The sequence below is a fragment of the Ostrinia furnacalis genome, unplaced genomic scaffold (genome assembly GCF_004193835.3).
Source record: "Ostrinia furnacalis isolate ACB-3 unplaced genomic scaffold, ASM419383v2 OfSCF6566, whole genome shotgun sequence".
NCBI classification, from domain to species: domain Eukaryota; kingdom Metazoa; phylum Arthropoda; class Insecta; order Lepidoptera; family Crambidae; genus Ostrinia; species Ostrinia furnacalis.
Window position 1 is genome coordinate 71390 of NW_021136805.1, and position 72089 is coordinate 143478.

The 72089-nt window shown below is 38.7% G+C and overlaps 1 protein-coding gene across 1 annotated transcript; it reads right to left on the reverse strand.

Annotated features, from left to right (window-relative positions):
• Nucleotides 1–9033: 9033 nt before the first annotated feature.
• LOC114362527 (RNA-binding protein 6) lies at nt 9034–48522 on the reverse strand. The gene is made up of 9 exons (XM_028317962.1): nt 48507–48522; nt 47865–47974; nt 31502–31586; nt 29644–29676; nt 28741–28821; nt 17966–18031; nt 17183–17403; nt 14042–14108; nt 9034–13403 (listed from the first exon to the last, which is right to left on the reverse strand). The coding sequence occupies exons 1-8, from the start codon at nt 48520–48522 to the stop codon at nt 14067–14069; spliced, it is 654 nt and encodes a 217-aa protein (XP_028173763.1). The 3' UTR covers nt 9034–13403; nt 14042–14066.
• Nucleotides 48523–72089: the final 23567 nt, after the last annotated feature.

Below are 72089 nucleotides of genomic sequence, written 5' to 3' on the forward strand. Positions count from 1 at the left end.
TATTGTTTGTTTGACTCCGTAGAAAAGTACTTCAGATAACGCACTCTGGCGTAATGAATAGTCAAACTAATATAACTTACAGCGCAGAACTCCGATGGCAGTTATAGGGCCAGTCGGCGTTGACCTCCCCTGTTTCCCTCAACTTAGTTATTAGCAAACCAAAGGGGTCAAGCGAAAGACGGCGTAGGGGTCTTGTCAGGATGGTCGTACGCACAGCTCTTTCATATAGAGCTCATAAATCAGAGATACCTACTGAAATTAAAATACCTCTCCAGATTTGAGATGCCCTCGTGTAAGTTCAATGGAAGTATGTTACAAGTTCGCATTTAGTGTCGTTTAGGTTATTAATTGTAATTAATTGCGAGTAATTACTTGGTTGGGTCTGGTTATTGTCGCTATAAATTAGTCTCAGAATCATTTATGGTTTGTATTGAACATGCTTGTACTGCTAAGTGCTATTTACTTATCTAAGATAGTTTACGGAATTTTTGACGCTCTGTACTGTTAATAATTAACATATTTAATGGTGTAAAGTTTTTGTGATGAGCGTCCATTGAAAAAATAATAAACAAATAGCTTATTAAAAAACTCTCTTTATATTAAAGGTTCTGATCCTGTGTAAAGGCGTAAATACTCGTTTATATTCGACCTCATTGGGATTTTTTTTTTTGTAAGTAAGTGCTATTGGAATGCACTTGCAATTGGAGCTAGTGGAGTACTCCAATTGCAAGGCAGTGATTGATATTAGAACTGTATGATTGTTTAAGTTTTGTTAAAATCTTTTAGACTGCTAACAATGTATGATACGTAGACTTTAAAGCTTTTTATTATTAGACTTTAAAGCGAGATTATAGGGGTTTATTCTTAACAAGCGGGAAGTGGTTTCGTGTGCGAATCTTTGTGTGGTGAATCTAGGGCACTGAGTAAGTAGGTGTTCCCAGGTTTGCGGGGTTTGGTCGTCGCAGGGACAGCGGTCATCTGCGACGATATGGAAACGGTTTAGGTATGCCTTGTGGTAACCATGGTTGGTTAGCAATTGGGTTATGGCAAAGTCCGGCCGAATGATCTTTAAGAACTGCTGCAAGGTGTCAAAAGTTGGCAGGAGAGATCGGGTATGGATACAGGTGTTCGGGTCCATATATAAAGTTTCAGCCGACTCTTTGCATTTTTGCCTGTTTTGGTGTTTTACGAGGCTGATGGGTACTGCTTGAAAGTCAGGTGTTTTTTGCAGTCTTCCAGCGGCCTTAGCAGCCGAATCTGCTTCCTCATTACCAATGAATGTGCTGCATTATGTTATGACAATGTAGCCTGGTACCTGAAACACCAGCCAAAACATAAATACCTACAACCCAAATTGTCACTCCGTTATTCTTCAGTGATCTGAGCCAAAACATAAATACAACTCAATTTGTCACTCGGTTATTCTTCATTGAACTGTTTCTGAACCCAGATTCATGTTTGCAACTTAATATTACCAAATTTTGAACCTATTTATTTTATCTCACAACATCGCCTAAAATTGAAAAGCGGTCTGATTATTCTTGTACCATTTACACATTGCAATTCCCATCGGGTCAAAAAAGCGACTTCACCCCAACTTACAGGTGAGAAAGGCAACGCGCCATGTTGATTTAGGTCCGAGTTATTTAACTTTGATTCTTACATACACACGACTTTACATTTTATTAACTCGAATATGTTTTCAGGGCATTCCTCTTAAACATTAATTTTCTAACGAGAAACTCCTGTTGTTAAATTAAATTGTCTTCTCTTAATTAATTGTAGGTATGATTGATGGAGGAATTTAACGCGGTTTTTAAGGTGGTACAAAGCAATCTGAAGCTTTGTGTAAGACAATTAATTGTGTTTTGTTAACTTGTAAGTAGGTTACCAAGCAAAAGGAAGGTAACATTGATAATATAATATGTGACACAATTTAAATGTTTATGACTCTATCTACCCACACATGAAAATCTTTTAACAAGATGGAAAATTCTTCACATTTTGAGATTGAAAGCTAATATTGTGATCGAATTGACTTCGTGGACACGTCACACATCTAAAATTTGTGTGTAAATGGAAAACTTTATAGAATCAATTTTGGAAACAAATATACCTACATAATTTGGTTTACAGACATTATTATAGTGTAAAAATAGTAAGAGACTAAGTTAAGCTTAAACATAATGTAAGTGTAGGTAAATATCTAAAACCCATTTCAAATAAGTTTTGTAAACACAGCCCTTACATCAATCCTTAACACATCTATCCCTAAAACCTTTCCAAATACAACCTTTCAATATACAATTCAAAGAAAATTAATCTCCTTTTTAATAAGACTAACTTATAATCCCCGCACTAGTTCAGTTATTACTGCAATAACTAGTTCCAACTGGATAATACTGGAACTCAACAATACACGGTAGAAAGGAGATTATCTTGGATTTAGGTGGCGGGACAATTCCGCTGTCCGCTAGATAAAAGCTGTATCGATTAAAAACCAATACCTGGGGCGGCACTACAAAGTTTTCAGCGTTTTATTTGCGAATAGATTGTTTGAATATAACTAACCAACCGGCAGACAAGTATTGGAATGGTAAATGAATTTGTATTTGTTTTATGATTTATAATAAAAAAAGTATAGTCAAGTTCTTTAACAATGTGATCAGTCTTTTTTAATGTAATTATCACTCAGTGGGTTATACTGCTCGATATTCCATCATTCTTAAGATGATATTAATAACTGACAGTGACTGAAGAAAAAAAAGAGTTCGGCTTCAAAAATATTAAATTTATCAAAATCACTACAACTATATCTTTCTAAACAACATATAATTTAGTTTTAATCAAATCTCTCTTACTACTGTACATTTTCAGTGGAAAGTTACATCTCGTAGTTTTTGTACGAAAGTATAACAAACATTCGTCCATTTATCCTCACTATACATTATTATAAGTAATATATGGAACAGCTTATATTATGCTTTGATCTAGATTCTGGAATATTCCTAAAAAAATATCTTGAAAATCTTACGCTATTAAAAACATTTACGATAAATATTGTTTCTACAATAAAATCAGCATTTCAGCAAAACGATCGCTCAGGGTTAATAGTCGGACCCTGGACCCGTTAGGTATTTACGAGTACCATTGCACACAATGTCGGACAGACGAAAATCCTAATAGGTTCCCAAGGATTATCAGAACACATTAGGCAAGCCTGATTAAATTTATCGTTGTATCTTATTGTAAATTTAAATTGCTGTACAGCTCTACCACAAAGCCTTTAAAGTATTTCCCAGTTTGGGATCGTATTATAATCGTTTGATAGGTATTTGTGTAAGCATTTACATTTACAATAATTTAAAATAAAAAAGATTATAGCGATGTAAAGAAATCGCAACTTGAAAGAAACAGTGGCTTTGATACTACATTAAACTATGCATGTTTTGAATATCATTACTTAAACAAACTGTGGCACCTTATTACAGTTTTCATAGGTCCCATTTTGCAAAAGGATATACCTACATAGTTTAATAAGCTATTGCTATATAAGCTTTGATTAGATTACATTGGATTGTTTTTACGTACGCTTGAACCTCTTTTTGCAAAGTAATTCACACTGGAAATTACATTAATTTAATATCAAGCCAAATCAGAACATGCGTTTTAAATTATGCCACCGCAATGATCACGAAATTACTTTTGCCAAAATAATGAGACAAATTCGAAAATTTCATCGCAATTAAGTTAATGATTCTTGTACCTATTTGTTTTACAGTGGCCATTATCCGTGCCTAGAATTAATTGTCTATGGCATATAGCAGGCCTCCACCGGGAGACGTAAGGGCCCTCAAACAAATTGTCTACATTAAGTACCGTCTCAACTCGATTACTTTGGACCTTCGCGAGGAATCCTCGGTTCGAAGGCAGTTATAATGAGCGGTTGACGATGATTTGCCAAGTTTTATAAGAGTCGGGTTACGTAAAAAAGCGACAGCCGGTGAGGAAGCGGGAGCGTCGGCGGATTTTGGGAACACTAGGCGGTGATTTGCGGATTATATTTTTGCACTTGAATCTGAATAAAATATAGATAAAAACAAAAGTTGCAATACTTACTTAGTTACTGGATGATGAATGGTCCTGTGCTTGGCTTCCTCGGGCGCCGAAATCAAGGCTGCACGCTGCTCCAACGCATTCTTCGGCATGCAATCACCTAGTGCTGTGTATTTATGCAGATCCACACATTCAATACACTGCACTGTGTAGTCTAACAATACACTCGCGGGAGATTTCCAAAAGCGGTATAAAACAATAGATAAATAAATTCAGTCCAGCAACGAGGCGCGGGCGATGTCTTCAGTGGCCATTTTCAAACCAAACTGATTTTCAAATCGATTCAGATGGCGCTGTAAATCTTGCGATATTTTATTTCACTCACTTCAGTACATTTCACATACTTATTGTGCATGGAAGAGGGACGACAGGTTAATTAATTATTTCATTACACGTAGGTCGAAAATTAAAAATGTGCTTGCTTGAGTAATGTTTTGTATTATTCTTGAGCACGCGTCGGCTATGAATATGTAGGTACCACTGTTAAGGAAAACATGTGAAAATCGCCTTTATTAGACGATCCCTTTGGAAGGTTTCGTAAGTAAGTTTTATTCTTGTGAAAGCAAAAGAAGTACAAAGTCACTTCCTAATATACTTTAAGTGGTGAATTCACTAAGTGATATTTCGTTTTGGAGAATCAGACAGTAATGTAAGGAAGTATTTGTTTGGATTTGATATGAATAAATGGAGTATAATTTCGAGGTAGTTTTGTTTTATTTTTTTTAAATCTAATCTAAAACTGCTTTTGTTTCTGGTATTTTGATGGCAAGATTATCCTGTCAATCGACCATAGCGCATCACTCGGGATAATACCATACAATGGCGTACTAGTTCGGCAACTTATGTCGACGGGCCAATCGCTTTAATTATCCGCCTCGTCCACTCGCGTGTAAAGATTATTTCGCCTGCCAAATGCACAGTGCGCGCTTAATATACGCTCTAGAGATAGGACTTGTCGATGCTTTTTGCGGTACTGTCGATAGACGATAGCAGTTGATTGACCGACGTTGTTAATTTGAAAAATATTATTTACTCCAGTTAGGGGTTGATGCAAAGCTCATCTCATCTTCTGATTAGAAAGCAATACATTATTTCCAACTAGGTAGTTTTCTTTTATGCGTCTTTTGATCACAAACAATATTCAAGTATTTTTTACTAAGTGTAAAAGCTATTGAGCTTAACAATAGGTAAAGCCTATTGCTAGTACTTAGTCACGATCTAATAGACATTGTCTTGGAAATGTGCAAGAGAACTATACATGTATGATTGATTAGGCACTTATGATTTGTAATGTAATTATAGCGTAATTATGCTCTAAATACAGCATCGAAGACATTACGTTTAACCATATCCTAAATGCCATAATACTTACCTGCTCAAAATAGTAAGCTCAACTGATCCTCGACTAGGCTCAGCCGTGATTGAGGCAGGTAATCATCGAGCACTGGCGGGGCGTCCCTGCAGGACTAACACGACCGACAATGGATCCGCAGAATCAGATTATTACCTTATTTGAACAGATCATGTATTGAAATTGATAAAATCGTCTGCGGTGCGAATGGTTCAATTTATCCGCTCAATGGGATCGTAGAGGTAATATGTTAAAATCTATTTTAGCTACACAACATTCTATTTTCTTTGGCTTCGAGCGGTCGTCAGTGGAATTTACTGTCCATAAATGTCGCTTATATTTTCCAACGAAGCGCTGATCCGTTGGAAATTTGAAATCTTTTGAGAGTCGCCAAGTTTTTAATATTATTTATCTAAGAGAAAGTCGATAACAATATGCGAGTGGGTTGAATAGAAGTTCTTGCGAATAATTTTGTAGACCACGTTGTCGGGATGGTGATCTAAAATGGTTCAAGGAATGACGTCGATACTTATTGTTTTGTTCAACTTTGGGGTGTGCTTTTTTAAAATATTTTTGAACGTGGTGATTCACAGTTCGTGGAAGTAAGTTCCTACCTGAGAAAGGTGATACTATGCTCAAGTTTTAGTAGCAATGGTAATTTACTTATACCAAAGTCGACTTCTTTTACCAATAACAACTAGAACGCAATGTGACTACAAATAGCTGTATTTCCTAAGTGCCAGTCAGCACTAGTGTCCTTTATTAGCCGTTGCTAAGCAATGAAAAGGATTAAGAATAGATTGCAATCAATAAGCCGACAATACTCTATCATGGGAAACGTCCAATTACTCGCAAGTGTTGTCGATTTGAATGTAAGGCTGGGTTGCACCATCTTACTTTAACTTTATCTTACAAACTTAAAAATCTGTCAAACTCCATAAAAAGCACCGGTCATTGTCAAAGTTACGGTCAAAATTAGGCGGTGCAACTAAGCCTAAGTTTTTAAATTGATGGACCTACCTATTTGTACTTTTAGTGGCTGTTCATAGATGTTTAAACTCTGTTAAATCTACATAATTGATACTCTAATGATTTTAAGTAGAATTTCATGTTCTGCTTGTATTTCAGATTCAATTAGCAATAATGTATGAACCTTAATTAGCCACATATCTGTATTAACAGATTCTATTAGAGTATTGTTTGTACTTATCTACTTTTAGTATAGAATCGGAGCACATTATTGTTTTTAAAGTTTTAATACTTTTACATTCTTAAAATTATTGCATATTGGAAGATGGACATAGGTAATAGAACAGTAAAACGAAAATCCTTTCTTAAACCGATAAATAGAGTTGGTAACACGTTTTTATATTTAAGGCATACCTACTTATTTTTATTGTGGATTTGTAACAAAAATATAAAGACTGATGTACTACTGTCATTGTAAAGCTCGTCGTTATTCGTTAGTCAAAAAATATAATTGTTGCCATTAGTCATAAAATATACAAAATGTGCAATTTTACCAAAAAAACTGTGCATTGTGCAAAATCACTACGACTTTAAGACTATCTGATCTACTAGCCCACTTTCCCGATCGAATCTAAGCCAGTTTATTAGCGTTACAGTACTTTTACAGATTGGATCGTTCTGAAACGAGGCAAATTGCTAGAAAGAGGTCCCTTTCCTACAGAATAGAGTCACGTATCGTATAAGGAGGGCTGTAGAGTAGGGATGTTATGGATATGTAGTTTCGGTTACGGATACGGTTACGGATATAGGTAAATATTATACCTGTTTCGGATACGGTTACACAGATATCCGTGCTTTAGAATCCAATTTGCAATAGTTGTCCAACACGGTTCATTCATGGCCGCACAATTTACATCGAATAAAAAGGAAAATAAATAAATAAAGAAATACACTAGATGGCATTATAAAGGTAAATCAGGCTGTTATGCCTTTACATATGTACAAAAAACAATTTAAACTGCCTACATCCGAAACTATCCGAAACTTTTAAATCGGTTACAGTTACGGTTTTGGATATTTTTTTATTTCGTATATCCGAAAGTTTTGGTTACGGTTACGGATATCCTTAACATCCCTGCTGTAGAGGCGACTTTCACTGGAGGCATGCGAATAAAGGCCAGCTGAAAAGAATTGCCTATAGGAACACATGTCCTGAAATTGAATTTCAATTTCTGATACTTTTTTAAGACACTCTTATCGTTTACTTTACGGAACTCTTTACTATCGACTGATTTGGAAAATATTTTGCTGAAAATCTCACAAATTCTTATTTCTGAAACAAATTACGTTAGCAATAGCTTTAAAGGTATAGTTGTCTTTATAGTAGGTTTAAATAATTATCTTCAAATGGACTGACTGATCCATACTGATATCCATACTTGATATGGTTTCTCATCGTTAATTCTCATTATTAACCTTCCTTAATTTACAGCTAGACATAGGCCTCCCTTTAAGCATATCACTGAATTTTCTTCTCTTTCATCCTATTTATTACAATATTATGTCACTTTCTCTTGGTCTAATGTGTCATAATTATCTTTTATATTTACTAGATTTCATGAAGTCATAGTTTTAATAAATGGTATACTTACATACTTACTTAGAATCCTTGATGGCGTCGGTCGCGTGCCTCGTACTACTTAGTCAGAGAGCCTTGTCTTTGAATGACATGAAACCACTCATTAATTATGCTTTTAGTATATTACTTGTTATTGTCACCAACAGACATCAGATTCATTGTGTTTGACATATTTATAGCAGGATTTGCTTTAGCAAGACTCAGATTTGAGGTATAGTTTAAACCATTTGTTATTCTGTTGATTGCCACTTCATTTTGTTTTGTTTGTGTGTGTTAGTGCATCAATCTCCTATGGGAGATGTGTGTCAATATTGTATCAATGCTATTGACAATGATCGATTGAAAGCTTCCAATGCAGGTGATTCGTGTGAATGCTTAAAGCATTTTAATTAATTCGATTCAAAACTTTCAGTGTATGGTAAATATGAATATTATCGACAACAAAATTTTTTGAACACTCCTCAATTAAAATATCGTGGAAATCACCAATAAAAGTGAATATTCATGAATATCATTAAAATGTGCCTTTACAGTAAAATTCGCAAATTAAGCACGCCTTTATCCTTTCGTATTTATTTTGCTGTTGATATATTGGGTGTAAGTAACCTTTACATAGTGGTGTAAATAATGGTTTCGGTAATTTTGTATTGTTTTACTGAATATTCTACAGCGAGACGATAATTGGAAAATTGCGTATTATATTACACCATTATGTTTAAGGTAGATTATATTCGAGTGGGGGTTGATCTTTGGATGAAAAAATAAAACAACTGATTATTGTTTGAACAATGTCCATATTATATTTATTACCACATACACACGGCACGATGTGAACCTTGTCTTAAATCATTGTATTATAATAGGTATATGTACATTGCACAATGTGTATACATACATCGCCATACACGCGCGCCCCGAAAGGCTGTATGATTATATATCTCATATTATGTACGTTATATAATGTAATATTCCAATAAGAGTGTGCACGAGTGCACAGTATCGGGGCGGCGGACAACCCACCGCTTTTTACAAAACGTTTTGATATTATCATTATTTTAATAAAGAGATGCCGTAAAAACTAATTTATTCATCATTACGATTTATATCCATATTGTATACAGATTCATGTAACATATTATACACGAAGAAATGACGAAAATAATGCGCCGAAGCCGCGACGGGAGTGTCGCGGATCGTTCGCCTATCGTTATCTCCTTTCTCTAATTTTAAATGTACATGACACCAAATTCGAACGTATATAAATCCAAATTTATTTTAATGTAAAATCTTAGGTAATTGATTTTTATTGCTATAGAAAATCAGTCAGCACGCGAAGCACGCAATCGAGAAGTAACCGCGAGAACGAAATCAAGCGGGCGGCGTTGCGCGGGTGTCAGGGGCGGGGCGGGAGGCGCGGGGAGGGGTGCGCGGGCGCCGGGCCCGTTTGAATTCTCATAGCTCTACTCATAGACACGCTCGGATGCTGCAAGTAAACAACCGATCGGCTGGGGTCGGTTCGTGCGGAGCCAATGCGCGTCCGGTTCTACGCGAATAAGTATACCTTTGGTCCTTGAAACATTAAGTTGGCCATCGCCGAATATGCAAAGCTACTGATCTATGGCCGCCACAGCGACTCTACGAACTTTACCAGTCTGTCACGTTATTAGATTAAAATTAATTATTATCTTTAATAACAATTTAAAGTAGATCGAGTGTAAAATAACGTAGAATGTCATTATACAAAATATAATAAATTATCTTTTTAATTTTATTATATATATACGATAAGTCGCAATATTAGGATCACAATTAACGAATTTTTAAAATAAATTTGAGATCTCGCTTATCATTACGTAGTCTTTATTCTGATATAGAACACATCTCTAAAATGGTGACTGAAGTAAACTAACGCGTACACGAAAAAGCGAGAGATCGGTGCGGCGGTCACGGTCACCGCGCGGTCGCGGTCACCGCGCGGTCGCGGTCACTTGGTGCCCGCGAGGGACGCGACCGCAACCGGCCGCACCGCGATGGAATGGCTTATACGTCACGGACTACTAGGTACTTCTTTTGGCTATTGATAAATTCCCTGATCAGAAATGGTTGGTTCTATTTTCTTTTCAAAAACTTCTAGGAAAAACTTTGTATCCACTAAAAGTTGTCGTTACAAACGTTGCTTCTAAATTCCATAGTCCGCGACAAAAAGCACTAAAGGGTGACACTAAAACAATCTCACAAATTGTAATAACAAACTATAACAACAACAATGAAACTAATATTCGTCAAGCTAATCCTGATTGCAGCTCCAATGAATCTAATATCGATCAGATGGTATCGACTAACAGCGCCCAACTATGACCGACTACACTCTGCCTTTTTAACTGACCTAGTCTTTGGCCGTGTGCTCTTACAATTTAAAGCAATCGATGGCTTCATCTTTGGCATTTATCGAATTCTTTCAAGAGTATACTAAAAGATATTGATGTTAAAACGCGAAATATTCCGAAATTGCCTCTATTTTTGTGTATACGAATAACTCTTTGGTGGATATCAGGTACCAGGTCTTTAAAAAAGCATGCGTATACATAAGTCGCTGTAGATGGGTATGCTCGTCAGCGTAATTGACGTTGACAGACGGGACGGGTACATCGGTCGCGCATATACATACGCCAGTTGGCGCTTACCTACACGTCTTTTTACACATGCGGCTAACTATGTATATACAATAATTGTCATTGTACCGTCTCGGTCGCGGCGAACCGATGGCTTCTCACGAACGCGGCGAAACGTACCTCTCACTATATGTTTGTTAGTATGTTTGTACTTACTCGCACGGGGACAAGCGGCCGTGTGCGCTTCTCCTTCGTTAAAAAGGTCGGTAAGAAAATATAATTATAGTGAGGATGTGACAGTGAATGAGACGGCCGACGGCGGCGAGGCGCGCCACCCCGCCGCCGGCCCGGGCCTAACAATTATAACATCTCATCGTAATAATTAAATATTCTAAGAAAAAATGTCTTAAATACCTATAACACCGTAAATATAAAACAAATAATTACGTTAATTTGTTAGGTATGATATCGATATCCGACCGTCCTATAGACTTCACACCTTTCGATTTCATTATCAATTTCCTAGCTAACGTTTTAACAACTTAATCGCGGTCGCGTCTCTTGCGGTGTGCGCGGCGCGGCCGCACGTGACGTCATCTCAGCGAACGAACTCGGCACGAACGAACAAAAAACGCGAAGCGAGCGCGCCGCCCGGCGACGAGCGCACTCCATCTAACACTCCATTATTCAATTAACTACATACTCATAAGTAATAAATTACCTTTAAAAAGAATATTGATTTATTTCGTATCATTTTCAATATTTTTTTTTTGTAACAGGAAACATTTATATTTATAACGTATTTATATAATAATAGCATTTAAAAGATTGTTTATTATTATTACCTAAAATTTAATACCTAGATTTATAATATTAATGTTTAATTGATGTAGGTAATGAGTAATAATAATAGTAAATAACGAATGAATGCAACCGAGTGCATGTGTGTAGTACGAGCGGCGGGCGTAGCGCGCCGTAGCGTTGGTGTTGGCTCGTAGCGCGCCGTAGCGTCGGTGTTAGCTCGTAGCGCGCCGTAGCGTGTGCTACGGCGTAGCGCCAGGCTACGGGCCGCTACGGGCGCCCCGCGGTCTCCCTAACTGTTGCAAACTAGACAAAGTGGTCGATAAAATGTCACCAGTACCTAACGAATATGATTAATGAATTGACTTCATATTTTATTCTATTACCTCAAACCTGCGCCTTTGGCTTGTATTTTTTTTTATATCCCTGTCTTTATTTTTATTGAAATATCAGTGTTGTGTAACTAGAACTGTTTGTATGAAAATTTACGGTTAGAGTTATTATTTTTGATTAAAATTTTAAATACAACTAAGTACGGTGTGACTCCTCATTTAAAGTGGAGTGTCATATTTTTTCAACAGTGGTCTTAAATTACGGTAAATACAATCGTAAGAAACAATGAAATATTATTACGTAATGCACAAAATTGTTATTTATTATATAATTACAATACCTACTTCCAAAGGTACAAGATAGAAACGAATTATTATCTTAACGCGATGAGAGATATTCTGAAATGTTCCGACTTAGCTTTCCAAACGTCCTTATGAATCGTAAATATGATCATATTATCCTTAGGATAAAATTTTATACCATAATACATAATATTAGAAGTATGTATACTTGTAACTAACATAGTCTTATACGGAAGTAATCGAGAAACTTGTTCGCTACTGAAACAGAACAGCCGTTCAAAGAGGTGATTTTATACAATTCGAATTAGGCGAAAATAATTACATTCATAGGTAAAATATGCATAATATATAATAGTATAATAATTATGTTAATATTTGACATTAATATTAAAAATAGATAGAATTAAATATGTGTTGGTGGACGAGCGAGGAGGCGCGCGGACGCAAAGTCGCGCACCGTTATTGTCTCCGGTCTCCAGCCGTCGCTTGTCGCGTCGCCAGTCGCGTCCTGTCGCGTGTCGCGGTCGCGTGTCGCGTGCGCGTTACGTCCGGCCGACCGGCCTACGCCGCTACCGACAACTCATCTCTAGCACGGACACGAAAATGACAAGCATTGCTAACGCGACCACTCTCGGTCGCTCACACTAACCACCTCCTATCATACATGAAAGCTTGCGATAAATACGGTAATGCGAACGCGCTCGGTGGGGATCAGAATCCAAAGGAAATCCATCGATCATCTACTGAAACACAAGTCCCGCGCGCGTAGAGGACACGTAGTTACACCTTATACTGTAATTTAACTATGAATAATAAAATATTTTAAGATATACTTCCCTGCAATAAAATGTTCTAGATGCAACTTTATATAATTATGAAATGTATTTTTTTGTAGTTTAAATTGTTTATTACTCTGACAACACATCTACGGTACAGTCGAAAGCGAGAAAAGTTTGAAAAAATACCTGTTCAATCGATAGACTATCTCTCGTTCACACGACAAAAAGTAGATTATCGTTATTTACAATAGACGAGATTTTCTCGTGACGGGTGGGGGGGTAGAAGGTGAGGGGGTTGAGAAGGGGGATGTGGGGAGTTGGAGGTAGGGGGGTAGAGAGTGATGGTGGGTGGAGGGGTGTGAGACGCCGCGTGGTCGGAGGGTGTGGTGTCCGACGGCGCTGGTCTGGTGCGCAGGAGTGGCGCTGGCTGTCTCGGAGGGCGTGGGGCTCGCGGCCAGGCTGCGCTCGGGTGATGCTACGCGCCGCCACACCGCTCGCCACCTTGTCACCAGAGTCCAATGTAAGTGCTTAGCTCATTCACAAACTATGGGAAGCCGACGGCAGACCGCGTAATCCTGGCCGATTTGTTATTCTGCTCAGACTGCAACGAACATTTCACAGAAATGTGGAGAAATTAGTCGACTACGGTAGAATTTACAGTCAGTCTGCCGTTGGCTTCCAGAGCAGACGATGTTGAACATATAAGAGATGCGCTCAAGTTATATGTATACCATTTAATTTAATATCTTCAATAGTCAGCAAACACTATTCATATCCAAATCGCCTTCAATATGGCAACAAAATTAAACCAAACAATACAGATAATTATACAACATTTACGTTTATCTTTATTGGATGTGTGAAAATAACAATCAACAGGCGTGGCGAATTGACATAAATTTTTATTTGTATTGCGTTTGCTGCTTTAATTATAACTTTGTACGGGCAACTAGTTCCATTAAATTTTGTGACCCAGTGTAATTCTTATGAGAGCGTTTAAAAAAACATTTGTGTTAATTTTCAGTGTTCATTTCTGTGGCGGCAACGATTACACACGCCGGCGTTTTTATTGCGCTATGTTCACCGTAACGACATTTTAATAGAGTGGGACGAAAGTGCACATAAAAAATTATACTCACGTAAAATATTTGTGCTATAACACTTTCAATGATAACCGTTGGTAAAAGCCGCAGGAATCAGGGGTCCCTGGAATGAAGAAAGAGGAAACATTAGTAATTCGCGATTCTAAAATGCAAAACATCGATGGGGAATGAGAGGAAAGTTGTGAATAAAATTGAATAAGTTAATCGAGTCGGCGGTTCATAATTGAATGGGGGTATAAAGCGTTCAGTGGAACATTAACCTCTCCGGGGGCAGATTTAAAGGTAGTAAGTTTGGTGTTCGCAGTCGATAGAGCGGTAGCCGGCTCGGTGGCCAACAAAATAAAAACACGGAGTGGATGAGTTAGAGCAACGCGCGACCGCCCGGCAACGGTAATTACACCGCTTGTACTCCTTGATTTAGTGTTATTGCCCGTGGGGGTATTCCCGTTACCTAATAAGACCGTTTTACACCCGGGAGCCACATGCGCTGGGCAGGCCGACTGGCCCGTTCATTCTCTCATTAGCGACGTATTTGTTTTGCCCAGGCGATTACGGACGATTGGGTTAATATCCCGTTTGATATATGACGCGCCTGAAACGGAAGGGTGGCTTAGTGTTGCCGAGACTCGGTTTACGCTCCGGAAAACAATCGGACCGATCCTGTAATGCCCCGGCCGGCTGTAAATCAATGATTGTTATGCGGATCTCAAGGTCGATGGCTGTCCTGTCCATTCGCTTTTTATTAACCATTTCATCCTCGGTAAAATATCCCATCACTCCCTTTTTAGCAAATTTCAAAAAATCTAGAGACTTTTCTGCTGCTACTGAATTTAATGTAAATGTAAGCTGCATTCACAATAAATGTGGCAGTATAACAAATTCTTAACAAAAAGAACCGCGACTACAAACAAGAGAAAAGATAAACCGCACTCCCAGTGTGGTCACCGTCCATGCTTCAAAATGGCAGCAGCGTGTTTCGCCACTATAAAAATTAAGTGAGCTTTCGAGTGCAGTATGAAAAATGTCTTCGAGATACAAGGACGTGAGGAGTTAAGATCTCAGCGAGGGCGCCGACAAGCAATGAAGACTGATGGCGTTTGAGGAAGCAGTTACGGAGCACGGTCGCAGTTTTAAAAAGCCATTACAAGCACTGCACCGCGTAGATTGCGCCGCGCGCCTCATATTTTGGAACACTTTATAATCGCATCTCTCACGCCTCACTCGCTCGCTAACTTATGGTGATTACGCTTTAAGAGCGACAAGGAAGATCGGTTCCGTAATGAGATTGGACCGTCTCGCTAAAATTTTAGTGTCGTCGACTGCTAATTACGTCTGCGGTGCCGAGCTGGCGATCGAGTGGCCCAACCCTCTTCTGCTTTATCCTTATATGAGTAACTGCTAATGAAATTTTTACCCGGCCAGCTTGAGGGCATTAAATATGTCGGGGACATGTGAAATTTGCATCTTGCTACAGAATATTACCAACGGACTTTATAATGCGAGGAAAATGTTTAAAGCTGGGTGCTCAATCGAGTAGAGGGATAGGGCGTGTGCACAAAAGAGAGTTGTAAATTCAACTTTGATTCACCCTCTTTAATTGCCGCTGTGGTCCACCCCAGCTCATCAATGGGACCGCAGCCTTAAAAATGAATTTTAACATCTTGAATCGCGAATCAAAAGCCCTGAAGAAAAACAAAACAGAACAAACATTAATTTGAATTCCGTGACAGTTGAAAGTTCTCGAACAAGGACAATTTTGGGAATTGCCTTCATTTGGACCTTCCCGGAATAGGCATTTTGAACATGACGTAATAAATGAAAAAAGTTAGAATCAAAAGTTAATAACTTTATCCCATTCATCACGAAATAAAATAAGTATGAAACTTTCCTTACATTCATTCGGCAAAATACGATTTCAGTATTTTATTCCGCGATAACATGATTTTCATCTGAAATTAAAATCTCATAAAACTGTGCCTTGCTTGTTTGTACGTAACCATTATTAAGTTACGTTTTTGCAAGAATTCATAAGTGTGTGTAAAGCTCGGACGAAATAATTTCAAATCCTTTGAAAACTTTTATTATGAGAAAAATTTCAACCGCCCCATGTTTTGCGTACTCTTTGAAAAGATGCATACTTCTGTGTAGGCTTTTCTAAGCTAATGTTATCCTTGTTTTTCATCTTTCAGATTTGTAAAGAAATACTGAATTAAACTTGTTTCATTTGGGCCTCCTTTGGATGCACAGATCTCAAAGCTGAGATAGGGAAAGCTATTTTTATTCAAGGTATATGTCGGGAGAACATATAAATTGTTAGAATTATGCACAGCGATGAAGCAGGATGGGACCTTCACTAGCAATAATTTTGAGATAAATATTTTATTCGGGCAACTTAGTGAGGAAGCTAATAAACTTGTTAGTCCGAGATATTTAGGAAATTAATCCCTAAGACAGAAATTAACCAACTAGTAGTAATATGAAAAGGCAGAGCACGTTGCGCGTAAACTCGATAACCGCTAGGGAAGTATGGGGTTTGAATTTAATCCCCGTACTGAATACCGTAGTATAAATCGACAACTTTCTTCTTACGAATTCCTTACCTATATACCTCCTTATTGTTGTCTAGCTAACATCAGTGCCGCATAATAATTTATGACGATGAGACAAATCTACTTACATATTATGAGTGTAGAGACATACCTGCCGAACTCTCAGTTGCGTTGGTTTAAAAACTAATGACTACGTTGAATGCATTGTTGTGGAAAAGAAATGTACAGGAAAAGTTTATCAATACACTATGTAATTTCAGCTGCTGTGTCATGGCCTATTTAAAATCACTGCGAGAAAAGAAGAAGTAGCAGAAGTAGTACTGGAGGAATACTGCCACTGTATTTTTATCATCGTAACCAATCTTTTATTCATTATTTAGTTTCCACTGCAGGAGCATGCACTCTAAGGCTGGGTTGCACCATCTTATTTTAACTTTGACAAACGTCAAAAATCTGTCAAACTCCATAAAATAAAACACCGGTCATCGTTAAAGTAACGGTCAAAGTTAGGTGGTGCAACTCAGCCTAAGTTCCCAGAGGTAAATGGAGGATTCGGCCTACACTCCCCACGCTGGTTAAACTGGCTCTGGAGACTGTACCACATGTGGCTAAACCAAAGGAAACTCACTGGGGTGTAATTGAGGGGGGCGCGGCTGACTGCGATCGCGGGGAAGCCTGAGGGCTGGGGGCTGGCCGCTTGGACGTATCCCACGCTGTCTGCAGCGGATCCGTACACGTCCAGCGCTGGCCCCGGCGAGCTGGCGGCGGGGAATCCGGCGCGGCCTCCGCCGGCGTGCGGCGACGCTGGCGGCCCGAATCCGGCGGCGGCCGCCTGGTAGTTGTTCATCACTGTGGACAGGTTGAGGCGTGTATCAGAACTGTGCGCGGTTGTGGCCAGGGCTGCCAGGCAATTATCGACTCTATTGTTTTCAGATTTTTACTCGGATTTCTCAAAGATTAAAGAATTAATTTTACTAGATTAAAATATTAATTGCACTCGTTAATCTCGTGTATTATTGCACTTGGAAACCCTGGCTATAAGAAATCAAAATTTTATTGAATTTTCTTCTTAAACATCAATATAACTTGTGTGAGCTTGTTTTGTTTGTGTAGTGTATCCATACATCTATGAACTAGTATACAGCGAATCCCTTCTTTGAGTTTATACTGATGTACCATTGTGAGTAATATCCGCTTCCAATACGAATAAATATGCGATTGCAAACATTAATCAGGTGCAGTACACAATGAAATGTAAGTGCATTCTGTAGACTACTAGGGAATACAACGTTGTACCTATAAGGGTAAGGGCAATTCAGCAGAGCACATGAAGCGACAGATACTGTTAGTTCCAGGAATGTTAATAGGGGTGATGATGAGGTGAGAGTGATGATGGCGACCGCGTCCTCACCTGACAGCGCCTGTGCGAGCAGCGGTGTGTTGTTGTTCGGTGTCAGTTGCCCGTTGGTCAGGTCAACTGCAAACATACACATGGTTCGCATTCGCTCCACGGAAACGAGTGACTCACTCGTTAGTGACAGCACACATACATCCATGACTGAACCATCGACACTTTAAAATTCGAAAACTCGCGACCCAGCCACCTCATCTTTACCGATTTTAGCATACAGAACGGTAAAGTGACTATCTATGTAATACCAACTCAATATTAAAGTTCTCCAGAGCGGATAAAGTTGAAGCGCGTAAATGCATGAATAATTTAGCCGTTGGAGACAGATGCCGTGCTGACGAATGAGGACAGAGACGACTCCGCGGACCAAGATTATGTCGGAACAAAAAAATATCACGTATGTCACGTGCATTCAAATGAAAAAGAGAGCTCGAAGTTTCGCGGGTATAAATCACAGAGGGCGAAAAAACTTTTACAAAATATCCAGTAAATTATCCGACGTGAGTTCTCGCTGGCACGCGGCGGTCTGCTTATTGAATAGGGAAGGGCATTAGCATACAGTGCACGTCGCAGCGCCGGCGCGGCCGCCGCCTACGCACTACACCTCAAACAGATTAACTCTGCGAGAAATCGTCTTCCCGCCTAATCCTGCACTTTAAATCAACAGATTAATATTCCTCCACACTTTCTGCTGGCTCATAGTGTCACCATTACCCCTATTGGCTTGTACGACAAATTTTATTTTTGTCAGATGCGCGAGTTATGACTTAGTGTGAAAAATGGTGGTTCGCGGTCGCACCAGGTGATTACCGGCCTGCGAGTGACTTTGCGAAAAAAGTACAATATAAGTAATGGAGGATGGATGATAGATGGCGCGGCGTCCGCGGGCCGCGTGGCCGCGCGCCTGCGCTCGCTCGCGCGCTAAAATGCTGACACATTTTAATAACATTACTTTGGATGTGAGAGGCTATTTATTTGAGGGTCGCCGAGTAATAAATAAGAATTTAAGTGATGGTGTGGACGCGTCTCGCGATCGTTAGCGTGGCCGAACGGAGCTCATTCTTTCCCCATTAGTGCGAATACCGCAAGTAAGCATTATTTGTAGCCGTTAAATAACGTGAAATGAAATTATTGACGATACAAATCAACAAAATATGGGGTTTAGGGTTTATTAGCTTCATTTCGATGTTTATCTGCGTTCGCATTTTATATTCAACGTTGCCAGTAATTTACAATGTTAATTTGGTAGAGCTTTAGTCTTGTTTTTGGTTTACAATGCAAGGCTGAGTCGTTTTAAATTGAGATTTTGTTTGAGACAGCGCAAAAGAACGTTTATCGTGTGTAATAAACCGTGGAATGGTTACACAGCATCCCGGACAAGTGGTTATAAACATCGGGCGGCGCTTCAATCATACTTCACGAGCCGGTTCACAGCAAACAAAGTCACAGCCAGGCCCAACTTAGTTGTGCGAGGCGTGTTCCTGACCTCAAATAATTTACGACTTAAACAATTGAGTTAACGGCTCGCGGCGCGGGCGAGTTATCAACACCGGTCATATCTGCCCCCGACATTAACTCTCCGAGCGCAGTTTAAGCCCTCGTGTTTACATATGCCCCAAATGTAATTTGTGCGTGTAATAAATAGTTCAAGTTACTTCAAGCTTTGCACGGCAAAGGAGCCAGAAAATTGAGTCATCTAAGCAGAAAGTGAGCTCGCGTGCCTACCGCCCATGCGAGTTGAACGCTTTAAAACGTACGTAAGTTATTCACGTTATGACGTTAACAACATTGTGAACAAACATCATTTGCTTTAAAAAATAACTATTTTAACATTATTTACTAGGCATTATCGTGTCTTTTTATAGGTTCGTGCACGTTAAAGTTACATGCTGTGTCATAACGTCGTAAATTTCACAGGTCGGTTTAACCTTTGTGGACTGCTAAATGCTAGCACGTGGTCGTAATTCAAACGCCGCGTCTCACCTTTCATGGCGGCACACATTCATCTATAAATTCAGAGGCCGTCTTACGCGAGCTATTGGAACTTTCATAATTGCGAAGTTCGGGAAACTTAATAATTCTTCTTCTGAAGTAGGATGACGGTCGAACGAAATATTCACGGGGCGTACTCGCGTAAGTCTCGCCCTTCGAGCTAGTATATTACGCGAGCCTTTTTATGTATAACAATGTTCAACTCCACTTCGAAAATCGGGCCCCGGAATTTTCGCAAGGTATGTGCGGGTGGGTGTTTTAGTGTTACATGAGAAATAGGAGTTGGAACCTCGGAAATTTGTCGGCGCTTTACTGGAATAAAACGCGAAAAGTTAGTGTTTTTGTTGAAATGAGAGCATAAAACTGAGGGCGGAATTCATATGCCTAACTATCGAGAGGGTAGAGGGATTGCGAATCTAATTTGTGGAGCACTAATATTTGATTGCGTTTTTAGGAGTTCGTCAACTCCAGCTACGGTGTAGGTTTGTTCCTGAATTGATTTGAAGACTCACAAAGATAGATATAAAAAGTTAGATTATGTAAAAAGTGAACTATGAGGCAGGTTACGAGCACCCATTAGTGAAGTTCGCGGCGAAAACACTCGCGTATATAAAAGTTGGGCGGGCCCATCTCTCACACGCGGGATCCTTATACTTCATTTCCCACTTGGCTCGATTGAAATGTTTTATTTGAGCGTTTACTGGATATCCCGGCTCCCACACACGTCTCGTACCGAAAACGTATATTTAATAGGTGCCATCAATAACTCGCCGCGAAGATGATACGCTTTTGCAGGTTTTCGATCGTTTAGCCGTTGGGACTTATCTTAATTGCAAATTAATGGAATTTCTATGCTGGCTGGTGCCGGCGACACGCACTCCGCCGATTTGTAATTCAAAGAAGGGGCCATCCTTTTTTAAATCTCGGTAGTTCCCCTGAGTACGTCTTATTGCGGTTCGCTGCCTCATCTAAAAACGCGTTTTTTGTTACACTGCATCCAATTCACGCCGTGGTTCAGCCATAGACGAAACATGTAAAGCGACGTTAAAAAAAGCAAAAGAAACTCGAATATGTACCTCCGTCAACAACACACAATTTCAAAATCCAAAATTATCTCGCTACTGATTACTAATTTTTCAATTAAAACTGTTCTACCCATGTAGTCAAATTATAGTTGCGGATTAATTCCACTTACTTTCTACTGAATTTTCTACTGTTTAAATTACATTATCACTATTCTATGTAAAAAATAGAAATTTGTCTATTCTAATTTGCGATTAAAACTTTTGATAACATTTTAACTCGTTTCTATAACAATTACGTCTTTTTCTAAGGCACAAATTGATTAAATTACAATAAAACTCTATTCTAGGTATAAAAGTCTTAAAACTAACGCTCTATAAGAGTTTGCACCACCAATCACAAAGTATTTTACCACCTATTCTATTAGCTTACGACGCTACATACTTTTACAAAGCACTCTGAAATCTTTTTCGCTTCTCAACTGATCCTTAAAACTAATCTCGAAGCTCCACTAAAATAATAGTAAAACGCCCGATTTTTCTGTCTAAATCTAGAGAGGCTATTTAAGTTTGATAATTCTCTTTAACGACCAGAATGTAATCTACACACTTTTCTTTGTCTTTTACTAACTTTTTGTCTATTCTAGAGTCTATAATATGTACCGGCTTTGGCTACATTTGACTATTTTACTTTTAACTTTGTAACTATTACAATTCTACTTCAATTATTTTTTACTTTATAAAACCTCTTCAATACGTTTACACACATTATTACCTACGCTATTCTAGTTCTCGATAACAAACAGATCAAACTTTACAATGTTCAAAAGAAGTTACTCGCCCTATTTTTGTAGTAGACGACTCTCCGTATTCGGCAGCCTGCATTCTTTCTTGGTACCACAGACTTTGTTTAAACACGTCAACATTTCTATACTCTGTACTGTACATCGTTAGGTAAATCCCTTGTCCCCGGTGGAGCAATAGAATTGACGATTATACACTGAATATACTCGTACGTTAGAACAAGGGGCTTAAGAGCCATTACACTGTCTATGGTCCACCACAGACGGCCTCCACCGGCCACGCAGGGAGAAAGGACTTACTACGCGTACCCAATCACAGCGCAGGGAGTGCACTCAATCTGATGCTAACTAGAAGAGATTAGTATGCTAATAGTGCCCATTATGGTCTCGTGGACACACTCCATTTCGGTGAAATTCTACAATAAAAATTTATGGGCGATGGAGCTCGCTAGTCTAGCGTTTATAGTCAAAATCTATGGACATCCATAAAACAAAACACTATCTAAAACAAACAAAAATAAAATTTCTGACCCATCCAAACACAGCACTCTTACTAACCGGCGAGCCGGACTAGGAGGTACTCTATGAGCTATTATTTACATGAGAATCTAAGAAGTGCTGTGGAGGCCAGCGCGAACGAAACCGCGCTCCGACCTAAGCAACAAGCACTAAACGTAACAGTTACTAACACAATTAACGGTCAAATATCTTAAATTACAAATGGAGTTGGCACCGTTCACGACACGCGGCCACTCGCCGCCTCGCCAGCTAATTATTTGGATCCAAACCGACGGCCATGTGACTCTTTAAGGAATTTAGTTTCAAGGCGCTAATTTGTTGGGCTTTTTTGTGTTAATTCGCGTTCGGTTCTGGAGTGCTAGCGGGTGGGAGGAACTATGCAAAATAGTTGTGTGGATGTCTAGTTCGCTGCATTCTGGGGGCGGGTGTTGAATGTGTGGAATTCTGGGCATGCGGCGGCGGGCAGGCCGCGGTCGCACGTGCCTTCCTAGGATCACCATCGCCTGCGCCTTGTCTGCTGGCGGGCGCGGTGACTGCCTCAAAACCCATTCTGCACGATTGTTTCTTCAACCCACGCCTATTGAATCCATTCCAAATACACTTCATGAAAACTATCCGAACGCCTCGCAAATCCCTAAATCTATGCAAATTTCAACCTACTACGACGGAATGTTTTCCCTAAACTAGCCTAGTGCTACTGCTTACGGCGGTGGTTTATCTTTCCCGTCCGTAAGCCTAAGGTATTTGTTTCGAATGCGACTACGGAATGGGACGCTGTCCCATGCGGCTTACCAGCTTGGTGGGGCGCGCGCCGGGGACACCACGCTGCCGCGTTGGATGAGTCAGAAAAACGAAAATCACCGTTAAAATACATCAAAACGCGAACAAACTTCACCGCACGCTAGCCCGCTCCTAACACACTATCTCTTCCAGTTTATTTCGGTCGCAATCGATATGCGAACGGTAAATAAGTAAGGCCTGATCGACCTCGATTTCTGAACGTCAATTGGACAATAAACGATAAACGTTTTGCTTATACAACGGCAATTTCCTTTATTTTAAAATATAGCGGCTTCACAATATTAACTTACGATTAATGATATAAGACGATATGTCGGAACAGCGATAAGAACAATGCTATTGACTTATGAATATAAAGACTTAATACATTAAAAATTTGACACATGGGTTACATATTAATTTATAAATTGATTTGTGCATGATCGATACCTAAATTACGTTATCTAATGTTATTGGAATTACTTCCTGAGGGATACCGCAATTTAATCATTCTGACTCGTTAATCAAATTGGTTACATTCAAGTAATTTCGTATCGTGCTATATGGGCGAACCTAGTCGGGCGTACCGCAACACGCATCTGCGAATTCGGGCATCGACTGATTGTGCGACATTGCATTCCTTGTGTGATCCGAGAGGGTGAGCGAGGTGGGATCGTAATACCAAAGATTTATTCGCTTGATAAAAGATTTATTTGTGTTCGTAAGTAATTTCGGGAGCCGTAATGGGTTGTGTCCGGGGAATAATTGGTAAAGCGGAGACGAGGCAGCTGCTGCGCGGTTACGAGCTCTGGCCCAGCACGCCCGCGCCTACGAACTCCGCCCCGACCAAGAGACGACTTTCCGCGGGTAATACTCCCACTACACCTGCAGCAACAAAACAAAAAAGCTACAAACCCCGAAACAGCTGAGGGCCGACGACCCCCCACGGACGAGCGAAACGCAATTAAAAATTAACACTGAGGAAAAAAACAAAATAAAAACATATATCATTACGGCCAAGGATAGTGAAAAAAGGGAGAATATCGCTCGGAGCTCCACTCGTCGAATCTTTATGGGGAAACTTGGAATTGATAGTTTCCTGTTTACTGTTTTCGGGCTATTTAAAATTGTTTGCACGCATAGATACGGAATGATGGACTGGTTTACTATGTTTTTGTGTTAAGCCGAGCCCCGATCGTGTAGGTATCACGCACAGACACGGTGCAGGAATGGGGGTCATTCCGTGCGGTTCTAACTATTGATTTGAGCATCAAAATTGTATCAAGAACATGGTGTTATTTACTGAATAATTCATTTGGTATTAGTATATCTGAGCACGCAATGGATCACGTAATAGGGGAAGTCAATTCGAATGCCCGACCTTTAAGTTTGATCACAAATTACGAATCCCGCATTAGCGTTCACCGTATACGGTATTACTTTAAACGACGACACGAGCAGCTTACAAGTTGGGTTTAAGTTTAATACACATATATTATACTGGTTGCCACACGTTAATGTAATCTTACATTATGCGATATAATACTTCAAGCTTACTTGTATGACTAGTTTAGAGGATGGCGATAAGGACGGTCGCACACATAGCGATTAACGTTCAAATGTTTAACTTATAGTTACGTAATAATTTTGATAAAATACCTTAATTTTGACAAATAATTTTACTGCGAGGTGTTGTGACAAAGCAATGGATTGATTGCTATGAATGCCAACAATTTCCTTAAACGCTGAGAGCGAAGCTCTCTGTTTACCCTTCGTCAAGTGTATTACTGAATCGCTTCACATTAACAATAACACGAAGAAGGTAGCATAAAATAGTTGCATCCAAAAATATATAACAACAACGATAAATATATCAATAACATTATTATTTAAGCAGTGTAAATATAAAATATAATAGACAAATAACTTGGAACTAAAAACGTAATTATTTTACAATTATAGCGAATATTTAATTAGGTATTAAAATAACACTTTTCAAGCTCGACGTATAGTGTTTATTTTCATCATTACAATGACTAAACAAGAAATCAACAATCTAAACTAATGCTATAAGTATAGATATGATCGACTACGCAAAAGAAGGTCTAAGTGTTTGTTAGTAGGTACTCATCCTCTAAACTTAGTAATTTGAAATTAATGGCTATTCTTCTAAGAGTCTTAACTACCTATTTGATATTATTAATGTATTTTTCGCTTATATTAAAATGTACTAAATATAGCCGAACACAACTTATGACGCACTTCGTTATTTCATACGCAAAATAATCCACACTCGTATCACTTGAAAAGCAAATCATTTATTTATTTCGATAGTTTCAATGACCATTATATTACTAAAACCCACGCGATAAAGATATTAATACTTATTTGTTTTTTTGGAATGGTATATTTTGTGAAGAATCATCAACTGAATTATATTTCTCAGAACTAGACCGAAAACACATTTTTAAATATTATCGAATATTTCTATAAGATATCGAAACAGAAAAGACATTGAATGGCAGGTATGAGATTATGTACTTACTTAAATTTTCCTTAATTCAACATGTCTGTAGTTTTCCAAGAAAAGGGGAGTGCAAGTATTTGTATCCAAAAGAAAAGCCAAAGAAATCTGTTACTGTCATTTTATTTATACGAAGTGGGGTTCAAAGAATTTTGTAATACAGTTAAAGGAGCATGGACGGATAAAGGTTACGTATGTATCCAACTCGGAAACTTCAACTATGAACGTAAAATTTGAAAAGTTTTAATACGAACACGAAACTGGCTTATGTGCATACTCGTATGCTATTGAAAACTGTATAGTTAATGCTTTATCTGAGATCCCATTCAACCTAGCATTTTGCAGTCAGATGGCGTAACATGAGTAAGTTTTTTAATCAAGTGAGCAATTAGAATCTATTCTTTTACTCGTAACTCTTACACGAGTATATTTCCGAGTATAACAAAGATTGTTCCAATTGGATATTTTAACACTCGGCATTCAAACCACCACTGAATGTTGGTTTTTATTTAAATCCACAAACATTTTACGGCACTTTTATAACTAAATGGCGGATAGTGGAAAAATCAATAGGTTTTATAGCAAATCTCATCCATTTTAATGCAAACCCATTAATCACATCGTTGTGTTCGGCTTCACCTATGCCTATTGAATCCAAACGCTAGTCTACTATAGCATGCTATGCAGAGGAATATCTAGTCGATATACTGCCGCTATCAAACACTACTTCTACCTAATCGACGATTAATATGATTAAGTCTAATATAGTATAGAGGAAGAAGATAAAATATACACGCTAAGTTTATACTAGAACAGCAAACTAGTCGGTCTAAATCTAAATTGATTATTGAGATTATCTCTGACCTACTACTGCCTTAGCTCACAAAGTTATTAATAAATTATTGCAATTCAGAAGCATCTCGTTTCTTCCCGCTTGACTGATCGCAGTTAAGTGGAAATTTTTCTAAACTTATTCGTAGACGTACCGCAAACTATGTGAAAAGTGCGCCCTTGCGGCCGCCGCGAGCCGAGCTAACGTTTCCCTGCTCCCGAAAAGATATTCAGCGGTTAAAACGTGCTAAAGTGCACTAAGAGCGCACTGTCGCGTATTATTTAACATTAATTCCGTACCATTAGAAACTAACAAAGTTGTTTATATACGTTCGAAAACCGTCTTTCTCCGACAGAACGCGCAGTCGTTTCCCAAGTTTCAGGAGACTACTCCATATTAAAGGCCCGAGACGAAGTTGCGGCCGACGACGCTGCACTTTGTCATCGCATCTGCTGCATCAAAGGACGACCGCGTCTCCGTAATAAAATGAAATTAAAAGCGCGTGATGTCTCCACCGCAGCGCACGGATCCTTCATATTAATATTCACATCGTGCAATTTAATTAACCGGTTGCGACCGGATCCATAAACGGTATGATTTATGGCAGCCTAGATATCGGTGATGTTACCAATAAGCTGGTAGCGGCGCTGGCCGAGGAATGCTAAATGGGTGAAATAGGCACACATTAATTGTGGCGGTAGCGCACGCACACTGCGGTCCTATAGCTAACCGCTGGCAAGGAAGCGGATTTTCGTGAGCGGTAAATTCACATGTTGGATTGCGTCGACTGTGCTTGTGTGTCAGTAAAGGCTTGGCCGAAGCAAGAAGTTTAAAGTACGACAGAAGAAGCTCCGAGCTTCGTTAGGCGGCGTAATGTACCGTGCGCGCGTGTTATCTTTCAGTCGGAGCTGCGATTGAGCTCGCGTCGGAACGGCTGACTTGCGTTCGATAATGCCATTAATTTGAACGGCTCGTTCGAACACCTGTGTAATTACTGGGCCGCTCCATTGTTCAATTATATTTACAATTGAACACAATCACCGACTTTTAGTGAACGTTAGAAACGTCCGACTCGCGTGCCGCAAAACGCCCAGTGGAAAGTAATTAACGCGGAACGATTTGTGCGACTAATACGAAAGAAAAACTTGACCGAACTCGGCCACCGCTCCGCAGTGATAACATCAATCGTATTCGCCAAACGTCGAAAAGTACCGCGCTTTGCGTCTCGTTCGGTCAATTAAGAATTTCGAACGGCATTTCTAGATTCCGTCTATGTCCGAACGAAAAATTTTGTGCGGCGTGCGCCCCGGCCACAAAAAACTGGAAAGCCAAAGCTTAGTGGCGTAATTATGGTGGAGCGGAGGCGGCTCAAACACCGAGTGTGGACAAATAACGAGAAGAGTATTTGTGCAGCTGCGCCCGCCGCCCGCGCCCCTCGCCCACCCTCCGAACGCCTATTCTTCAAAGGTTAGTGTTTCACAGGAGTGCGCAACAAACTAACCCAGATAGAATAATAAAGGCCTCTCAAAAATTAACATTCTAGTCCCATTCGACGGGATCGACCGGAGCCTCCGGTGGACTTCTTTTAATTAGTGAAAAATCTTTTTTCTTTCGTCCCGAGATTTACATAGAAGTCACCACAAAAAGGACGTCACTTTTTCTATACTTTTGTTTGAATCTGTTTAAATCTCTTTTAAAAGCTTTCTCTGTTAATGAGGAGCGGGATGGCGATGGCGGAGCAGGCGAGGGGGCGGTGTTTGCGCTGGAGTGTTTGCCTGACGCGTAACATTTGAGAATCGTTAGGGCGAATCGTCTGTAAACATAGAGCGAGGCGCTCGCAATTGGCCGGATTGTCTCGACAAAATTCTGGAGATAAACAATAAGTAGCACTTCTCAAAACATGGACGTTTTGTAATTGACGGCGTGGCAGATTTATCTAGATGGTTCAGTCATTGTTAGACGTGTTAACTTGTTAGTAAAGTTGTTAGTGAGTTCACACGAACTTTTGTCATGGGACGAGTTAGTCGGAATGGGAAGTTAGGACGTAGTCACGAGAGTAGGCGAGAATTAGCGTATGCGTTAGTTTGTAAATGAGTGGCATGTCAGTAGGTAAGCGATTCGGTGCCGATCGAGGGTTAGCGGTTAGCGTTAGTGGAATGCATTGTCGCCTACACGAGTTCACAGATGCATGGCGTGTACATTGTAAACCCCGCTGAGCTCGAGGGGGTGGTAAGGCAGGAGTGTCGCCAGGTGGTGGTAGTGATTGCCGGAGAGTTGGTGGTGCAAGCTCGCCAGGGGATTACCTGCTGGGTACGGCAGCCCGAAGCTAGGATAGCCCGAATAGCTACGTCCTGCCGCATAGGCGGCGTACGCTGCGGGAAAACCTGTGCAACAAAAAAACAGAATTATTCACTTAAACTAACATGAGCACAGATGAAAAGCGTAGGTTAAAACAGTCTGCATGCTCTCGTTTATTAGTAAAATGCGCCGCTACCGATTCGCCAACCGATAAACTTTTGGTATTTAACAAGTGTCCCGGTGGCCCGATTCTAAAATAGAGGCGTCAAATACAAGATAGGCAAATATAGTACATGCTCGGTACGACATCGTGTTGGATAATGTCCAGCGCATGATATTTTGTAAACATCGTTTAATGTAGCATAGTCTAAGTGGACTGGGACGGCTTCAAACAAGAGATACCTACCGTGTTTTCATAACAAACTAAATTACCAACATATCAAACAGGTCTACTCTAGTTCAATACAGCGAAACGAATAGTACATTACTTTTTAAAGGTTTAATTTAAATAGTAATTCGTACCATCGGTTTCGTTAACAACGTGAAGTCCGTTGTAAAATGCAAAATGAATGATGGCCGGACGTCCACATCGGCTGATATGATTACTACACCGGATCGTTTATCATATTATTGCCAATCAAAATAGTGTATCTGTCAGGCCACGCGATCCATCACCCGGCGGACGCAGCTACAGCGACACACCAATATCCGTTAATTAAATGACCAGACATTAAGCAACAATTAAGTAAGTCAGCGCAGTTCTGATTAATGCCCTGATCCGTCTCGGTACCCCAGTTAGCACTTTGACAACACCGTTCAGATGTCAGTTGTAGAACGTGCAATGATCATAGATGCAAGAGGAGCAGAAAAATGTGAAGTGACTTTGAAAAAAAAGTGAATCAACTTACCATCAGGAAGAGCCCCCAATGACCACATGAAATCTAGAAATGTAAAAACATTTACATAAATCGATCGATCCTTACACCTTACATTTTAAATATGTGTGTGTTTTTTAACATTTAAGATAAATATGAATACTTGTAATATGTGCCGTGAGACACTATTTTGCTTGGCGAGAAAATTTTATCTTATACAAATACTGGATAATTACTTATATATGATGAAGATATTATAATATATACTTAGTTTAAGTTTATAAAGAGCATTCAACATTACTAAGTTTCTAACACCAAACAATTTCTATGTGATTTTTTTACTTGATGGGGTTTGTTAGTGCTCGATCATCAGATTCGATGACATATATACTTGAAATGTTAATCTATTCTACACATTGTTAGTCTAAGCTAAACATGTTAAACAAACAGACGTTTTTAAATATTTTAGAAATGATATTTATTACTCTAAATTCTACCGAAAAACCTACTTAATAAGTTAATACAATTAATTCTATTAGTTTACGAGAGCTACGTTTGAATACAAACTTGGATGATAATCTTACTGTTAATACAACAGCATAAGTTAATAATGAAGTATCAGAAGATACAAAACTAAATATAACTAATAGTGAACATATATTGGTCCTAATTTGGCAATGCATAAAAATTATAAATAAATAATAAATATATGTAAAGAGTAAGGATTCAAATAAATATAGTAAACTTAAATTTAAATTGACTAAGAACACACATATTAACGCATTTAATTAAGTACCTAGGCTAAGTTCAAATATCTTACATACAGTTGTAATAAATTAAAATATAAACAACATTGTCTAAAATTCTCACAAAACTCATATAACATCCAAAGATAATAGGTACCTCTTTTCATCCACTGACAACATTTTTGAAAAGCCGACATCAAACTGTAAAGCTATCATGGTAAAAAGCTAAGGAATATAAAAGTTCAATTTATGAAAATAGTTTTGAGAAATATTCACCAATCGTCCGCAATCAATGACATGACTAGACTCTGCTCGCTAAACGTAGTTCCAACATGGATGGACAGAATACTGGCAAGGATCAGCGCGGCCAATACGGCCCTGTTTGTGTTTCATTAACTCTACTCGAAACCAAAACAACACCAGGCTCTCCACTATTTCTTCTATCTATTAATAAATCGCATTAAGCACCTACTACCTGGTATAGAAAAATATTGCTCTATGAACCCTACTTAAAATTGTTCCAGATTTTTCGTCTACATAATTAAATATGTCAATAACAATATGATATTTATGTAAATCATCTCATAAAACTGATTTTACTATGGCTTTTCTAATGTTCGTAAACATTTCGAAAATCCGCTATCTAACTGATCGTCTAATGGCATTTACTAAAAATAAGACACTTTGGATATTATCAGTTGCTTTAGATAATCTAGTATTGTCATTTCTGTAGGAGAGGAGGAATGTGAGAGAAAGTAGGAATGGAAAGGAGAAGATTCAGCAGGAATGCACAGAGTGGAATTAGAAGGGGTGGTGTGGATGTTGCTGGAAGAGGATCGCGGATCAGAGTGGCAGAGGGGTCGGGATGGTGGTGTGAGTGAGAGGGGAGTAGAGTGTTGGGATATCGAGTGCGTGTGCGCCGAGGAGTTCGGAGACGGAGTAGGCGAGGGGGGGAAGGGCGAGGGGGGCGAGGGTGGGTCGCGGGGGGCGAGGAGCGGGGCGGAGGGCGGCCAGGGCGCGCCGGTAGGCGGCGTGGGCGCCGGAGCCGCCCGCGCCCGCGACCAGCAGCTGCGGCGCATGGACAGGGTACGGGGCGTACCGGACGCTGCCGGCGCCGGCCGCCACGGCGGTTCCTAGCAACTCACCGTACGCGCCGCGACCGGCGGCTCTCGTCTTCGCCAGATTCGCTGGGAGCATTACTTCTTTTGGCTGTGCTTTTTTGCATTCCACCTGTAACAAAACAGCGAAAATTTTATTCAAATCTCTACTTACACAAAGATAAAGTGAGGAAAATTTTACAGAATAGGCTAGTTGCCTAAAAAAATTTTTTTAGTCCGTAATGTTTAATATCAAAAAATATTGGACACATATAATTTTATTTGTCAATCTAACAAATAATTACATAGTTATGGTGCGTTGAAGTTGCGCACGACGTCACAACGTGCGGCATTTTTAAGCAAGCGTTGACGTCACGGGCCTCTTCTTATGAACTTTGGGGCGCTTTATCTCTTTAAATTATATCATTAGTTTTAAAAAGTGAAAAATACGTGTAGAGTATTTTTTGATAAGTTAACTGACGGACTAATTAAAACTCTTGCTTTTTGACCCAGGCAACATCCCCATTCAATGTATTTTATGAGGTCGTCGGTGCACCTTGTGGGTGGACGTTCTATGCTGCGCTTTCCGGTACGTGGCCTCCACTCCACAACCGGCCATTGTGGTAATCATTGGGGGAGGCCTATGTTCGGCAGTGGACGTCCTATGGCTAAAATGATGATGATGAATGCATTTTGGCCTCGTAAATATCTATTAGAAGAAAATGAAGTCGATGACGTAAAAGCCACATATTCATATTTAAGAGTAGCTGTAGCACGTTGTAAAAGATAATGCGATTCCATACATCAAGCCGGTTTGCATCGAAGAGCACTAACACACAGACTACATGCCCCGCTCTTGCTAGCTCAAAAGATGTCTTCTTTGAAGGACGGTAATAGCTCGACAAAGAAACAAAGATAATTCACAATATGAAGATTCAATTGTGCTATTCACCTAAATTCTAATAAGTCACCGGGATTGAACAAATACTCCTGCCTTCTCGAGATCGAGTGAGTCAAGAAATTATGGCAGAAAGGGGGTGACGAAATCGGTTGACAATCCGTTATGCTTCACGGTTCGAGGCACAAATTGAATTTTAATTTGCTTTGCCGAGTCAAGGAGCTTATCATTAAATATTTATTATACAACCGGACAAATTTCACGAGCAGCCAAGTAATTATTGGCGACATTATGTCGTATCTTGTCATGTTTTCAACCAGTAAAGTTACGTTAAACGTTTGTAAGATTCCTATCACCTTTTTAAAGTGTTTGCTTAAGTAGATTAATTCACGAAGTAATTACAAACGTACGCTTAATCGATCTATTAAGTAATTTTAACGGAGAGTATGGCTCCGTTCGGTACTCGTATCTCCTCCCCGGCAGAGGGAGGGCGGGAGGCAAGTATAAATTACCCAATCTACGCTAACCCAAACCTCTAGCAATAGGATTTTCGCTACCAAGTAGCATCGTTACAGAAAAGTACGTAGGCTTAAATTAAAGTCAGTGGATAGATCGCTTTAAATTTACTTTCGTATCTTGTTTGGGATTGAAGATGTTAAGTAATACGCGCTTAAAAGTTGGTAATGAATCGTTTGGAGCGCGCGAGTGAAGTTTACAGTGACATTTTTCATAGCTGTGCATAATCGCGGTGCGTCCTCGACGGCGAGCGGAGCCGTCCACATTTGTCACGGGCCGTCACGAGCCGACAAATGAAGGCTTTGCCACGGCGTTCGCGCACTTTGTGCACTTTGCACAACTTTCTGCGCCGACATGGAACTACGTGCTTTTGCATTAACGCGGCGAAGTGAGTGCGGGGCTTTACAGCGTTGAGTGTCTTTCCGCCAAGTTTTCTGCTTAGATAAGACTGTATAATCAACATGTTAAATAACCTGGGGTTATGAGTCTCCATAATAAAGGAACCGGTCGTCTTCAAGATGAAAATAAAAGAAACCAAAAGTTCCCCGAACGCTGGGTGTGTTTTCCGAATTCTGTATGTCGAAAGTTCACTGTGCGAAACTTTCACAATACGTTACGAAGCTAAATCGTTCCGTAACATGAACGGTATTCTTCGATCGTCCGCGACATAAAAATAGTGAGTGTCGCCATTTGTCAGGTCCGATAAAGCTTTACAAATGAAACAGCGCCTACGCCAGCGGCCGCTAGTGCCGTGGCCACCCTCCATTTGTTCGGCAGCACGCAACCGAGGGGACATGCCAGAATAAATGCCCGCCTGCTTCCAAACTAAGATAGTGCGACACCGAAATTTGTTAAAACTCCCGTACTATCTCTGCAACGTTTCGCTGGAAACGTGAAAACAAATCTATTCTAAGTATTGTTTGGCAGTGGAAAATGATTTCATTCTGTAGCTACCTATAAATAATACGTGCCATGAAGAAAATTCAGTCGGCGGGGATCCGACGTTAATTGATGTCGCGTCGCTGGCGAGCGGAGTGGGAAACAAAAGCTCACAAACAATTCGCATCGGAGTTCGCAATCCCGATCGAGCGTTCGAGATCGCGACGCAGTTTAATGACACGAAAAATAACAAAGGTAAATTGTATTTAGCCCCAGCTAGGTAGGCGCGCCCTCCAGCCGATATATCGATCGCAGCAATCGAGTAGTATTCGACACCGCGCCAAGACGCTCGAGCGGACTCGAGAAGTGCTCTAGGGCTCCGGCTCACCGCCTCGCCCTGGCTCACCGAACTCGCCGACTAATCCCATCCATGTATGAGGAATTTAATTGTTTCGCGAGAAAACACCGCGTTTTATGCTCCACCACTTCGCTGAACATTCGCACGTAAAGGTGAATTAATACGAATCTGAAAGCAGTCATTAAATTTTCGCTCGATTGATTTTGAGTGAAAACCTTTTAAGGTAAAACAGTAATGTCAATAAATTCGGAGGCGAAGAATTGTGCCTACCTTTTAAGAGCATTGATTTTGTAAGCACTTCGAAACACGTGGAATAAATCACTTCGTTGAAACAGAAGCATTACTTAAGCATCATTTATGTTTTTATTTTGTCTAAGGGTGTTTTAGAATTACACTTTCCCGGCACAATGGGGGTCGGTTGATGTTTTTTTAATTCACCTTTACGGTCTTTGGAGCGAACATAAAAAAGTGTCGAAATAAGAAAGATGGAATGAAACGGCGGAGAATTACGAGTAAAGCCTATGCGTTTAAATAGATACAGCCGGGTCAAATTTATTAATTCGGGAAGGTACAGTCTGTATTATATTGCGGGTGCCGATGAGTTACTGCCAGCCGGGCCGGGCGGGGACCTTTTGAACAAAGACGCTTAAATTAAATGTTGTTAACATTACAAAATATATAGTTGAGGTTTCCGCGGCGAGTTACAGCGGCTGAGCACTAAGATTTTCAAGGGGTGGAAAGTTTGGCGTTAGCGGACCTTATTTCAGATTCCTCCGGCTTGGCGCGAGCAAGAAAATAAAGCAACTTCGCAAGAGTGCATGCTCACTGAACCAGGCCGTATGTGTGTTGACGTTAACTGCATTTTATAAGATTTTGCGTTTGTTTCCTTGTAGTAGAATTTCTGTTTCCTTTGAATTCCTGTGGCGGACTATGGGCAGACAGCCAAATAGACAGCTTTATAAAAAAATAAAATATCTTAACTTGTTTTATATTAATATAAATTGAAGATGCGGGAAAGGGCGGTAAGCTGTTTGGCAGTCCTTATCACTAATATGTGGAGTAATAAAATTGGAACGCATGATACAAGGCTCGAGTTTACGTCGAAAGAAAAATGATCACACTTCTAAGTGCGATTTAACGCGTCGATATAAAAAGTCGAAAAAGTACGCGTCGAGTAAAGCGGGGAGCGTGTGGCGGGACTACGACATACGTGAGAGATAAACGCAGACAGGGAAGGGTTACGAGGGGGGCGGGAGATAAGTTTATCAGGGAAACCTCTCGCCTCTGTATTGACAGAGCGTCGCAGCCTGGGCCTGATTGCCGCTAAACGGAAGCCCGAGTGCCGAACCGGAGGCTACCGAGCGCTCCACAAACATACCTACAGATAAAAAAGCCCAACGTAACATCGACAAATTTTACGCTCCCCGTAACGGAACGGATTTGCTAAACGGTTATCCAAATTCGCAATGTCGCGAAACAACGTCGACTTTATTAAATTCTGGCCTATTTACTCGAAGATAGATTTCGATAAAGCTTTCGCTATCAACGAAAGCGCTTGCACGTACGAAAATTTGATAAGCTAAACGAAAAAAATCGTATTGCGAAGGCTACGTTACGTGAAGGAGATGAGTCACAAATCTTGCGTTCAACAGGTCATGGATAATGAAATACCGCGGCACCCCGGGAACTCTTTCCATATTTACGTAACTGTTGTTCGAAGGAATAAGATAAGCGGGAGTCGTCGTTTTTCAACGAATTTCAGAGTTGCTTAAAGTGTTGTGGAGTGTTTGCCCAGAGCGCCATGGGGGGTCCAATGGACGCAACGCGCGAATTTCAAATCAAATATAAGCGATCGACTCGGCGTCGATGTACCTGGCAATAGGGTGGCTGATATTACAATTTTAGACGGATTCACATCGGAAAATATCGCGAATCAGTAAACTCAAGCTCGAAATTTAAAATATTCCAGCGGTATCGCATAATATGCTGTTAATCGAAATCAATTTACGTTCGGTTAAACTTGTCAAGATATGGTAAAAGTATCGACAAAAATTAACAATAGTCATTTCAGAATATGTGAACATTTTAATCGACTTAAACTGTCGTTAATGATTTACGGTGAAACGAATACTGTTTGCTGTAACAAACCATTAATTAAACCCGCATTTGCACCTAACGGTCGCATATAAAATGCATGTCCACGAGGCTCCGTTCGACGTTAATAACACACATCGAACGTACACTTGAGGAAGACGTTATTATGTCACGTTTAAATTTAATATCGGTATAGCGCACGGCGTCATACGAATGTTAGTTAGGTATTAAATATTAAGCCTGTGCACATATCGCGCGACTGCAGTCATTCAGGCGTAGTGCTGTCTTGGAAAGATATTTGAAGGAAAATTGTAGGTATGAATTTTCTACCGTTACCTAAATAGTCCATATGGTATACATAAGTAGGTATTGCAACAGATCTATTTACGCACTTTCATACTAAAAATTTTTTGAAATTGATTCGTATTTAATCATGATTTACCTATTACTATTGTCAAAATTGTGACATGTTTAAGTCTGCGCCGAGTATGAAATTCCATAATTTTATTTTATTAACTCATTAAATTTCTCCGCTTATAAAAATTAAAGATTTTCGAAAAATCACGATAAAATCAAAACAAGATGTTTCAAACCTTTACTCGATACAATAGTTGGTCGTTACGACTGGGTCGCCCTCACATCTCTATTCAGGGAAGTCTGTCTACCGCTGCAGGCTATTTCTGAATCGATCGCGGTCGATACCAAACGTGGTCTGAAGGCATCAAGACGTTTACATTTCACGCTTTACTGGCTCTACAATCGCTTGCCTTAACGGGAAATTATTTTTCCTGCAACATTTTCGCCGGTAAACTACGGTAGCGTCTGAGTTTTAAATATGAAATTAGAAGGCAATGCAAAAAGAAATAAACTGATAGGTAAGGTTAGCAAGCTTTCGCTCACGATTTCGTCCTCGCTCTTTGACAAAATTAGAAATGTAAACCTCATGAATCATTATGTTCTTGACGCCAACATACGAGGCAGGGGAATTTATTTTAAAATATGTGCACTACATATTATAAAACAAAGAATGAAACTATGATTCAGACTTAAGACTTACGTGAAATTGTCTCGCTTATTTGACCATAAAAACAAACTTAAGAAAGACAATTGCCGTATTTTAAACAAAAACAATCCCCATCGAGTTTCTTTATAAATATTTATAGAAGCAAATTAGCTAAATAAAGAGGCAGTTGAGATTAAATCTAGCTCAGTTGAATCTGGATAATAGCCGAAACTGCCGCAAGTCCTATAAAAAGGCCAATTAGAAGAACTAAACAAAGCGTAGTGCATTGGCAGACACTCACAGGCATTAGGGGCAGTTTGCAATTGTAAGCAAACAGGATTAACTTGGAGTCGCTTGGCTAATGCCTATCACGGCTAAAAGGACATTTCGAACCGACATTGGCGAAAAAATAAAATTGGGACCGGGAGGAGTGAGTTGGCTCATTAAAGTATGGTTCCGTATGAAGAATAAAACCCATTGACTTGTAACTAATGTACCGCTAGTAAATGAAACATTTAGGCTGAGTTGCACCACCTAACTTGGACCGTAACTACAACGATTACCGGTGTTTTTTGTATGGAGTTTGGCAGACTTTTGATGTTTGTCAAAGTTAAAGTAAGATGGTGCAGCCCAACACCTAACACCACCAGAAGCTAACAATTCTGACTTTACTTGGAGTTAGTTAATAAATGCTTTATAAATGTGGCCCAGCCTTACTGTATGATTGAGAAGCAGGGCCACATTTATAAAGCATTTATTAACTAACTCCAAGTAAAGTCAGAATTGTTAGCTTCTGGAGGTGTTAGAGAGCAATAAATAATAATAGTTTAGTTCAAAGATTTTTTCCCTAAGAACCCCAAAAATTACCTTCTAACATTTAATAATTCCCAGCGTATAATGAAATTTGTATATTAACGCGATATGGCGCGTCGCCCTATAAAAGTGTTTTCGTGTACGAATCCGAATATTCCAATAAAATTGGATACGATGTATTTGAACGGAGCATATGAGTGCAATTTGCATTAGAGTATTGGAGTAGACGGCTCTAATGGCGTATATACATTTTAAGTGATAGTTTGCAAAATTAGACCCATCTAATGTACGAATCTCTATCTTTATATTTCGTATAATGTAGACTAAAAGACAAGATAATTTAGAAATATAGCACAGCAATGAGTTTTCAAGAGATAAGTTTAGTCTTTGTCTAGAAGACTTTATATTACAAAAGTTAAATTCTCCCATTATAAAATTTTAATATAGACGCACAAATAACTTTCTTAAAAGTTTCACATAATGTGTTTGTGGTAACATACAATATTTATGAGATAGTTCGCAGCGTCAAGCAAATTAATACAGTACACGACAGTAATTAAAACAACAAATTTAATGTCCAAGACAAATTCAGGTGACATTAGGAATTAATAATACTTGGTGAGAAAGTTTAGGGGCACGTACATGTATAAGCTGTAACAATTAGTAGTAATTAAGTAGGTTGAGCCGGGCGCCGGCGGCGGGCTTGTCAGACCACCGCCGTCTAGATTAAGCCGTGCACGTGGTCCGCCCGTAACTTGTTTTGCATGAATCTGTTCGCGACTTTCATACGAGTCTCCGAGGAGAGCCTCAGTACCCACTCTGATGTAAATGAAATTGTGCGCAAGAAATAAAGCAGGTCTCCTTCGCTGGTATTTATCGCCGCGCGCGTCTCCTAACTCCCCTGTAATGGGAATGTGGAGGCGCTGAGCCCGGCCGTAATGAACAGGCCTGCCCTAACGTATGGCCTTTATTGATGACGCCCGCGCCCTCAGCACTCACTACTTTATTGTCACGCGACACCGTTTCAATTACGCCGCTTCTTACAATACTTTATGGCCGGTCGAATCATTTCTTGCCGCCGGGGAATCTCTGCCTAATCTCTCCATAAAAGTGGGATCCTCAAGCGGGCGTTTCCATCTGCCGAAATTGCTATCGTGTCGTTGGTTACTTGATTAAATATTTACTTTTGTTGGTTTGCATTTATTTTTATTGCTGAGAACGGACAAATGAAAAGTACTCTACTATTCTATTGTCGCAAAGTAAAGAGAGCAACTTATCTAAATAGAATGAAAAACATCTACGCAAAACAATATTTACAATCTTAAGTGTTCTACTTAGTTAATCCTGCGATTCATCACTCTTTGTATTTTCAAGAAATGAATGTTTTCCACATAATAAATGAGAAAGGCGTGCTTAGCGAAACACAATTAATACTATTGACAGGTGGATTCAACGTAGCGTTAGCGCTTAACTTAGTATCCAGGGTAAGTCATCGTTCTGTTCTGAGCCTCCATCATATATCTCGCACATTACGCTCGGATTAATAACAGTAATAGGATTGCAGGGCTTACACGGAAGGCGACGCCGTTCGCATGTACGCCGCGCCTAATGCTACGACGGGAATCAGTACTACGACGAGTATCAGTGCTACGAGCTTGTCGCCAAGAGATTGAGAAGCAACATTTCACAGATCGCATTATAACATCTATTTTATTTCAAGTTTATTTAAGACTCAGTATTGTATCTTTTAGAATAACGTGAGTGTTTTCCAATTTCAACGTAGGGATAAGGCCACTTTTGATGTGGAGGTTACGCACCTACGCTTAATTAAAATATGAAAATTCCGATTGATGTTACATTTCAGCGACTGCACACCTTGCTCTGCCTGGCGTGCGCCACGTGTGACTAATTAATTTTCTTTCACGCTTCCAAATTTAAGTTAGAGCCGAAATCGTTAAAGGCCGGAACGGCCTGTTGAGCTGTAATTTACGTCTGTGCGTTCAGCTTTGACTCAGTTGCGTCATTTTAAAGTTGAGTCATAAAATAAGAAGGCGTAGAATGCTCGCTATGCAGTGGTCACACCGGTAGCGTTACGCACTACGCTCGAACTGGCTGCGAGCTAACTACGCTGTAGAACATAATTCGTCGTAGCAGGCAGTCGTAGGCGTCGTAGTCCGTAGACGACTACAAGGTAGTGCTTTCGTAGCCCTGTAGCAAGCTACGATTAAGTGATTTCGTCTGTTTTAATAATGTAGTTTGACCTAATAAGGTAATTTTTTTCAATTCTGGTGGTGTGTTACCACTTGTGTTATTACGGAAAACCACTTCGCATGGAGAATCCCCACTGTATCCATTTATACTGCAGTTGCGTGTTCGGCCGGTACCCATTAAATTTATATTGTATACGTACATAGGAAATTAGGTACTTGTTCAAATAGCGATCGCTATCAGATTATGATCGAACTTGTAAATTTTAAGTTAAAAAGTCGACGAGGGGTCGCTCAGGAATGGCATGATGGATATTTTCTAATTAGTGTGGGAGGCATTTATTGCATAAAAGTGCTTTTATGACGCATAAAATTGTGATTTATTGTTTTCTTGCGTAGCTATTTATTTGATTGATCCAAGAAAAATACATTCACGAAATCACGTACATTTATTTCTATAGTTGTGTTTGCTTCCCTAGAGAGTATTTCATCAAATATTGTAACTAATTAACTCGTTGTTGGAAGTGCACATGTCTTAACTAAGGTTGTAACTACATGTCATTAAGATGGCACCGGGGTAGTTAAGAACCCCCCAGGGTTGGAAACCTCGTTAAGAGTAAATGTTGCTTCCCATAGACCCACGGACGCCATGGCTTTGCGTCTATTATTTATATAAGTTTCATGTCTATGCATTTTGTATTGTAATTAAATGTGGATGCTAGTTAAGTTTGGTAAAACCATGCGAGGAATTTCATTATTACATTATAGTAATTTTGAGCAAACTAATCTCGTATATTAATCTCGGAGCTAATCTAATGCATAGCGATTATGAGATTACACATTCTAGATTCTTAATATTTTAATATCGATGCAACTTTTGAACTTTCGATATAGGTGAAAACAAGCTATAGTATTATAAATTTCTTATGTAGAGAAAATCTAAAACAAAATCTAAAGAATACCTATTGATGTCTTTGCGGGAATTGAAAATGCTATGGACCAAAGTATCGTAGGCTTTTTTATACAGAGAGTGCTGTCATATCAAGCTAAACTCGGTGGCATCTTATAGACTTGTAATAGAGCCTATTTTGCAGTGAACCTGTATAGTCTGATGTGCTGTCTATACCCAGCTCTCACTGTCGTGAATACGAAGCAGGCATAAAAACAGCAAATTGAAATTTACCGATACCCGCTCCAAAGTTTGGGGCGCGGCATTGATTCAAGGATGAGAAACTTTAAAAGAAAAAAGGGAGACTAGATAAAACCTTCCCAAATCTTGGACCCACGACTTGCCAATCGCAAGTTTCAATGAAAAGGGACGGTTCCTTGATATACCGGGTGTCCGGTGACTTGTACTTACTGTGAAAGTGAAATTGATATTGTGCAAAAGTTTGGAGACACTGCTCTACTTTGTTGATATTTGAGCTTAGGTAAGTCAAAAGATAGAGGATTATCAACTTCCAATTTGTAATTATGAATAATAGTGATAAGGATAATATTTTTTATTTTAAAACAGTATCCAAACCTTAATATCTGATAAAGACTTTGGAAAGAAAATTACGTTTTTAGATAATTTTAAAATATTGTTACATAACAGTCATACAGACATGTAATAAATATCACATAAAAAATAATGTTAATTTTGTGAAATTTTAATTTACTAACAATATTAATTCTACCATTAACTGGCCACCCTGTATGGCCTTACAAAAATGGCGGGATCGATAAAGCTTAGAAGAAGCGCTGGGTTCTGGTAAAACGAGGACTTTATGGTAATCACGGGCACTGTGTACTGTGATTGATTGTTCGACAGCTCGGGGGAGGGTGGACAGGGAATCTACTAGTTTAATGCTTGAGGATGTATTCAACATCGATCTATTTGGAGATAATAAGAATGGGAATCTTTGCTGCTCCTAAAAGAAAGATTTGTTTTTTTTTTCTTTCAATGCAAATTAATTTTTTTTGTTATTCGCCGGAACTTGGCTTGACACGCTCTCGTGTCTATATACTCTACTATGTAGGTAAAAATGCGTGAATCTATCGAAGCAGAAAAAGTAATTTCCTTTTCTATAAATAGTAGAAGTACAAGTTTTGCTTAGTTTGGGACTAGAAGTGCAGTGTAAAATGTCCAAGGAAATTTTTTTGTCTTAAATTTCTTGGGTCAGATGTCATGTAGAAGTACATATACGTGTTCCCGCTAAGAGCCGAAAGACAAACTATTCAACGACTGGTCCACGGAGGCGTTTATTGAGATAATTAACATCCATATTTCGTCATCTAACAAGATCCTCCAAGCTGAATTATTTAATTTCGCTCCAGTACATCAACATCGTATTAAGTCTAAGATACACGACAGATGTCCCATTAGAAATGGTTCAAAACGGTCTTATACAAGGACCCTTACACTTACACAAGCTATTAAAACAATTGAACGACGCATGTGTGTAGCGGAGGGTACTCTGTCAAGGGCAGCCTGAACTTTGTGACGTAATCAATTATTCTATGGTAATATTTCACTTATTTTTGATAAGGAAGTTTGCCTGATAAGGATCTGGCTTAAAAAGAATGAAAAATTTAGTGATAATAAATAATTATTTATCACGAGTCGCACTTTCATTGTAATTTGAAGATGTGTTTACGGTAATACTTTATGGTATAGAAAGCCAGTTATTTCAGTAAGCTTTATTTCTTCAGTCTTTCCTAAATTAAATGTGCCTAATACCATCCGCACAAATAAATCTAGGAGACGGATCGTACCCAACATCTGCATGAGTGTGGCCCATTCTTTAACGACAAGGGAGAAATCCACCAGCCTGTTAAGATACTAAGAGAAATGGCTATCGAGGATCCCAAGATTTAAGCGGCAGTTTGAAATGTGCCTACTTTTAGTGTTATTTCCTAAACGGAAGGCATTTGTATCCTTATGCACGATTGGGGAGACTCGGGAGAGAGGTATCCGAATAGAAAAGTTCTTTAAACGTGTTTATGCGAGGATCAACAGAAAGTTTTATATTTCTCCTTCAGATAAGGTTAAACGTGGCTATGAATAATAATCGAAATGGACTCAGACATTTCATTTAATTTTCTTTTAACCGATTTTAGACTTTAAGCATTGGAACGAAGTTTATTGCTTCAATATAGTTTTGCTTAAGTAAAGCTGTTATTTTTATTATAGATCAACATTATTTCAATTGATTTTTTGTATGATATTTTACCTTTTTATATTAGGTATGTTCTTTATGAAGCAACTAACTAGTTAGTTTATCAACATATGTAGGTGTGTATGTATCGTATCTATTACGTAACCAATATTTTTTCCCAAGGCCTAATATTTTAAAATACAAAACAAATGACAATGTTTTGTAAAAACTTGCGTATGAATCATACAGTCTGGCTGTCAGTTTGTTTTGAAAAAGCATTAGTTAAACGGCGTATAAACGTGAAGCTCGAAAATAAACCCCGTTATGTGGCTATAAAAGTTAGTTATTCGTGCAAGTTCGCCGATCTACAACAAATTGTAACTCTGATACTTTGATATGTACCCATATTTCATCCAACTCCAAATATATATTTCCAAGAATGATATCTACGGTGCAAGTTTCGAAGAGAGCAAACATGAAAAGCGATTAAAAGCTAAATACGATGTTTCTCAGTTCAAGTACTCGAGTTCCAAAAAGTCTTAGATACGACGTTTGGTACAGTAATATTAAAATTTCAATTATTTGATGAAAACGACATTTAATCTTATTCACATTTCAAAATTGCCGGCGTACCCTACTATGGAATACATAATTATAAGCGTGCATTATTCATGTCAATCCAACTTTATTTACATAAAAACTTCCCATCTTCCCCCATCCTCCCCAATCGAATATCGACTTTATAACGCCGTCATAAACTTTATATTGGCGCACCTCAACACACGACAGGACAATTTTAGCAGGTGCGACCCCATAAAGAAACGCAGGTGTACACGTCTCATGCTTAAATCCGGCAAATAGAAATTGATGTTAAAAGGTGAAATCTAAACTACGACGTACATCACCCATTTTGCGGGGCTTCTTTGTTAATATTCGTCGTAAGCGGAAGCAATTAAGGGGTAATGTATAAGGATGTAATGGAGTGACGAGAATTTGTTGTGAGCGTTTTAATGGGGCCGTATTTATGTTACAGTATGCATCCTAAGTGCTTAAGTATCGCCTTAAACGAGTAATTAAATTCACGGTCCTTTACAATGCGACAGCGCTGAATTTTTCGCGACAATCGCTCCACAAAAGGTATTGTGGAGCAAAAGATGCACGTAGAAAAATTTTTCACGCAGTTTTTGAAACTCTTTTTATGAAAACCACGACGTCACCCTATCACTCGTGCGAGGAGGCGGAGCAGCTATTAGCTTAACGACCATTTTAATATAAGAGATGACAATATATTAAATTTACGACGTCAGCTACCCGTAGCGTAAACGTCGCTGACATGACGCTTCTGTCTTCTTTATTGCGTACGTAAATATAACTATCAGATGTGTTTATGATATGCCGTGGCGAATTTTTAATGACTATCTGTTTACGAGTCACGCACGGTGTGTATCCGATCGTCGTAACTGTAAAGTGTGGAAACGCTTGCTACACTTTGTCATCGCTGTTTTAAAAGGTGTGCAACAAAATAATACGAAGTAGGTGTAGTAGGTGACATTGATTCTTTGAAATAAGAGTATGTCAAATGCTAAAACATATTTAATATAATCATGATGTTTTCTGTTAAAAAAGGAATTTAAGCTTAAAAGCTATTTTAAAACCATGCCCCGTATCACACGTTAGTTTCTTTTACTATGAGACAATATTATGATTGATATTGTTGGCTTTGCTTGCTCTAGGAAGATCGTTAAAATATTGTCGTATATGGACAAGTCGCAATTGAAATACATTGACGATGGACTTGCAATAAGTTGCTGTAATTATTAGGTTGCAATTGTCTAAAACGTCCATAGCACTCATTTGCGTGTACACGCAACAAAAAGGGCGAATACACGATTAGTTCCCGCGTAGACTCCTCCGAGCAGATCTCTCGTTTTGCACGGAAGCAAGCGGTAATTACTCTAAACACTACCCATTTGTTTGATGTCTTTGTTCGTTGTTTGCTCCACTTAGGGCGAGAATCACCCTTGCGATCTCGACACATGCCGCGGCGTAATGGACGCGTGAGATAATAGAGGAACACAAAAAACAAGCATTAATAATCAGAAATATGCATCGGGATACACCCTATCTGTTCGCGTCCTTTCAACCAGTAATGGCGTTGCTGTCAAAGACAATGTACGACAGCACATCAAGATACACCAGGCACTTTGTACAGTCGTAATAAGAGCGATTTTGCATCGAACATGTGTAGGCTGATGCGCTGTAGAGCGTAAGTAATGGCTGAAATAGGTGCGTACCGCTCGGGTTTTTAAAAAGTCAAACGGAGTTCGCAATTTGCACCGTATTGTAATTTTGAGTTTGTGAACAGTCTTTTTAGATCTTAAAATTATATCAAAATAGTGTTTATTGTATACTTCGGAATACTACACCTGTCTCTAAAATTTTCCTGGGCCTTACAATTTCTTCTAAAGTCAATTTTCTAAATATTGACATCTTTTATTATGAACGGCTTTGTAAGGCATCTTTTTAATGGGACACACAGACTTGTCTACCTATAAATACATATAATCAATATTTCACAGACAGAACGCGACCTTGTTTACACAAATCGTAAATCATACCTACCCCCAGTTATGATGAAATGAATAGCGTCGTTGGAATAGCAGAAATCACTAGTGCTAATTATGAAGGGAGTGCGAGGTGAGGGCATAGTTTAAGTGAATAAAGCAGGATCACTTTTTCTAATGCATACACACTATATCTACGAACTTATGTATGTGTAATGAAGTATGTAAACAGCATTTTAATAACGATGGCTTTACGTTTAATTTTTATGTATGAATGAATATCAGGAAAAGTTTTATTCATACGACCTAAATATTTTACGTAAGCTCTTTATCTTCTACGTACATCTCAATAAATTCTTCTGAATAATATCATGACAATTCTTGGTCTCTAGGTTTATAATTGACGGAGCACGGAGGTCATTTTAATGGGTGTGATCTGTCCCCGTAGGGTAGGCATAGGTATGCGATTCAATGCACTTTCCCCGTCAAAAAATGCAGTTATCAGTGAGGCTACTTTATCTTTTTCAGCTATGTAGAGGGCGAGTCCCGGGGGTCTGCGGCTTGCAATAATGCTCGCACGGTTGGCTGAGCAGCGCGTTTCTGCCCCACAAGTTTTCTATTTTAATTCAAACATTTCAGAGATGGGCACTTAACTCAAACGTCCCTTGCATCTAGCAGATAAATAACTTGATGTAGTGCGATATTATTTTCACAGTTAGGTATAGTAAAAGTACGACATATTTTATCGTTACCACCAAAATAACACTGGAAATATTTTACTTTATATTTCTTGTTCTTTTACTCGTATTGTGTGGGTGGTAACAACTGACGTCATAGCTCAAATTACTGGCTTATGTGTTATAAATCACAGAATCATATTCCATTGTTTTATTTTGAAAACTATTCTCAAAAGTAAAATCCGCTCTCTATTTAACACGATTACATTCGTCCAAAATATTAAATGCTACAAGCAAAGCCCTAATGACGGCGGCAACAAAAACAAAACACTATTATTCAGTGTCCATTGCCGCTGTAATTATACCCTAATTATTTTTATTGGTGCTATGAAACGGTGCGTGGATGGGCACAATTAATTTGATTATGTAGTGAAATTTTCACTAAAATAAACTTGCAGACAATGACATGCGTGCGGGCAAGTTAATCGGCGCAGGTTTATGGCGGTACATGATTGTAATAGTCTTGTAAAGGGCGGGTGTAATGTATCGCGAATGGACGGGATTCAACGTTATGGCTGTAAGAACTACTCTGTATCAACTGTTATTGTACTTTTGCTAGACTATTAGTCCTTAACTACTCTTATTTACTTTGTTAATAGGCAATAGTGAAAATAAACGAAGGACTGAAACAAAATAACTGCATCGAATGAAAACGATAATGTCAAAAGATACAAACTGGCAAGAAGAACAAAAAGGCTTCAAATAAAAGACGACTTTTATATAGTGACATTATAAAGTCTTGGTTCCCTGTCACATACACATGTCCGACCCCTGGCGGGGAAAAATCTAAACACAGTAAAGCCGTTTTAGCGGCTTTTTATTGGCCGGCTTGGACGACCGCCAACTCCTTCGGTTTAATTGATATCTGACCGACAATGTCGGCGTTGTCAGAGATTGAGTTGCAAAAGATCTTTGTATAAACAACTGTTGTGTTTTTAGGACTTTGGGGGACTATTCCGATATTCTATTTGGCGAATTGAATTATTTATTTTTCTCTTTGATTTCTGTTTAAGATGGACTGCGTGCTCGTGGGCTACGTGAGTATTCTACCTAAGCAAACATTTTATTTATTTGGAGCAGAATCTTAATATCAGTAGATTTTCCTGGTTGACTTTGTCCCTAAATCAGATTTATCTCCGAAACTAAATCACATAAAAATGCTCGTGGAATTGTTGGAGGAATAATGAAAAACTACGACTTACCATTTTGTTGTTGATTTCGTGAAAATGTATTTCGCACACTTTATCTACTATGTCTTCGCTTTGAAATGTGACGAATCCGAAACCTGGAACAAACAAAAACACATAAGTTTCTGACAAGGAAAATGAAATAACAAAAATAAAATACAGTCTGTATTAAGTGTATCAAAGAATCTTACAAATTGCAATCCAAATACAATTTTAAAACCTCAGACATTCAGTCCGGAAAGTTTTCGAATTTACCTCGTTTCAAGTTATCGTGAAAGTTTCATCTTTGATATCGTTTTAATTAAGGGCAATTCGCCCGGGGTTAATTTCAAAAGGCGTCAATCAGTTTCGACAACACCTATCAGGCATTGTGGCGGTGCCGGCGTTCGTCTTTGTACTACACAATTTAATAAAATTTACACCCCGTCGACCACAAGCCTAACAATGCGACTAACCTTTGAAACTCGAATTCAAAAAGCTATTGGTTCGTAGTTTTTTTGTCTGGAACGATAGGAACTTTCGAATGAAAATAAGTTTTATATTGAATAGTTTAATTATTTGTGATTTAAAATGTTCATTTCGCGAGAGCAGTTTTACAAATTGCGCTTTCAGTTGTTTTACCTGACAAGGGATTAGTTAACATTCTCTGTCATTTACCATTTTCTTTACTCATATTTGCCTTCTTCAGGCGCTTTTCAGTAAAACAGTTTAAATTCCAGCTAAGATACGTGTTTGACTTAAGAAAGTTTCAACAGAACCGTCAAGAACATTTAAACTATGGAAAGCGTGTCATTGGTGTTACATTAGCATAAATCTTTATGCGATGCACACAATCTGTCGCCAAACAGAACCCTGAACTTCGGGGCTGTTCGAATCACGTAATCACCTGACGCCGAAGTTCCCTTAAAGTGGCAAACACAACAAGGCGATGAGCAGCCGTGTTCTAACGATTAAGACACACACCGTGACGTGCCGTGTCCACCCGCCTCACGGCAAACAGCATTAGCGCCGCCGCGCAAACAGTACCCGCGACCGTGATTACGCTGACTCTGGCATGTATCACGGCACCTTGTATCACGTTCCAAAGTTCCCACCTTCTCATCCCTTTTCCGCAGTGATATCGACACGTGCCACTCAATCAACACCAAAAAAGTTCCTGTGTGACTCATCCAAAAAACAAACTTTAGGGGGCCCCAATCAATACCTGCAAATGTTACCTTTCACGCGCCCTGATATTTATAATCCGATGGCTCTTTGTTAATATTTAGTCCATCACCTTTCGCGGCTTCGTCTGGCCTAAACAAACAGCGTGGTCCGTCCCGAAACTAGAGCGTACTTGGTATTTCACGCGCGGCCGGGTAGCTTTGCGTAGGAATCGAGGCGAAGATAGTAACGCCCCGAAAAGGCAAATAAGGGTTCAGTTGAGTTTCGTAGATGATCGTATTTTCTTTATGCATTATAAGGTTGGTGCGTTTTATCATGAAAATCGTTTCTGCGTTATTGCTTTCCCAATAAAAACGATTGGAAACAATCCCCAGTTACATAAAACATGTTGTTGGAGTCGCATGAAAGTAGATAAAGCATTATTCTGATGTTTAGATTATAAGTGGGATAGAGGTCCGGGGACCGTGGACAAATATTATGTAGTTGCGTGGCGAACGGAGAGTATTCCGGCCTTATTTATGCGGGTTTGTAAACTGAATAATGCCGTGTATTCGCTGAGGAATATCGCCGCAATAGGATGCGGCGGCGCCGCGGAAGCTCGTGCAACATTAGACATATTTACAAGATAACTACTCGGAGGAACTATAAGAAACAAGAGAAAAACGACACAGGAAAAGTAAAGATAACTGTTTTCATAGTAGGGTGCTATCATGTCTCTGTTTTACGTATTATCAAATTTCCTCTTTAGTATGATGAAATTTTTAGTGGAATTCGAAACCTAGGTTAAAGATTTGAAATCTTTTCAAAGAGTTGGTCTCTTCATTATTGTACGATTTTAATCACTAAAGAAAAGCTTTGTTGCTTAGCTTATGACGACTTGTTACTCCTGAGAAAATAAAGATAAGGGATAAAATTGGCTTGGTTAATAAAGTTCTTTAAGCCATCCAGCGTGCCACAGCTTGTCCGCGTGTAAAGCACGCGATGTACTAACCGTGAAACTTAGAAATGAAACGTTAAGAGAAAAGAGAGAAATGGCATTGTCACTGACCACGTAAAAAGTTTTGGGTTTCGCTAGCCTTTGTGTGCCGCTCCAGATAAATGGGGTATTTTCGCGAAATTCGTCCGCGTCACTTCTCCTAACAATGGGGAAGATAAATAATCTCTGCGTAAGAAAAGGATTCCGTAAACATAATTATTTGAACTCGCAATTGTAGCTGTGAAGCGCTAATGAAAGTTCTCCAGTCGCTCGAGGATTTAACTTTATTTTTCCCCGGCTTCAATTAGACTGGGTGGTACCTTTATTTTTCAGATGGAATACTTTAATTAAATCTGCAAACTTACAGGTGATTTGCTGATGAGTGCTGGCAATCAGTTCCTTGACCAATTAAATTCTTATTACAAACTCTTTTGTTTCAACTTTTTTTAAACAAATGAGTCTGTGCTTTATCTATTTGAATTAGTTCCTTCATCTACTCGTACCTTGTGCAATAAAAGGCAGCGTTTCTGCGGAGTGAGCGTCTGAAAGCGCGTTCCGTTTTTATTAATTCGCAGCGAGTTCGCACCTGCGATGGCGGCGTTCGTTATTTTAATATAAGGACCGAGAGGTTTGAGACGAAGATTATGAATGTGTCTCCCGATATCGGATATCTCGACACATCTGTCGGGTGGCACGTGGGGCTGACAGCGGGCGAGCCCCCGCCCCACCCCCGCAACCCTAACCCCCGAATCGGGGCCATAGGCAGTATAATCTGCCCCGGCACTGTATGAAACACCGGCCGGTGGCGTTTATGGCGCTATAATAACCGTATAAAACGCGACTTATTGTAGCCGTCGATAACGGACGTTACAACCTAAGGCCGCCACTTGGAAGTGCAGGGTCCACATTTTTCCTTTCTTACACACCTCCGTATTCATTTGTCTAATTGAACGTCGCGGAGACGCTTGCTCCGTCCCTGTCCCCCCCGAATAAAAGTAATGTTCTATTACTGCGGTAACTAGCAAGTTTTCATTAGGAGAGAGATGAACAGGCACTCAAATGAGCAGCTGAAGTTGCTCGCTGGCCGTGCCCGAAGTCCAAACTTTTGTTATTGTTTCGCTTCATTATTGTAATACGAAATACGCGGCACAATAATTAAGAGATGCTCGGAAATTGTCTCTTGTGACGTAATAGTTGGCCGAAAGTTTTATCAACGGGCTCTCATCGTGACAGAATGTTTGCTACGTAAATAATTGCCGGATTGCTTCTGAGTCCAGCTAATAATAACAAGTTAATCGCGCTAGTTATTAGAGAGGAAAAGACTGTTATAAGAAAAGGGAAATGCCTACGCCATTGCTGGCGGTCGTTGGACAATCAAAGCTTATTAGAAACCTATTAGCTGGAACAAAACGTTATACTTGCGGCTTACTTGATGGCATAATTAACTTATTAAGCATTTCTAATTGAACGGCCGGCGGCACTCCAAGCTTAACAATGTAGTATTTTATTTTATGTAGTTAGTTGCGGCCAAAATGTAGAGTTAGATGTGCTGAAAAAAGTTTTCAGCAGTCAGATGTTAATTTAATATAAATAAAATTAGAATAGAAGCAAAGGTACGAGTATGTTAATTTAATCGCTCATCATTAGACGCGAGTTGAAATTATGTTCATTGAGAAATATTACATTTTGCGTCTGTACTTTTTACAAGTTATGTTTGAGTTGTTACTGAAGCCATATTAATTAAAACTTTCCATAGTTTTCTCCTATAAATTATTTAAATGAATAATACTTTTAGTTAAAATTAAAAGTTGCATTATTAAAAATTTTGATCGACAACAGAATTCGCTAAGATAATATCAAATTTTAATTGCAATCAAACAGAGACTTTTGGATCAAAATTAGAATTTTATACCTACACTTTATTCTAATACTTGTGCGTTGGAAGATACTAAGTAGACGCAATAAGTCTTCAGGAGGTTCGCTCGTAAAGTTCGATGGCGAGCGTCTATGTAGTTGCGAATGTTTTTTGAAACTTGTGTGGGGTCTGCGAACATTAATCACCTTTTTTGGGAAAATATCTTAGTTTTACGTTTGTGGAACTTGTTGCCCGGTGAGAAAGCGTCTTAGGAAATAAGCGATTCATCTTACACTACAATATATTTATTAATTGCTTAGGTCAGGAAAGTAATTCATAATGAAGTAGGTAATATAACAATTATTGCAACAACTTTAAATAAACATAGCTAAACGTATATTTGTACCCAGTGAGCTCAAACTCGCATCAAAGGTTGCAAATAACTCTAAAATGGCCTTCTATTAAGATCCTAATTTATTTGCTATGAGTATCCACGCTCAAATAGTTAAATTACCAGAGTTAGATACCAGCTTTGTTATACAACATTCTTGAAACAAGGATTTGATTATATTCAATCTAAAACAATAGCAATGACTGTATTTACAATAGAGACTGAACGTAACATTGTTACATCGGCATAAACGTCTTGGGAGTTGAACGCAAACAGTATATCGAAATAGCTGTTCCGAAGAACACATCCACTTGATGCCAAGACAAATATGTGCGCACATTCTAATGCATTCACGAGGTGGATTCAAAATGCTAACTTTCGGCAAACGAACAGAACGGCGGATAAAAGCTGTTGTAGAAAGAATTGGCTCCTCTTCATTTTCTCCATTGTGAAGTTGAATGGGACGAGAACAATCAAGTTTCTCGTCGGGGTGATTGTGTGGGGACAACCCTATTGTCTACATCCAGGTGAAATAGAAATACTAGCCCCCACACTACTTTTTACCTGGAGATGCTCAACTTTTAAAATCCCGAAGTTCACAAGTTGTTTTATGGCGCGCAACGTTGCCAAAGCGTTTGATATGAACAAGATTTACTCGGCAAAAACGTTGCGCATTCCCGAAACTCTGAGGAAACTTATCAAAAGGCGTGAAAGGAAATTATGCCATAAATCAAACACATCGAAATTTTTTTAGAGCGATATGTTACACGAGAAATATTTGGGAGAGTGGCCGTTAGGCCGCAAGCGGGCAGGACAATTTATCAAGGCGGCGGAACCCTCGTCCAATCGGTTGATAGCAATGCCATAAATATTTACTTTAATAAGATTCCGTCCTTTTTATTCGCGAGTGTTGTTTTACGAGACACTTTGGCCCGCGATTGCGACCTGGAGTGGCGTAAGCGCATTGTTTTTTTAGTGCCGGAGTTTGTAGCAAAGTGTTAGTTAAAGCCCTTCGTCAAACCCCATTGAAACGGGGCCCTAAAACTCACCCGTAACAAGATAAAAGGAAAAGAACTAAGTGGATAGTAAAAAAAGGAAATTTCCCCCGAACTTCAAGTGTCTCTGCAAAAATTTTACATTGTCCACCTGTGAAAACAACTTTGTTTAATTAAATTAACGATGTCTAAAGTTTTTTTTTCACCAAAGCTATTTTTATAATGCCACAATATCTCTATGAAGCGAGTCGTGTCTAGTAATGCCGTTATCGTAGAGCTCAGCAATTTAGTGTTGTACTACACCGTGACGTGGTCCACTCGGGCTCTAACCACGAAATATGATGGTAACTGTCTCGGCATACAATCACGGTGTGTTCCGACCCGGTTGATAGTAGCGGCCGTAATCCGGGCAAGACGTGCCCGGGACGCGAGGGGTGGGCTTTGCGGATCATCGGACACGGGACTACCCTTGTAGACAACACTATAGACAACTATGCACATTACAAAACTTGCCGATAAACAAAGGAACATTCCAATAATAGAGCATTGTAATGGATTATTTATGGGCGATGGTTTTGAGGTGGAGATTTTAATAATGGTTGAACAAAGGGCGAGCGTGATTTACTGTGTCTTGTTGTTTCAATAAATTGGGTGAGTATCTGAAGAATTTTTCAATTGTAGGCAAGAATATTATTATTTATTTATTATTTATTGCTTAAATCACAATGGTAGCATTATTTGCCTTCGCGTCTAGCCATTATTTGGAACAAGCTTGGTGGATAGGATTCGAAGCGATGGTGCAAGAAGTACGAGGAAATGTGGTCGCTCTTGCTTAGTTGTAGTTTATCGATTTTTACATCCTAGTGAAAACTTATGAACTAAATAAACTATTTTTTCTTTCTTTATGCACAATAGAAGCATCATGCGACAGAAGTCAAATTTTGAATCAAGCCCAAACCGCTCTACAACTCAATTTAATGACCACTTACGCATCAGAAGTTTCGATAAATCGTCGGAAAGTTGCATCTGGTTCCCGACTATATTGCCAAACTGTTCCGTAGTGGCCTGTAAACAGACCTGCGCAATAAGCACTACTCCAAACTCGGGGACAACTCGAGTGCGAGCAACTCGACCAACTTTAAGATGCTTTTTCGTGGATGGTGGTTGGTAACCTACAGCGAATACTAGGTAACACGCAGTAATTGGGCTATTTTTTTTAGTAAATTGCATTTGGAAGATTTGATTGTCACTTGAGCATGCTTAAACACGTGGTGGACCAATGATCTGGAGACATTTTTGTAACAAATCGTCCTGCTTCAAATTGAAGAGTGTGGTTGTTACTCAGAAATCAGCCTAATTATTTTAAAAAGAACAAAACTGTATTTCAGATACAATATTATCCATACTACGGCTCTGTGGAGATTATGGTACTCATGGCAAACAATTCCACATGAATACTGCTGGAGGATTAATGCTTGAGGTCCTGTAGTTGCAATTCGCGATTTGTTCTTAACTTTTTCAATTTACATGCTCTATTTAAGTCTCAGTTGGAAGAGTTCTTAAAAAGTATATACAGTAACAAACTAGCCATCAAATAATGCAGTGCTAAGGGCCGAATTTCGCCTTTTGTATCTCTTCTACGGCAAACATTTGCTTTTCTCACTGCGGTCTTCCTAACAAGTGAACCGTGCGGGACGTGCGAGTCTTCGCTAAGGCGGGCTCGCTGCCGGCATCTCAATTTAGACACAGTATACGAAATAAGTGCGGTAGGTTCGAAATTAAATGCTGTTACTTGATTTTGAATGAAAAACAATTAAAAAATAGACTCTTAAGTGACTGGCCATTGGCATAGACAAAGTGGGATTAATTGTTCACTCGAACAATCTCGAACGAAAAACAATTGAAAAGCGGCCTCAAACTTAGCCTAGAAAATGAATGATAATGAAATGGTGAGTTCGATTTTATCAGTCGTGAACATTAAACAAATGAAACGCGGTCGTACCCTGGTCATTGGCTTATGGAAATAAGGAATTCGATTTTTAAAAATTGAAATAACTCATTGTTTCACCTGTTACATTTCACTCTTAAGCTGAACTTGCATAAAAATGATAAGACACCCGTACATGGAAGCTGGTACCCAAACTACCTGACCAAAACTGTATACATTTTTAACAACCATATCTAAACTTATGTTTATAATGTTACAATGGTTCTAATAAAAGCATAATTAATGACATTTTGTACCCCGACCAAACACAAGAGTAACTTCGATCATGAAAAATTTTCATAGAGCATGTAAGTACCTAACTTATACTAGCAGGCTTTCTGCTCGCTCCTACTTTATGATTAAACCTACCCGCATCCACCACTTCGAAAGCAATTAAAACCATATTATCAGGATCATACACTTCCCTCCTTCGACCCTCCGCCATTTTATTTTCGCCTCCGTCAACGAAAAAATAATCCCAAAGAATTTGTGATTAAGCTCGCAATGATACACATCTCCCAGATAATGGTTAAATAATTTCTAAGGGAACCCTATATTTGGTGAAGAGGAAATAATATTTCATTTCTTAGTCGTTATCTGGGTTTACCTTAGCGTTAAAACCCCTGCAATGTTGAGTATCAATTTCATGTTGAGTTATTGTGAAAGTTTAATGAATGTAAACAATATTTCACAAACTAATGACCGAATTGAATTGCGATCTTATTTCACTTAATTCTATTATTCTCTTGCGTAAAGCCACAATTTATTCAAAAATTTATTGTGATCATCGAAAAGTTTTGTTAAGCTTTGAAAATGAAATTAATATTTTAAAGACTAGATCAAAGTTTAAAGTTAACGGTTTGATTACAGAATAAGTTAGACAAGGTGAACTAAAACTAGTCAATCATGTCTCTATTCTATTCTACAAAAGATTTATCTTGAACTGAGTCTACTTTTTTAGAACGTCAGCAAACTATTTGGATATTTTTCAATATTTTTCTAACTTCCTCAAATACTCGTACCATGTAATAAATAAATGAACGAATTAATAAATGGATTATTTATTGAAATCTAACCTTAGTGCAAGTAAATGCAAGAAAAGGAATGCAAAATACGCTTTATTTCGATGGCACAGTTTCCCGCACTTCGCTAAGGGCGTGAGCACACAGAACACCTGTAAGGGCTCGCTGCGAGAGCTGAGCGTATTTGCGCTGCGCGATCACGAGAGATTCGATCGAGTGAGTGAATGAGTGAGTGATTTGAAGCGGCGGCCATAGTTCTTTGTTACGCCCGAGATTAATAGAGGAACTGAAAAACTGATATGTTTCGAACTTTTTATGGCGTTTTGTTGCAATACTTATTGAGTTGTTGGATCTATAGTTTTTATATTAATATCAGTTTATTATTTAAATCGTTCAATGAACACTGCGTTAGTTAATTTCTATAAAGTTAAAAGGAAAATCCAAGGGAAGTTAATGAAAAATACAATTAAGAGAAAAAACTTCGTAAGCTCATAAAATTCATTTACGACCTTTTTGATGACTCCGTCTCGATTACACCAAAATCTCACACCGCAAAGGAAGCCAATGAAAACTTCCGATTCGGGGATTACTTAAAACTCATAAAGTTCTCTAATCAAAGACGTTAAGGGGGCATCAGATTACAAATTTACAGGTAAAGATCGCTATAAAGACGAGTGTAAGAGAGAGTTAACTGCGCCCAGTAATCGGCCGTCGTTTTACGAGCTCCAGTTTGCATATCCCGCCAGATGTTAGAACAATAAAGTCCAAAAGCTGGGCATTGTGCGGAGTTGTTACTTGTTATTCCGGCTAAATCTAACCTTTGGAGGCTTAGGAACGTGCTCAGCTGGAATTTTATGAAACTGCCATGGAAACAGGCCAGCACACGAATGCTGAGTTCGGACATGTTTGAGCTCCAATTATTTCCAGCGATGCCCACTTCAACGTCTTGTTGTTTACAAAGTATTTCTCGATTGAAATAAACAACGGCTAAATAGACCTCCATAAAAAACAAACGCTAATATCAAACGAAAGTTCTATTATTTAAATCGAACGCCGTTTGAAAAAGGAATCCACTTTTAAATTTAAATTTGAAAAGTTGTTCGGAGCGACCCGTAACGTTAAAAGGGTATTACTTATGAATCAATAGTTAATGAGTATCAATGGGAGGCTTTGAAACTGAAGTCTCTGTGTGCATTCTGGGTGCATCATTAATATTGAAAGTTGCTCCCTCGGCCATTGTCTCTGAGTAGCCGCCTCTTTGTATATTATACGGCGACTTCTGTACGGAAACGAACTACTCATTTCCTTTACTCAAAAGTTTTCCTTCGGAAAATATCGGCCTGATTTTTATTTCGATACTCCGTAGTTAATATTGATTCTTTATACAACGAGTCCTACGCTCGGGCACGGATATTTTTTACGGCTCATTTTGGCGCAGAAAAATACTTTTTGCGATATCTTTACAAAATGTTCTCGCTAGAGATGTTTACAAAAACGTTACTACTTTTTCACTCATAGTCGTATTCAAAAGTTTGGACTCCAACGTAATGGAATTATAATAGCAATATCGATATGCTCGCAGCGTAGTAACTTGCCGAAACTTTATAAGGCCCATTCGGACGTACAGTGCGCTGAACCGAAAAATTGCCACCGGACACTCGGACAAAAATGATGTTTTTCAAATGGAAAAAAACCGAGCGACCGACTATAAATGAAGTTACTCCCTTATACTATTTTTCCCGTGAAACTATTTTAATTAAATCCGCTCGGTTGGAAGGAGTTTATAGAGGGACAAATCGGCGGGAGCCGATAGATTGGGAATGTCCAATTTCGGAGGCAGGCTCTCGATGAAGCTGGCTGGTAATTGTCGTGGTCATTAACGTTTACGATAATGACTTGGCTAGGACAGGATTGACGGCGCTATCGCGTCGCCTATCATATAACAAGCCGGAGATTCGGGGTATCAGTCTAATCCGCGGGAATATGCGACACTGTACGACATTACGCGACGGTAAGCCCGCCGTTGAAGCCAGTAATTCGCTATCTGGTTATAGTGGTTCATAATTGATCAGAGACGTGAACCGGAGTTGAGTCGCTCCAGTGAAGCTATAATGAACCCTGTACAGACGTAATAAAGCTCACCTTTGACCGTGCAGCTTACACGTGCAGCCCGTGAACTGCCAAGGACAATGACGCTCGTCATGAGAGAAACTTTTCAAAGCAATACAGCGCAGTTCACGTAGCAAAGTGACGGTATTGCAACACGACAATGAAAGGAAACGAACCCGCGTGGTCGTGAAAGAAGTTTACAAGGCAAACTAGTAAATAGAATGAAAAGTTGAACAGATTTTAATCAACTAAAATGTTGTCCATGCAAAGGACTTTATGAAGTTTCTGTTTGCTCCGACTCCGTTGAAGGCGACTGAAGTTTATTCTAATTTTTTATTTAAAACTTCTATTTCGTTTTCGTGAGATTTTGTTTCGAAAAAAAAACTACCTTTTAAACGAGGTAGTGGGTTATTTGGGGAGCTCGAGTTTTATTTGGCTGCATAATAGAATGCAATCATACGACGCAAGGTAAATGGGGAGTCATTTTCGTCTTTAAAATCTTTTTGAAACCTTGATAGCGCGACGCAAGATTCTTGTGTGCACTTAGTCAGCAAAGAACCAAAGACGTACGACGGGCAGAAAGTGTAAATATTCCTTCAAATGAGGCTTTGGGCCGCGTTTTCCCTGAGAGCGGCGACTTTCGGAAAGTTTTACATTTATGCGGAAAACATGTATTTATTTACCATTAAACTAATATATTTGTCAAAATATTAATAGTTAAAGTTTGTTGGAACTGGTTTAGGTTACGTTTGGTCATTATTCCGCAATTACAAGCGTGGAATAGGTAAGTAGATACATAAAACTGTAGGGTGTGTCATGGGACTAAATGCCAATGAGGGTAATAGTAGTCCAACAAAGTTCAAACTGAACAACAAATTTACCCACGCAGCCCGAATCCTAATTAAGTTTACTGTGTTCACATTTATCTACTCACTAACAGTAGCATTTGATGGAACAAAGCACTAAAACAATTTTCTCGAAGTTTGTCACAGATTTTAGTACAGATCGAATGTTTCTCATCCAATTACCGCAGTAGACCTCTATTGACCTTTAAAGAGCCACTTTGACCTTTTATCTACACAATTTGAACGCTAATATTTTCATGTTTAGTATTAAAATACTCCTTACAATGTTAACATACACGGCATGAAGGTTGTTGAGATCACTAAGCCGTATCCTTTCGAGCGAACCACTAAAAGTAATAAAACGCTAAAAGTGAAACGTAACTTTTTCAGTTTCAACACTAAATAATTTCTACAACTACGAAACTTTACAGTTCGATTTATTCTATTCTCAGATCTAGTTTATTGCTGTACAAAATTTAAGCACGTGTAGATAATATTCTTATATAATTTGTCTGGCATGTAGTCTACTGTAATAATTTGTCTCAAATATTCGTCAAAAGTATTTTTTGTGAAGTATTTGTGATATAACTGAATCAGTGAGATTTCTTATTAATTCCGACTTGCAGATAAACTTTTCAGTTTTTTTAATTTTAATTAATCCCGCTCTCAGTCAGGCCGCAGCCTTACCCTCTCCCCTCGCAGCCTCACCCCCGTAATGATGCGTCTCAAGAGATGCAGGCTGAAGGCGGTCTTGCAATTTTTAACTACGCCATATTTTTTTTCAATGCGTGGTCACGCACGTATTTAATTTGCGATGCTGATGTTTTTCCTTGTTTTTCTGAATAATGGAGCCACGTGAGACACGTTGGCAGAATATTTTTTATGTTTTTGTGCAAATAGTACTCGGAATATTTTTAATAAATTATATTTTTCGATATAATAATAAGTAGGCTATACATGTGAGACTTGATTTTACGCTCCCTTTTGTCAGTAAATTGAAATCTATTTCTCTAAAATATAATTCATTTTGAAAACAGTTTTCTAAAGAGCAAATAGATGTTATTGCGAACATTTTCATGCGTAAATTCGTAGGTCATTTCAATATCAAGATCTACACTCGCGAGCAAAACTATGGAATCACTTACATGAAGTTGTTTCCACGCGAACTTGTGTACTAACGAATTTGTTAGTAACAAAAAAGTGGCACCATTTTAAAGAATAAACTTTTATCTTTAAATTGATACCAAATTCATTTAAATCACACCAGTATTTAAAAAGATATCCCGGCTGATGTGAAGAAGTAACGAAAAAGACATGTATGAACTGTTTGATACGTCGCGAGTTGCGGCCTATTTACCCCCTATAAAAGCACGCGTTTTTAGATTTTTGCTTTCACACGTTGATTCATACACATCTCCGCTTCTTTTGACACTTTACCTGGGATTCTACACCTTCAGAAGCAGCACAAATCGTTGCACTATTGCAAGAAAGGCTCAGCCAGCGGGCTGTCGCACGTCAGCGCCACATAAGCCAGTCCTGGGTTTCGAAAGTTTCAAGACGCTTTCGGGAGACTAGTGGCTTTATCCCGAGACCAAGTTCTGAACAGCGCCGGTGCACATCGCAGAGGGAAGACCGTTTTTTCAGTCAACCTCTCTATGAAATCGTCATTTGACTGGAATCGATGTCCATCAAGAGCTCAGAAATGTTCGTAAGATAGCTGTTAGCGAGTGGACAGTTCGTCTAAGATATAAGCAATAGAATTTGACTCCAAAAAGGCCTGCCACAGGCTCGAAACTGACGGCAGGTCACCGATAAGCACCCTTTCAATTTGCTCGTACACATCTCGATTGGAAGGCGAGTAATGGAGGCGAGTTCTGTTCTCCGATGAATGCAAACTGTGTTTGCAGGGCAGCAGTCGAAGAGGTCGGGTTTATAGGCGGCCTGAGGAGCGATTTGTGCAGTGCTGGTTCGCTGAAACAGTGGCTTATGGGGGTGGCTTGCTCGACTTAACATCGAGAAGTGTACGAGCAAATTGAAAGCGTGCTTATCGGTGACCTGCCGTCAGTTTCGAGCCTGTGGCAGGCCTTTTTGGAGTTAAATTCTATTGCTTATGTCTTAGACAAACTGTCTACTCGCTAACAGCTATCCTACGAACATTTTTGAGCTCTTACTGGACGTCGATTCCAGTCAAATGACGATTTCATAGAGAGGTTGACATGAAAAAACGGTCTTCCCTCTGCGATGTGCGCCGGCGCTGTTCAGAACTTAGTCTCGGGATAAAGCCACCAGTCTCCCGAAAGCGTCTTAAAACTTTCGAAACCCAGGACTGGCTTATGTGGCGCTGACGTGCGACAGCCCGCTGGCTGAGCCCTTCTTGCAATAGTGCAACGATTTGTGCTGCTTCTGAAGGTGTAGAATCCCAGGTAAAGTGTCAAAAGAAGCGGAGATGTGTATGAATCAACGTGTGAAAGCAGAAATCCGAAAACGCGTGCTTTTATAGGCGGTAAATAGGCCGCAAATCGCGACGTATCAAACAGTTCATACATGTCTTTTTCGTTACTTCTCCACATCAGCCGGGATATCTTTTTAAATACTGGTGTGATTTAGATGAATTTGGTATCAATTTAAAGATAAAAGTTTAATCTTTAAAATGGTGCCACTTTTTTTGTTCCTAACAAATTCGTTAGTACACAAGATCGCGTGAAAACAACTTCATGTAAGTGATTCCATACTTTTGCTCGCGAGTGTAGGTTATTCTCTCAGTTTAAAAACTAAGTCGTGAAAAGAATGTAAAAAAAAATAGTAAAACTCTTATTGTTAGTAATCTTATAAGCATTTTACAACACGTTCTTTTGTTGTAAATAATAACGCGAAACGCGCAATTACGAAGCATTTTCATCTGCTTTCATTGTTAATAAAAGTTTGACTTCATATTTGATAGCACTGTTGGTCCAAGATTTCAATGTTAATATTAAAACGATTTCATATGAACAAATGGTATTCTAGAAAGAAACAAAGGATGTTATATTGAAGTAGCCTCGAGCACTTCAATATTTAATGTGAAAAACGTTTACGACAGTTTAATATCTATTTTCAAACATTAGTTTTAGTATTTAATTATTTCAAACACACTAGAATTAAAGACAGGGAAATAAGGAATGCTAGCTTGATATATAAATAATGTGGCACCGCAATTTCACTTCATTGTTTAAGAAATTTAAACGAATGTACATTACTCAGTTAAAATACATTTTATTCTTACAGTGTTCTTTAAGTTATGGGCTTTTTATAATAAACTTAATGTTATTTGAATTAGGTTTTTTAACTATTCAATGAAGTATAACAATTAACTTAGGCTGAGTTGCACCACCTTATTTTAAGCGTAACAATGACAATAACCGGTGCTTATTGTATGGAGTTTGACAGATTTTTGACGTTTGTCAAAGTTAAAGTAAGATGGTGCAACTCAGCCTTACAGTATTATCACAGATGAATAATAAGTTACTGGGTACTATGTTAAGCAGTAATACATAATAGTTATTCTAGACAAACCCAGCACTGACTTAACGACCCAAATGTTTTTTATTTGCCTTTAAAATACCCTTAATTTACAGTGTTTAAAGCCTTCAAAAGACGCCATAATTTCAGTGTTCCAAACAGTTACATTACAATGTAACGTTTCAGTGTTATCGTACGAGAATCATTAGCGGCGGCGCATTTATAATAAAACTCTCAAGTTCGGGTTACTTTGTAACTTGTGTTACAAGTTACTTGTATTACAAGTTAACGTTTACTTACAGTTTTATATGCACCCGAATTACGCCAGTTTAGCCGAGCGCAGATCATTGTGTGGATAACTGTGCGGATTATTACTTGCTGTTACAGTTACGACGTATATTTATAGTTCGTTCTTTTATTGGTCTTTTTGATCTGTAGAACTATGTTTAGAACTAATTTTGGTTAAAGCTGTTGAATAACTTAGTAAACTCTATCAGTCTTCGTTGTTTTTTAAAACCAATCTTCAAACTTGATTTCAGGTAACTCACAAATTCTGTCCTATAATTTTAAGAGATGTTATAATTTCTATGAAGCGGTGTGCCCATTTAGTCTTTTCTTAATAAATAAAATCTGCCTTAAAGTAAAATTATCAACTGCTACTGTGAAATGTGAGAGTAAGCTGTGTAATTTCTAATTTAAAGCAATGATGACAATGCAGTTATAAAACGTAGCTGTACCCATATGATATCCAAACAAGCCTAGTTAGCTGAAAAACCTTATTCACTAAAGGTCATACTATTCGTAAGTTACATTTACTTTCCCGTAACGTTGTTGTCGGATTATCTACCAACTGGGTTCATGTCTTTGTCTCACCGCTTCCCCTGACAATTTACTGTTTCACTTGACATTACAGTGTAAATTCAACTATGTAAATATCAGTACCGCGATGCATTACTCACGGAGACGGAACTGTATTTTTCTAGGTTCCATAGAGTGCTTAGTTGTAAATTATTTACAGGATATTATGCTTTATGGTTCTTAAAAGTCTAAAGCTTCTAGATCTATTTTTCTTTGAGATAAATTATTGGTTGAATATAAAAAAGGCAATGGTAAGTTGAATCAAATAATTGATTAGTCGTTGTCAGAAAAAGAACAATAAAGTTTATCTCGAATTTTCACAACACCTTTCTTTTACAGTTCTTTAGAAATTCATAATGAACGGCACAAGTCATTTATGTATGAATATTGAATTTAAGCTACCTACATTATTATTTGTGTAAAAATATAAACTAGAAAATACCTCTCTGAACTATAGGCTCTACAGTGAGCTTGCTGTCCCGAGGCACGGCACTGGCTTCTGATGAAGCCTCTAACGACCAGCCACAAAGCCTCCCCTCCACCCCCTATTTTGTCAACAGCAGTTCTTAGCAAGATATCGTATCTTTTAGTCGCAGTTAATAATCTAGTCCTTTGACGTGCCCGCCTTAAATTGGATGTTTAAGGACCGCTGTAAGCACTTTTGTATCTTCCATTGTAAGCTGAATTGGCAGTTTTTATATCCCCCACTTCTTCAGTAAACAAGCCGGTAGCAAGTAGCCTCAAATTAAAAATTACCGATTGGAAAATAAGCCGCTTCGGTTTGGTCATATTTCATTTGATAAATGAAGAAAGGCCAACGATGAAATGCGTTTCCGGAAAAGTGCTACTTCATTCTTGTTTTGATGGAACGCTATTCTATAGACGATAGATGTTGGAAGAAAATTAGAAAAAATACACCATTCGCATCGGAACGAACGTCGAATTTTCAAATAACATTTTTGAGACGTGTTTCTGCGACAGAACGTAAAAATAATCCAGACCACGCAACGGTGATTTCACATTGAATACCAAACACCATTTTGTAAATGCTTTTCCAACATACGTTTTTTTTACAATAAGAAACTCAGGTGACACAGTTTCACAGAAAGCGTTGCGTCGTTTTATTTTCCTTGCGAAAGGTAGCGTCAGAAGCGGAATTTAAAATTTCTACTCGAAGGATGAAAATATATCATAAGATAAAACATGACTCAAAAGGTACGCAGATGCGACGAATATTCAGCTGATCCCTACCCCCGGGGACCGAGGGCAAAAACTTGTGGGCCACGTTAACAATACCAGAACTTGTAAAAGTATTTTCCTGGTCGGGGAATATCGTAGCGACTGTTAGGTGTCGCTGGCAGTTGTAAAATACGATAATACAATTAAAGTTAATAAAGTTTTATTAGATAAAAAATATACTCATATTCAGGGAAGTAGGCTGTGCTTATATGACACACGGCTTCAGTAAAAGGACTAAGACCTAAAAACTACACTAAAACTACTTATAACAAATGAAATATGTTTGTGACCAAAATACTACATAGTTTGCTAGTTTTGTACTTTAATTAAAGACAGAGTAAAGCAATGGATTTTTAATTTAAAGATAGAGTCACACTGGACTCAATCAATGAAAATCAATAATCATATTGTTTTAATCTAAGTACAAGCCAAATGGGCTTACAAGTCTCAATATACAATAACTTTTCTAAACCGAATAAACAACATCCACTGTATCCCGTTCGCAACTCACCACAGCTAACGGTGATTACCTGTTCGTAACAAGTGGTTTGTTTATCCGCTAATATTATAAAATGTTTTCATGTGCCATAAAAACAAATGACACGTACTTCCAGCAGAGTATACACAACAAAATGACGCCGAAAACGTCCCGGTACATCGGTACATGTTTACGGGTTGGGAAGTTTCTGACACACTACGCGAATACAGAAGGTAAACAATTTATACCGGCTTTTGAAGGAATATATGACTGCCTTGATGCGACGGCTGGGAGACAAGAAGTGGAGCGCGGGTTTGCTTATTGAAATATTGTTTTAACGCACGTCACAAATGAAGTAATTATAAGATAAGTAAGAATAAAATACAAGTATCATAAGGAATAATAATTATAAATTCTGTATTAATGTTACGCCTTATTATCTTAACTAAGTACCATCGATTGATCGACCATTTTCATTCACCGATCCATTTTTGAGTGTGGGATTCTGTTAAAATCTTATTTTTAGAAGAGGACCCTAAGTTTGTCTACTCTAGTTTGCGCACAAGGTTACCACTTCAAAAATAACGCCAACCCTCGTCCTAGAATAAAGTTTATCTCTCCAAAATTGAAAATAACACGTTAGCGTCTCGTAATATAAATATCGCCGGGAGCTCGCTTGCGAGTACAACGAAACCGCGATAGACATCTCGGTCTCACTAAAACATATTAGAATCTCTTGCGAGACACACGATAAGCATGTTTATTCGGGAGCGAGCCGAACAAATTGTTTGCTCGTGTTCTTTACCTGTTCTCCTAAGCGGCGCCGGCGGCGGCGGCAATCCGCGGTGGCTTGAGGCGCGGAACTCACTACGTGTATTCTTCAGTTTTCGCGCTTTGATGTAAGATAACGAGTGTTGTAAAACATGACGATCTAGGTATGCTTTTGAAGTTAGATAGAACATTGCTTGTCTATGAAATAATACACTTTTTTTAGATACTTGAGGACTCTACACACGCTTATTTCAAAAGAAACATGTCGACGATGTGTACATTCTAAGGCTACCATAATATATGTATTAGTAAGTTATTTATTTATTTTGGCTTTTCAACAATGAGTACACTATTATTTGAAATACAAAACCAAAATTACATGTATAATATAAGTGCCCCATCACTTAAAGAAAAGCACTGCATGTGCCAAATAATGTGTAAACTACGCAAAAAAATGCAAATACTACATCAATATTGCTACAGTATACAATAATACAGATGCATCGAACATATTCGCAAATGTGTTTGTGCTTTCGACTACTTATGTCGACGGGTTTGTTATTATAATATAAACTACAACACTGGACAACTGAAAGCGGTCTTCAAAAGCGGATATCGAGTCCTAAATTACCTACTATTTTGCAACTAGGTACAGCTAAAACTTTGTTAAATAGTGTAGTGTCATAAATCAGTAACTGTTTATATTACATTCATGCATCAGTTAACGTTTACTGAAATTAGCTTTGCCGTTATTAAGCAATTGACTATTCCCGAATAACTTCGTAAATGAAGTCCAATTTATCGAACTTCATAAAACAGTGCTATAATCATTGTGCGTAATGGCACCCCAAGCAAGCGTAACGACTATCTCAACTATTGGCAATGCCATAAAGTAATTAGTGTAATAGTCCACTTTGTACAGTCTCCTTTAAATATTATGTAGGCACCGGTTCTTGGCGGATCCCCGTATTTATGTAAACAATTATTTCTCTCTAATTGCTAGAGCAGGATGCTGGCTCGCATTTCACCACTAATGAACACAATAATGTAATAGATATTTTCTGACCTCTCAGAATAATGAATATACATACATAAATTGGTTTGTTCCAAGGTAAAAGTATTACTTACGAGAAGGGAAAGCCGGAAAATCGTAATCAACAGATTTCGTCGCGATATTTTAAGAAAATATTTTGGGACTTTGTTGTGTTGTAATGAAAGTTAATTTTGTTTAACCGACTTCGCCAGAAGGAGAGTTATTTCTGTTTTATGTTGAAAACTTAGTGAGGTGCGTAAATTAAAATCAATTTGGATCATAGTATTCTCAAACAATCAGATTGATTAATGCCCGTTTTCACCATCAATCCCTAATTTTTAAGTGACCCCTATGGTGACACACAGGCATTTTGTTTTCATAGGGGTCACTTAAAAATAGGGATTGATGGTGAAAACGGGCATAAGTCTCTTCTACTTCATGTTACTCTTTTACTGAAATGGCTCTTAATATTTGATACCGATGTTGTTATGTTTTTCTTTTAGTATAACGCAATATTTTAGTATTTACGTCATGCTTTTAAGTTACGTATAAAGTTACCTATCGCTTATTCGTAACGACACCTATTTCGAACATTAAGGAAAAGAGTTCATTCTAAATTATCGACGAAATAAACTTCGTAAAAATTGGCTATATTTTATGTTTATGTGAAAACTAGCGAAAATGTGTTTTAAGCGAATGAGATATTCCTTTCTAGGATGTTCTAAATAGTGAAAATAACGGTTGATAGTAGACATTTCGTGATAAGCGCTATAACTGGGTAATAATTAACAATATTATTGTTTAATATACCACGCAATCTTGTATACCCATTCTTATAAGATACACCATACAAGAATGCATGGTAAATTCAGTGAACTGCTCCTGAATCGAATGTACCTACTACTATTATTTCTATTTATTTATATTAACCGGCAGACAGTGGTGACTGAGTTTGTTGCGGCGCTTCTTCTCAGCACTTGCCAAATGTTGGTCTCGAAGCGCTGGTAGGGTAAAAAGATTATGAGACATGTAGAGGCTCCTTAAGAGCGAAATGACGATTTGTAAGAACTATTTATTAGTCCAAACAAATAAAGAAATTTTGACTTTGACTTTGACTAATATTTCTGCTTGACAAGGCCATGGGGTGTTATCTTATAAATTAAGATAGCAAATCCTCGCAACGGTTCCGAGCGATGATATCAATGACGGGTGGCAGTGATTTGTTAAGGCATTAATTACAAGTGGTTGCAAATTAGTGATGTTGATGGTATTTTTTATCGTCGATCTTTCTTCGATAGTATGGGTAGGGGAACGGGTCGGCGTTATGGGTGTAAAGCACGATGTTGATAATTGCCGGTGGTTGTACAACGGAAGCAGATAAAATATGTTCACGCACGCTGCGGCATTACGGGGCTTACCGCGGGCATAACATTGCCGGGTTAATCTTAAAACGCCGATATATTTGCTTGTTTCAACAATCCGTATCGAATGTACTCGATTTGAGGTTATGCGAGAGATTTACGTTAAAAATATTTGAGTGGTACCATTTGGCGATCGTTTGCGGAGTGCTTTTTACAACAGTTCGGTCGAAATTTTTGCAAAGCTCTAGTTTAGTTTATGGCGTGCTCCATTATAACATCGGTTCCGATTCGCCATTGTTAGTTTAACGTTTATTTTCATCTCGTTTAGAAAAAATCTCGCACTCAGGTCTGGTCGGTATAGTTAAGTTTAAACGCTCGGCACTTTAAACGTTTATAGCTGAATCGTTAAAACTGTCTCGTTTTATTAGACGTTTTGTTAAGAAATCCGCGTCTCAATATTAAAAAATCTCTTGAAGAAAATAACTCTGTTAAAATTAAAGAAAATTTACGTGTGTAAGTAAGCGATGTTCTTTTAGTATGCACTTAGCGCACAAACGCTGCAGTTGGCATCTTGGTATCAGTTGTTGAGCTCACAGTTCTGTTACTTTAAAGTTGCTAGAATTTAACCAAATCTAGTGCAGTTTCTAATAAGCATCCACTCTGGTCGTGGAATTGCTAAAAAGCACGTTCGCACAGACGTGCGGCGTTTAGTGTTGTAGGTAGAGTCGTGCTGTGAGTATCGATAAATACGCCTAAATAATTCGAAAATACAAACAGCGTTTTTTTTCTGTTTCGTATAAACTACTTTTTTGTCATTTTCCTTGTAGATAGAGACCACAAATACTCATTTAGAAGCATAATTAGGGTCCCAATTTATTCATGAACCGGTTAGAAAACAACCTTTTTCCAACGTCTAAAAATGCAAATAAAATCTGATCGCACATTTACCTTTTCCACGATTGTCACTTCAATACTGTTTATCGATACATTCCCCTCACTAGCATCGTTACGTAAATACCGTTAGCATCCTAATCTTGCAGCGAGAAAGTTGCACGCAAGCTCTGTAAACAACGGAGGTGAGTCCATTGCGCATCGAGTAACCCCGAGTCGAAATGTGATTAGGGGCAGCCTTACGCTGTCTCCAGTTTTATTCGACTTTTTCTCAACTAGTACTAGTGAGTTCAAAAAAGCTATTCCGTTCTGATTCTCAAAGTTTGGGGGACTCGCTTTGTGACTTCGTATTGTCGGGCACTTATTTTTTAGAGCATTTTTGTGTGTCATTTTATAAGTGAATGCATCGAGTAACCCCGAGTCGAAATGTGATTAGGGGCAGCCTTACGCTGTCTCCAGTTTTATTCGACTTTTTCTCAACTCGTACTAGTAGGTACTAGTGAGTTCAAAAAAGCTATTCCGTTCTGATTCCCAAAGTTTGGGGGACTCGCTTTGTGACATCGCATTGTCGGGCCCTTATTGTTTTTGTTTGCTATTTTGTAAGTGAATAGAGTAAGGCGGTGGGAATAATTTTCGAGTATATGCCTCAAATAATATACATGATATTTTCACAAATTCTAAGTCTAAAGACAGGCGTAGATGGATGAGCTACATTAAAAAAAAAAGAATAGCACCTCTTCTTAATCTATGCACCAGCGAAGTTTAAAATGTCAATTAGATAGATTTTGTACATCATTTGTTTTCTTTTTCAAAGTATCCTCACGTATTTACTTATCTACAGAAGGAGCTTCATATTATGCTTGGTAGCAACTAACAACAATATTCAGACATGTTTAAGAACCGCTGGCTTATGGAAATGCACATCCCGTCTATACGTTTGTTTAGTAAAACTGTGCAATACTCGTTTGCGGAATTCAGGTGCTTTACACAATGACTGCAACTTCGGAATCTTCTGCACCAGCGAATGCAGTTAGAGGTACTGATATATTTTTAATGCGAACCAACGAACAACCTTTGGCCGTAACGCCTCCTTTATGAACTTGCGGAAACTTTTTAAAAGTCGCATTCCGCGGGTATATTTTAAAAATATAACCTCTGCTCGCGTTATTATTTCTGTAAACTTTCAGAACTCAATTTGATATGTCTTATTTTTTAGGAGCAAGCTAAATTCGCTTTTAAGTAAATGGGTAATGGGTGGGAATAAAAAATACAAATTCTGCCCTGAAGTGTTGCCAGCTCACACCTGAGAGTGCGAGATTGTGCCAGTTCAAAGCGGTTATGACCAGTAACAGGTAGGTATCGCCGGTGGCGACGCGCTGCGGAGCTTATTTCAATCCAAATTTGGGGATGTGATATTCTGGAGTAAGATATTCTTGTAAATGCGAATAGGTATTGCTTTTGCTTTTTGGTTAATATTTGGCTGCAAATTGGATGATGTGTACTAAATTCATTTAATAATAATGAAAATAGTGTGGTGATTTTTAAAAACTTTCTCATATCCTCCTGAGACCCAGACCCCTTAAAATTGTCGGATTGTCTTGAATTTTGGAAGGCAGGCTAAGTTTCATATGTACAACTAACAAAAAATGCGAAAAAAATCTAGCCCCCCTACATACGCCAAAATGGGGGGTGTCACCAGTGACACTACGGGTTTCAAAGACATTAAAACGGGCTTGAATTAATTAATGTTTTAATTACTTCAGGTATGGTAAAATAGGCGTTTTTAGTTTCAAATTGATCTGAAATTATTTAGAATCATATAAGATTTACTTTTTAACAGCTTCTATTGAACTTGTTATTACAAAATTTAATTTAACTTGCAATAAATGTGTGAATGTATGTTTGAGTAAAATCTTGGAAGCTGAATTAGAGCTACTTCCTGCCAACCGATTGAGCTGAAATTTTGCATAGACATGTAGCTCAGATGATACTTCAATATAATGAGGTCATGGAGCTGATCTGATGATGGAGACGAAAGGTAGCCATAGAAACTCTGTGAGTAAATGATGTAACTCTGTCGAGTTTTGACTCATTTGGTTGGTATTGACATGTACTCTGGTCTTGGATGATATCCAGGGTCTGATCTGAGGATGGACCATCAATTTTTTCATCATCTGTCTCATCAAAGTTGCATAACATTGACTTGACGTTACCATCAGACAATCCTAAAAGGACCTGATTTCAAGTTACGAGTGCCCAATGTGTCACCAGTGACACTCGAATTTATTGACGAAAATACTTATTACAATAGAAACATTTTAATAGTTTTATCGCACAATCTGAGAGATATATTACCGTAGCATACAGAAAACACAAAACAATACCAAAAAACTTGTTTTAAATAATATTTTCTTTTTTTGGAATCTGTCATGTCGGAGGTCACGCGAATTCAAAATTTCAATTAATGTTTACAAAATCAAAAACCCATACGTACGAGGCATAGCAATTTTTTGGATATGTGATATATTCCAACGTGTCACACACTTTTATTAATTTTCATAAATACCAATAAATGGCGCTGTAAAAAAAATATATACTCAAGTGTCACGAGTGACACCGGGGGTCTCAGGAGGATATAGCAAAACATATTAATACCTACTCTAATGATAGATCGCCCGGTTCTTTGTCCTGCTGGAAGCTCTTCTGGAAGGACTGGTCTTTTGTTCTAAACGTCCTGCCAGAAGATTATCGCAAGTCCTGCCCGCAG

Coding starts and splice junctions, on each gene's coding strand:
- LOC114362527 (XM_028317962.1), bottom strand. Junction 31,587..47,864: donor ACGAAATCAACAACAAAATG/GTAAGTCGTAGT, acceptor GTTTTGTTACAG/GTGGAATGCAAAAAAGCACA. Junction 18,032..28,740: donor CGGGCTGCCGTACCCAGCAG/GTAATCCCCTGG, acceptor GTATGTTTGCAG/TTGACCTGACCAACGGGCAA.